General features: G+C 57.3%; 1 protein-coding gene across 1 annotated transcript; it reads left to right on the forward strand.

The window, feature by feature from the left end:
- Nucleotides 1-6,125: 6,125 nt before the first annotated feature.
- LOC139243054 (plectin-like) lies at nucleotides 6,126-45,340 on the forward strand (the record flags this gene model as incomplete). The annotated part of the gene is made up of 7 exons (XM_070870655.1): nucleotides 6,126-6,283; nucleotides 8,436-8,614; nucleotides 20,981-21,119; nucleotides 24,066-24,422; nucleotides 26,032-26,115; nucleotides 42,635-42,739; nucleotides 45,222-45,340. Coding segments are annotated over 7 exons (1,141 nt in total), but the record flags the coding sequence as incomplete, so codon positions are not given.
- Nucleotides 45,341-56,561: the final 11,221 nt, after the last annotated feature.

The following is a 56,561-nucleotide window of genomic DNA, read 5'->3' on the forward strand; positions in this document are numbered from 1 at the left end:
GCCATCCGTCACTGAGATTGTGCCTGGGTTCCCGAATCCTCAGTACCCTCACCTTGCAAACAATCAGTCGATGCCCGAGCTGTAGGGACAGGGGGAGGGGGTACGGGTATTAGGGGGGTTGTGGTACAGATGGTGGGGGAGGGGAGGGAGTATTAGGGGGGTTGCGGTACAGATGTTGGGTACGGGTATTAGGGAGGTTGCTGTACAGATGTCGGGGTACGGGTATTATGGGGAGTGTTGTACAGATGTCGGGGTACGGGTATTAGGGAGGTTGCTGTACATGTGTTGGGGTACGGGTATTATGAGGAGTGTTGTACAGATGTCGGGGTACGGGTATTATGGAGAGTGGTGTACATATGTTGGGTACGGGTATTATGTGGATTGTTGTACAGATGTTGGGGTACGGGTATTAGGTGGGTTGTTGTACAGATGTTGGGGTACGGGTAATAGGGGGATTGCTGTACATATGTTGGGGTATGGGTATTGGGGAGATTGCTGTACAGATGTTGGGGTACAGGTATTAGGGAGATTGTTGTACAGATGTTGGGGTACGGGTATTAGGGGGTTTCTGTACAGATGTTGGGGTACAGGTATTAGGGGGATTGCAGTACATATGTTGGGGGAGGGGAGGGGGTATTGGGGGTTGTGGTACAGATGGGGGGGGGCGGTATTGGGGATTGTGGTACAGATGGGGGGGGAGGGGGTATTAGGGGTTGTGGTACAGATGGGGGAGGGGGTATTGGGGGTTGTGGTACAGATGGGGGAGGGGGTATTGGGGATTGTGGTACAGATGGGGGAGGGGAGGGGTTATTGGGGATTGTGGTACAGATGGGGGGAGGGGGGGGAGGGGGTATTGTGGATTGTGGTACAGATGGGGGAGGGGAGGGGGTATTGGGGGTTGTGGTACAGATGGGGGAGGGAGGGTATTGGGGTTGTGGTACAGATGGGGGAGGGGAGGGGGTATTGGGGTTGTGGTACAGATGGGGGAGGGGGGGGGTATTGGGGATTGTGGAACAGATTGGGGGGGGTATTGGGGGATTGTGGTACAGATTGGGGGAGGGGGTATTGGGGGTTGTGGTACAGATGGCGGAGGGGAGGGGGTATTGGGGGTTGTGGTACAGATGGGGGAGGGGGTTATTGGGGGATTGTGGTACAGATGGGGGAGGGGGAGGGGGTATGGGGTTGTGGTACAGATGGGGAGGGGGGGGTATTGGGGATTGTGGTACAGATGGGGGAGGGGAGGGGGTATTGGGGGTTGTGGTACAGATGGGGGAGGGGAGGGGGTATTGGGGGTTGTGGTACAGATGGGGGGGTATTGGGGGATTGTGGTACAGATGGGGGAGGGGAGGGGGTATTGGGGGTTGTGGTACAGATGGGGGAGGGGAGGGGGTATTGGGGGTTGTGGTACAGATGGGGGAGGGGGGGGGGGTATTGGGGATTGTGGTACAGATGGGGGAGGGGAGGGGGTATTGGGGGTTGTGGTACAGATGGGGGAGGGGGGGGTATTGGGGATTGTGGTACAGATGGGGGAGGGGAGGGGGTATTGGGGTTGTGGTACAGATGGGGGAGGGGGGGTATTGGGGGATTGTGGTACAGATGGGGGAGGGGGGGTATGGGGATTGTGGTACAGATGGGGGAGGGGAGGGGGTATTGGGGGTTGTGGTACAGATGGGGGAGGGGGGGGGTATTGGGGATTGTGGTACAGATGGGGGAGGGGAGGGGGTATTGGGGGTTGTGGTACAGATGGGGGGGGTATTGGGGGTTGTGGTACAGATGGGGGAGGGGGGGTATTGGGGTTGTGGTACAGATGGGGGAGGGGGAGGGGGTATTGGGGGTTGTGGTACAGATGGGGGGGGTATTGGGGGTTGTGGTACAGATGGGGGAGGGAGGGTATTGGGGTTGTGGTACAGATGGGGGAGGGGAGGGGGTATTGGGGGTTGTGGTACAGATGGGGGGGTATTGGGGTTGTGGGTACAGATGGGGGGGGTATTGGGGGATTGCGGTACAGATGGGGGGGTATTGGGGGTTGTGGTACAGATGGGGGAGGGGAGGGGGTATTGGGGGATTGTGGTACAGATGGGGGAGGGAGGGGGTATTTGGGGGATTGTGGTACAGATGGGGGAGGGGAGGGGGTATTGGGGGATTGTGGTACAGATGGGGGGGGTATTGGGGGATTGTGGTACAGATGGGGGAGGGGGGGTATTGGGGGATTGTGGTACAGATGGCGGAGGGGAGGGGTTATTGGGGATTGTGGTACAGATGGGGGAGGGGGGGTATTGGGGGGATTGTGGTACAGATGGGGGAGGGGAGGGGGTATTGGGGATTGTGGTACAGATGGGGGGAGGGGGGGTATTGGGGGTTGTGGTACAGATGGGGGAGGGGGGGTATTGGGGATTGTGGTACAGATGGGGGAGGGGAGGGGGTATTGGGGATTGTGGTACAGATGGGGGAGGGGGGTATTGGGGGATTGTGGTACAGATGGGGGAGGGGAGGGGGTATTGGGGATTGTGGTACAGATGGGGGAGGGGGGTATTGGGGGTTGTGGTACAGATGGGGGAGGGGAGGGGTTGGGGCTATGGGGGTGGTACAGATGGGGGGAGGGGGGGTATTGGGGGGATTGTGGTACAGATGGGGAGGGGAGGGGGTATTGGGGGTTGCGGTACAGATGGGGAGTGGGAGGGGGTATTGGGGGATTGTGGTACAGATGGGGGAGGGGAGGGGGTATTGGGGGATTGTGGTACAGATGGGGGAGGGGAGGGGTATTGGGGGATTGTGGTACAGATGGGGGGGGGTATTGGGGGATTGTGGTACAGATGGGGGAGGGGGGGGGTATTGGGGATTGTGGTACAGATGGGGGAGGGGAGGGGGTATTGGGGGATTGTGGTACAGATGGGGGGGGTATTGGGGGATTGTGGTACAGATGGCGGAGGGGAGGGGGTATTGGGGATTGTGGTACAGATGGGGGAGGGGGGTATTGGGGGATTGTGGTACAGATGGGGGAGGGGAGGGGGTATTGGGGATTGTGGTACAGATGGGGGAGGGGGGGTATTGAGGGTTGTGGTACAGATGGGGGAGGGGGGGTATTGGGGATTGTGGTACAGATGGGGGAGGGGAGGGGGTATTGGGGATTGTGGTACAGATGGGGGAGGGGGGTATTGGGGGATTGTGGTACAGATGGGGGAGGGGAGGGGGTATTGGGGATTGTGGTACAGATGGGGGAGGGGGGGTATTGGGGGTTGTGGTACAGATGGGGGAGGGGAGGGGGTATTGGGGATTGTGGTACAGATGGGGGAGGGGGGGGTATTGGGGGGATTGTGGTACAGATGGGGGAGGGGAGGGGGTATTGGGGGTTGCGGTACAGATGGGGGAGGGGGGGTATTGGGGGTTGTGGTACAGATGGGGGAGGGGGGGTATTGGGGGGATTGTGGTACAGATGGGGGAGGGGGGTATTGGGGGATTGTGGTACAGATGGGGGGGAGGGGGTATTGGGGATTGTGGTACAGATGGGGGAGGGGAGGGGGTATTGGGGATTGTGGTACAGATGGGGGAGGGGAGGGGGTATTGGGGATTGTGGTACAGATGGGGGGGGGGGTATTGGGGGTTGTGGTACAGATGGGGGAGGGGAGGGGGTATTGGGGGATTGTGGTACAGATGGGGGGGGGTATTGGGGGATTGTGGTACAGATGGGGGGAGGGGGTATTGGGGGATTGTGGTACAGATGGGGGGGAGGGGGTATTGGGGATTGCGGTACAGATGGGGGAGGGGGGGTATTGGGGGATTGTGGTACAGATGGGGGAGGGGAGGGGGTATTGGGGATTGTGGTACAGATGGGGGGGGTATTGGGGGTTTGTGGTACAGATGGGGGAGGGGAGGGGGTATTGGGGATGTGGTACAGATGGGGGAGGGGGGTATTGGGGATTGTGGTACAGATGGGGAGGGGAGGGGGTATTGGGGGATTGTGGTACAGATGGGGGAGGGGAGGGGGTATTGGGGGATTGTGGTACAGATGGGGGAGGGGAGGGGGTATTGGGGGATTGTGGTACAGATGGGGGGGGGGTTATTGGGGGATTGTGGTACAGATGGGGGAGGGGGGGTATTGGGGGATTGTGGTACAGATGGGGGAGGGGGTATTGGGGATTGTGGTCCAGATGGGGGAGGGGGGGTATTGGGGATTGTGGTACAGATGGGGGGGGGGTATTGGGGGGATTGTGGTACAGTTGGGGGAGGGGAGGGGGTATTGGGGATTGCGGTACAGATGGGGGGGGGTATTGGGGGATTGTGGTACAGATGGGGGAGGGGGGGGTATTGGGGGATTGTGGTACAGATGGGGGAGGGGAGGGGGTATTGGGGGATTGTGGTACAGATGGGGGAGGGGGGGTATTGGGGGATTGTGGTACAGATGGGGGAGGGGAGGGGGTATTGGGGGATTGCGGTACAGATGGGGGAGGGGGGGCTATTGGGGGTTGTGGTACAGATGGGGGAGGGGAGGGGGTATTGGGGGTTGTGGTACAGATGGGGGAGGGGGGGGGGTATTGGGGATTGTGGTACAGATGGGGGAGGGGAGGGGGTATTGGGGATTGTGGTACAGATGGGGGAGGGGAGGGTATTGGGGGATTGTGGTACAGATGGGGGAGGGGAGGGGGTATTGGGGATTGTGGTACAGATGGGGGAGGGGAGGGTATTGGGGGATTGTGGTACAGATGGGGGAGGGGAGGGGGTATTGGGGATTGTGGTACAGATGGGGGAGGGGAGGGTATTGGGGGATTGTGGTACAGATGGGGGAGGGGAGGGGGTATTGGGGATTGTGGTACAGATGGGGGAGGGGAGGGGGTATTGGGGATTGTGGTACAGATGGGGGAGGGGAGGGGAGGGTATTGGGGGATTGTGGTACAGATGGGGGAGGGGAGGGGGTATTGGGGATTGTGGTACAGATGGGGGAGGGGGGGTATTGGGGGATTGCGGTACAGATGGGGGAGGGGAGGGGGTATTGGGGATTGTGGTACAGATGGGGGAGGGGAGGGGGTATTGGGGATTGTGGTACAGATGGGGGAGGGGGGTATTGGGGGTTGTGGTACAGATGGGGGAGGGGGGGGTATTGGGGGATTGTGGTACAGATGGGGGAGGGGAGGGGGTATTGGGGGATTGCGGTACAGATGGGGGAGGGGAGGGGGTATTAGGGGATTGCGGTACAGATGGGGGAGGGGAGGGGGTATTGGGGGTTGTGGTACAGATGGGGGAGGGGGTATTGGGGGTTGTGGTACAGATGGGGGAGGGGAGGGTGTATTGGGGGATTGTGGTACAGATGGGGGGGGGTATTGGGGGATTGTGGTACAGATGGGGGAGGGGAGGGTATTGGGGGATGGTGGTACAGATGGGGGAGGGGAGGGTGTATTGGGGGATTGCGGTACAGATGGGGGGGGTATTGGGGGATTGTGGTACAGATGGGGGAGGGGAGGGGGTATTGGGGATTGTGGTACAGATGGGGGAGGGGGGGGGTATTGGGGGATTGTGGTACAGAGGGGGGGGGGGTATTGGGTGATTGTGGTACAGATGGGGGAGGAGGGGGTATTGGGGGATTGTGGTACAGAGGGGGGGGGGGGGTATTGGGGGATTGTGGTACAGATGGGGGAGGAGGGGGTATTGGGGGATTGCGGTACAGATGGGGGAGGGGGGGGTATTGGGGGATTGTGGTACAGAGGGGGGGGGGGGGTATTGGGGGATTGTGGTACAGATGGGGGAGGAGGGGGTATTGGGGGATTGCGGTACAGATGGGGGAGGGGGGGGTATTGGGGGATTGCGGTACAGATGGGGGAGGGGGGGGTATTGGGGGATTGTGGTACAGATGGGGGAGGGGGGTTATTGGGAATTGTGGTACAGATGGGGGAGGGGGGGGGTATTGGGGGATTGTGGTACAGGGGGGGGGGTATTGGGGGATTGTGGTACAGATGGGGGAGGAGGGGGTATTGGGGGATTGCGGTACAGATGGGGGAGGGGGGGTATTGGGGGATTGTGGTACAGATGGGGGAGGGGGGGGTACAGATGGAGGAGGGGTATTGGCGGACCGAGTTAGGGTTACAGCCAATCGCCGGGCCCGCTCTCTAACCTGCTCTCTCTCTGTGTTACAGGTGAACAGGATGAGTTGAGTTGTAAGAAGTACGTGACACAGCTCAAGGACATCCGGCTACAGCTGGAGGGCTGTGAGAATCACACCATCCACAGAATCCGGCAACCCCTCGACAAAGACCCACTGAGGGAATGTACACAGCGCATCAGCGAGCAGCGGGTGAGAACCCGTCTGGAACACGGTCCCCAGTACCTGCTGCAGTAACTGGGGAGGGTTCTGTGACTGACACCCAGCCCAGAAACCTCCACACACTGTCCGCAATACTCCCTGCGACCCACAACCCTGCTCAGGCCCTGCAGTGACACGAGAGCGAGACCATCTCACAGCACGACCGGAACATGGCCTCCTCCTGTATCTCACTGTGCTTCCTGCTCCTGATTCCTCCCAGTGACGGCTGGGGAGACAGGGTCAGGGGGGAGACGGGGTTTGGGGAGGAGACAGGGTCTGGGGGTACAGGGTCTGGGGGTACAGGGTCTGGGGAGACAGGGTCTGGGGAGGAGACAGGGTCTTGGGGTACAGGGTCTGGGGGTACAGGGTCTGGGGGGGAGACGGGGTCTGGGGAAGAGACGGGGTCTGGGGAAGAGACGGGGTCTGGGGAAGAGACGGGGTCTGGGGAAGAGACAGGGTCTGGGGGTACAGGGTCTGGGGGTACAGGGTCTGGGGAGACAGGGTCTGGGGGGGAGACAGGATCTGGGGGTGGGGGGAGACAGGGTCTGGGGATACAGGGTCTGGGGAGGAGACAGGGTCTGGGGGGGAGACAGGGTCTTGGGGGACAGGGTCTGGGGGGGAGACAGGGTCTTGGGGGACAGGGTCTGGGAGGGAGACAGAGTCTGGGGAGGAGACAGGGTCTGGGGAGACAGGGTCTGGGGGGGAGACAGGGTCTGGGGGGGAGACAGGGTCTGGGGAGACAGGGTCTGGGGGGGACAGGGTCTGGGGGGGAGACAGGGTCTGGGGGAGACAGGGTCTGGGGGGGACAGGGTCTGGGGGGGAGGGGGGGAGACAGGGTCTGGGGGGGGACGGGGGGGGACAGGGTCTGGGGGGAGGGGGGAGACAGGGTCTGGGGGAGACAGGGTATGACGGGGGACAGGGTCTGGGGGGGAGGGGGGAGACAGGGTCTGGAGGGGGAGAGGGTCTGGGGGGGAGGGGGACAGAGTCTGGGGAGACAGGGTCTGGGGGGGACAGGGTGTGGGGGGGGACACGGTCTGGGTAGACAGGGTCTCGGGGGGGGGGATAGGGTCTGGGGAGACAGGGTCAGGGGGGGAGACAGGGTCTGGGGGGAGACAGGGTTAGGGGGGGAGACAGGGTCTGGGGGGGAACAGGGTCAGGGCGGAGACAGGGTCAGGGGGGAGACAGGGTTAGGGGGGGAGACAGGGTCTGGGGAGACAGGGTCTGGGGGGGACAGGGTCTGGGGGGACAGGGTCGGGGGGGGGCAGGGTCTGGGGGGACAGGGTCAGGGGGGGAGACAGGGTCTGGGGGGACAGGGTCTAGGAGCTCTGTGTCTGACTCCCAGCAGATTTCGATCATTCACAGCGGCATCACAGGCTGCACCTTGGGCACTGGGCACTGGGAGGTAACTCTGAGCTGGTGAAAGATCCAGCCTGCCAGCCCCTGCTCAAGTCTGCGGTTAAAGGCACAGTCCACCCAGAGCTCCGCACTGCTCCCCAGCTCAGCAACAACCGTCCAAGCACCTCATTCACTCAACTCTACACCCAGTCCTTCCTCAATACCCCAGCACTCCCTCAGTACTGCCCCTCCGACAGTGCGGGGCTCCCTCAGTACTGCCCCTCCGACAGTGCGGGGCTCCCTCAGTACTGCCCCTCCGACAGTGCAGGAGTGTTGGTCTGTATTTTGTGCTCAATCCCTGGAGTGTTGCTTCAACCCATGGCCTTTGCCGCCTGGATAGAGTGGATCGGAAGGACCTGTTTCCCTTGGCAGGGGGATCAATAACCGGGGGACATAGATTTAAAGTAACTGGGGGGAGGTTTAGAGAGGATTTGAGGGGAAATGTCTTCACCCAGAGGGTGGTGGGGGTCTGGAACTCACGGCCTGAAAGGGTGGTAGAGGCAGAAACCCTCACCACATTTAAACAACACCTGGATGTACACCTGAAGTGCCGTAACCCGCAGGGCTACGGACCGAGAGCCGGAGAGTGGGATTAGGCTGGGTAGCTCTTGGTCGGTCGGCGCGGACACGATGGGCTGTAAATTTCTCTGATGCTGATTCAGTGACGAGAGCTGTTATCACTGAGCCACGGCTGACGGCTCGGTAGAACGGGCGTGAGCTTATTCATGTTTCTCTTTCTGTTTTGCAGAAAATTCACTCTGAGCTGGAAGGAATTAAGAAGAATTTGAGTGTGGTGACGGAGAAGACGGAGAAGGTGTTAGCCATGCCGGAGCAGCTCAGCAGTGCACCTGTGCTCCGTTCCGAGCTCGACATCACCTTACAGAAGATGGACCGAGTCTACAGCCTCTCGTCGGTCTATCTGGAGAAGTAAGTGCCACCTCTTCAGCAGCTCAGTGCATGGCAAGGGTCAGAGCAAGCATTTAACAGCTCGCACATACTGAGAACACGGGGTGTGTGAGAACATACTGAGAACACGGGGTGTGTGAGAACATACTGAGAACACGGGGTGTGTGAGAACATACTGAGAACACGGGGTGTGTGAGAACATACTGAGAACACGGGGTGTGTGAGAACATACTGAGAACACGGGGTGTGTGAGAACATACTGAGAACACGGGGTGTGTGAGAACATACTGAGAACACGGGGTGTGAGAACATACTGAGAACACGGACTGTGAGAACATACTGAACATGGGGTGTGAGAACATACTGAGAACACGGGGTGGGTGAGAACATACTGAGAACACGGGCTGTGTGAGTATATACTGAGAACACGGGGTGTGTGAGAACATACTGAGAACACGGCTGTGTGAGTACATACTGAGAACACGGGGTGTGTGAGAACATACTGAGAACACGGGGTGTGTGAGAACATACTGAGAACACGGGGTGTGTGAGAACATACTGAGAACACGGGGTGTGTGAGAACATACTGAGAACACGGGGTGTGTGAGAACATACTGAGAACACGGGGTGTGTGAGAACATACTGAGAACACGGGGTGTGTGAGAACATACTGAGAACACGGGCTGTGTGACAACATACTGAGAACACGGGCTGTGTGAGAACATACTGAGAACACGGACTGTGAGAACATACTGAACACGGGGTGTGAGAACATACTGAACACGGGGTGGGTGAGAACATACTGAGAACACGGGCTGTGTGAGTATATACTGAGAACACGGGGTGTGTGAGAACATACTGAGAACACGGGCTGTGTGAGTACATACTGAGAACACGGGGTGTGAGAACATACTGAGAACACGGGGTGTGAGAACATACTGAGAACACTGGGTGTGTGAGAATATACTGAGAACACGGGCTGTGTGAGTACATACTGAGAACACGGGGTGTGTGAGAACATACTGAGAACACGGGCTGTGTGAGAACATACTGAACACGGGGTGTGTGAGAACATACTGAGAACACGGGGTGTGTGAGAACATACTGAGAACACGGGGTGTGTGAGAACATACTGAGAACACGGGCTGTGTGAGAACATACTGAGAACACGGGGTGTGAGAACATACTGAGAACACGGGCTGTGTGAGAACATACTGAGAACACGGGGTGTGAGAACATACTGAGAACACGGGGTGTGAGAACATACTGAGAACACGGGGTGTGAGAACATACTGAGAACACGGGCTGTGTGAGAACATACTGAGAACACGGACTGTGAGAACATACTGAACACGGGGTGTGAGAACATACTGAGAACACGGGGTGGGTGAGAACATACTGAGAACACGGGCTGTGTGAGTATATACTGAGAACACGGGGTGTGTGAGAACATACTGAGAACACGGGCTGTGTGAGTACATACTGAGAACACGGGGTGTGTGAGAACATACTGAGAACACGGGGTGTGTGAGAACATACTGAGAACACGGGGTGTGTGAGAACATACTGAGAACACGGGGTGTGTGAGAACATACTGAGAACACGGGGTGTGTGAGAACATACTGAGAACACGGGGTGTGTGAGAACATACTGAGAACACGGGGTGTGTGAGAACATACTGAGAACACGGGCTGTGTGACAACATACTGAGAACACGGGCTGTGTGAGAACATACTGAGAACACGGACTGTGAGAACATACTGAACACGGGGTGTGAGAACATACTGAGAACACGGGGTGGGTGAGAACATACTGAGAACACGGGCTGTGTGAGTATATACTGAGAACACGGGGTGTGTGAGAACATACTGAGAACACGGGCTGTGTGAGTACATACTGAGAACACGGGGTGTGAGAACATACTGAGAACACGGGGTGTGAGAACATACTGAGAACACGGGGTGTGTGAGAATATACTGAGAACACGGGCTGTGTGAGTACATACTGAGAACACGGGGTGTGTGAGAACATACTGAGAACACGGGCTGTGTGAGAACATACTGAACACGGGGTGTGTGAGAACATACTGAGAACACGGGGTGTGTGAGAACATACTGAGAACACGGGCTGTGAGAGAACATACTGAGAACACGGGGTGTGTGAGAACATACTGAGAACACGGGGTGTGTGAGAACATACTGAGAACACGGGGTGTGTGAGAACATATTGAGAACACAGGCTGTGTGAGAACATACTGAGAACACGGGGTGTGTGAGAACATACTGAGAACACGGGGTGTGTGAGAACATACTGAGAACACGGGCTCTGTGAGAACATACTGAGAACACGGGGTGTGTGAGAACATACTGAGAACACTGGGTGTGAGAACATACTGAGAACACGGGCTCTGTGAACATACTGAGAACACGGGGTGTGTGAGAACATACTGAGAACACGGGGTGTGTGAGTACATACTGAGAACACGGGCTGTGTGTGAGAACATACTGAGAACACGGGCTGTGTGAGAACATACTGAGAACACGGGGTGTGTGAGTACATACTGAGAACACGGGCTGTGTGAGAACATACTGAGAACACGGGGTGTGTGAGTACATACTGAGAACACGGGCTGTGTGAGAACATACTGAGAACACGGGGTGTGTGAGTACATACTGAGAACACGGGCTGTGTGAGAACATACTGAGAACACAGGCTGTGTGAGTACATACTGAGAACACGGGGTGTGTGAGAACATACTGAGAACACGGGGTGGGTGTGTGAGAACATACTGAGAACACAGGGTGTGTGAGAACATACTGAGAACACGGGGTGTGAGAACATACTGAGAACACGGGGTGTGTGAGAACATACTGAGAACACGGGCTGTGTGAGAATATACTGAGAACACGGGGTGTGTGAGAACATACTGAGAACACAGGGTGTGTGAGAACATACTGAGAACACGGGGTGTGAAAACATACTGAGAACACGGGGTGTGTGAGAACATACTGAGAACACTGGGTGTGAGAACATACTGAGAACACAGGGTGTGTGAGAACATACTGAGAACACGGGCTGTGTGAGAACATACTGAGAACACGGGGTGTGTGAGAACATACTGAACATAGGGTGTGTGAGAACATACTGAGAACACGGGCTATATGAGAACATACTGAGAACACGGGCTGTGTGAGAACATACTGAGAACACGGGCTGTGTGAGAACATACTGAGAACACGGGGTGTGTGAGTACATACTGAGAACACGGGGTGTGTGAGTACATACTGAGAACACGGGGTGTGTGAGAACATACTGAGAACACGGGGTGTGTGAGAACATACTGAGAACACAGGGTGTGTGAGAACATACTGAGAACACGGGCTGTGTGAGAACATACTGAGAACACGGGGTGTGTGAGAACATACTGAGAACACGGGGTGTGTGAGTACATACTGAGAACACGGGGTGTGTGAGAACATACTGAGAACACGGGGTGTGTGAGAACATACTGAACATAGGGTGTGTGAGAACATACTGAGAACACGGGCTATATGAGAACATACTGAGAACACGGGCTGTGTGAGAACATACTGAGAACACGGGCTGTGTGAGAACATACTGAGAACACGGGGTGTGTGAGTACATACTGAGAACACGGGGTGTGTGAGAACATACTGAGAACACGGGGTGTGTGAGAACATACTGAACATAGGGTGTGTGAGAACATACTGAGAACACGGGCTATATGAGAACATACTGAGAACACGGGCTGTGTGAGAACATACTGAGAACACGGGCTGTGTGAGAACATACTGAGAACACGGGGTGTGTGAGTACATACTGAGAACACGGGGTGTGTGAGAACATACTGAGAACACGGGGTGTGTGAGAACATACTGAGAACACGGGGTGTGTGAGAACATACTGAGAACACAGGATGTGTGAGAACATACTGAGAACACGGGCTGTGTGAGAACATACTGAACACAGGGTGTGTGAGAACATACTGAGAACACGGGGTGTGTGAGAACATACTGAGAACACAGGGTGTGTGAGAACATATTGAGAACACGGGCTGTGTGAACATACTGAGAACACGGGGTGTGTGAGAACATACTGAGAACACGGTGTGTGAGAACATACTGAACACAGGATGTGTGAGAACATACTGAGAACACGGGCTGTGTGAGAACATACTGAACACAGGGTATGTGAGAACATACTGAGAACACGGGCTGTGTGAGAACATACTGAGAACACGGGGTGTTTGGTTTCCATGTTTACGAAAGGATATACTTGCTTTGGAGGCAGTTCAGAGAAGGTTCACTCGGTTGATTCAGGGGATGAGGGGGTTGACTTATGAGGAAAGGTTGAGTAGGTTGGGCCTCTACGCATTGGAGTTCAGAAGAATGAGAGGTGATCTTATCGAAACGTATCAGATTATGAGGGGGCTTGACAAGGTGGATGCAGAGAGGATGTTCCCACTGATGGGGGAGACGAGAACTAGGGGGCATGGTCTTAGAATAAGGGGCCGCCCATTTAAAACTGAGATGAGGAGGAATTTCTTCTCTCAGAGGGTTGTAAATCTGTGGAATTCGCTGCCTCAGAGAGCTGTGGAGGCTGGGTCATTGAATATATTTAAGGCGGATATAGACAGTTTCTTAACCGATAAGGGAATAAGGGGTTTTGGGGAGCGGGCAGAGAAGTAGAGCTGAGTCCATGATCGGATCAGCCATGATGGTATTAAATGGTGGAGCAGGCTCGAGGGGCCGAATGGCCGACTCCTGCTCCTATTTCTGAGGTGATAACACCACACTGAGAACACAAGATCGAAGCTCACTACCAGCGTGCTAATGGGGTAGTGTCTCAACAGATTGAGCAGCTGGATGCTGGGCATCCATGAGGCACTGTGGGCCATCATTAACAGCAGAATTGTGTTCCACCACAATCTGTAACCTCATGGCCCGGTATATCCCTCACTCTACCTTTACAGGCCAGGGGACCAACCCCGGTTCAATGAGGAGTGCAGAAGAACATGACAGGAGCAGCACCAGGTGTACCTAAACTCCCTCTTGAATATATCCAATGAACTGGCCTCAACAACTCTCTGCGGCAGGGAGTTCCACAGGTTAACAACTCTCTGAGTGAAGAAGTTTCTCCTCATCTCAGTCCTAAATGGCTTACCCCTTATCCTTAGACTGTGTCCCCTGTTTCTGGACTTCCCCAACATCGGGAACAATCTTCCTGCATTTAACCTGTCCAGTCCCGTCAGAAACTTATACGTTTCTATGAGATTCCCTCTCATCCTTCTAAACTCCAGTGAATAAAGACCCAGTTGATCCAGTCTCTCCTCATATGTCAGTCCAGCCATCCCGGGAATCAGTCTGGTGAACCTTCGCTGCACTCCCTCAATTGCAAGAACGTCCTTCCTCTGATTAGGAGACCAAAACTGAACACAATATTCCAGGTGAGGTCTCACCAAGGCCCTGTACAACTGCAGTAAGACCTCCCTGCTCCTATACTCAAATCCCCTCGCTATGAAGGCCAACATACCATTTGCCTTCTTCACCGCCTGCTGTACCTGTATGCAAACTTACAATGACTGATGAACCATGACACCCAGGTCTCGTTGCACCTCCCCCTTTTCTAATTTGCCGCCATCCAGATAATATTCTGCCTTCCTGTTTTTGCCCCCAAAGTGGATAACCTCACATTTATCCACATTATACTGCATCTGCCATTCATTTGCCCACTCACCTAACCTATCCAAATCACCTTGCAGCCTCTTAGCATCCTCTTCACAGCTCAGACCACCACCCAGTTTAGTGTCATCTGCAAACTTGGAGATACTACATTCAATTAATTTGTCCAAATTATTAATCTATATTGTAAATAGCTGGGGTCCCAGCACTGAACCCTGCGGCACTCCACTAGTCACTGCCTGCCATTCTGAAAAGGACCCGTTTATCCCGACTCTCTGCTTCCTGTCTGCCAACCAGTTCTCTATCCACATCAGTATATTACCCCCAATACCATGGGCTTTAATTTTGCACACCAATCTCTTGTGTGGGACCTTGCCAAAAGCCTTTTGAAAGTCCAAATACACCACATCCACTGCTTCTCCCTTGTCCGCTCTACTCGTTACATCCTCAAAAAATTCCAGGAGATTTGTCAAGCAGGATTTCCCTTTCATAAATCCATGCTGACTTGGACCGATCCTGTCACTGCTTTCCAAATGCGCTGCTGTTTCATCTTTAATAATTGATTCCAACATTTTCCCCACTACTGAGGTCAGGCTCACCGGTCTATAATTACCTGTTTTCTCTCTCCCTCCTTTTTTAAAAAGTGGTGTTACATTAGCTACCCTCCAGTCCATAGGAACTTATCCAGAGTCGACAGACTGTTGGAAAATGATCACCAATGCATCCACTATTTCTAGGGCCACTTCTTTAAGTACTCTGGGATGCAGACTATCAGGCCCCGGGGATTTATCGGCCTTCAATCCCATCAATTTCCCTAAAGGGGAAGCTGCAACACAGGACTACATGCATACTAAACAGCGGAAGCAGCATGCCATAGACAGGTCACACTGCTGGGCATGTATTATAGACCCCAAACAGTGGGAGGGAGATAGAGGAGCAAATATGTCGGCAAATTGCTGTGAAGTCCAAAATCCATAGGGGAGTAATAGTCGCGGATTTTAACTATCCGAATATTGATTGGGACAAATCTAGTGTGAAGGGTATAGAGGGTGTGGAATTCTTGAAATGCATTCAAGGGAACTTTTTTAGTCAGAATGTAACAAGCCCAACACGAGAGGGGGCAGTCTTAGATTTAGTTTTGGAGAATGAAGCTGGGCAGGTTGAAGGGGTATTAGTGGGAGAGCCCTTGGGTGCCAGTGACCATAATTCAGTCAGATTCAAGTTGGTTATGGATAAGGACAAGAATAGGCCTGGAGTAAAAGTCCTGAATTGGGGAAAAGCTAACTTTGCTAAGTTAAGGAGTGATTTGGCCACAGTGGACTGGAAACAGCTACTTGTGGGTAAATCAGTGTCGGAACAGTGGGAGGAATTCAAGGAGGAGATCCGGAGGGCTCAGGCCAAACATGTTCCCTTAAAGAAAAAGGCTGCGAAAAATAATTCCAGAGCCCCCTAGATGTCTAGGGACTTACAGGGAGGATTTAAAAAAAGGGACGCTTATGTCATATACCAACGGCTAAATACTATAGAATCATTAGAGGAATATAGAAAGTTAAGAGGCAAAATTATAAAGGATATTAGGAATGCTAAGAGAAAGCACGAGAAATTCTTGGCCAGTAAAATTAAGGAAATCCCTAAGATGTTCTATAAATATATTAAGAGTAAGAGGGTAACTAAAGAAAGGGTAGGGCCTATTAGAGACCATGAGGGTAATCTCTGTGTGGAGGTGGAAGATGTTGGGAGGGATCTTAACGAATACTTTGCATCTGTTTTCACAAAGGAAAGGGGCAATGCAGATACTGCTATCGAGGAGGAGTGTGATATTCTGGATGAAATAAATATAGTGAGAGAGGAAGTATTAATGGATTGAGCAGCTTTGAAAGTAGATAACTCCCCAGGCCCGGATGAAATGCATCCCAGGCTGTTGAGCGAAGTAAAAGAGGAAATAGCAGAGGCCGAGAGCATCATTTTCCAGTCCTCTTTGGATCTGGGCATGGTGTCGGAGGATTGGAGGACTGCTAATGTAGTACCTTTGTTTAAGAAGGGAGAAAGGGATAGGCCGAGTAATTACAGGTCTGTCAGCCTAACCTCAGTGGTGGGAAAATTATTGAAAAAAATCCTGAAAGACAGGAGAGATCTACATTTGGAAAGGCAAGGATTAATTAGGGACAGTCAGCACGGATTTGTTAAGGGAAGATCGTATTTGACTAAACTGATGGAATGTTTTGAGGGGGTAACCAGGAGGGTCGATGAGGGCAGTGTGTACGATGTGGTGTATATGGATTTTAGCAAGGCTTTTGATAAGGTTCCACATGGCAGACTGGTCACAAAGGTTAAATCCCATGGGATCCAGGGCAAAGTGGCAAGTTGGATCCAATATTGTCTCAGAGGTAGGAAGCAAAGGGTAATGGTTGATGGGTGTTTTTGTGACTGGAAGGATGTATCCAGTGGGGTTCCGCAGGGCTCAGTGCTGGGTCCCTTGCTTTTTGTGGTATATATCAATGATTTAGATTTGAATATAGGGAGTATGATTAAAAAGTTTGCAGATGACACTAAAATTGTCTGTGTAGTTGATAATGATGAGGAAAGTCATGGGCTGCAGGAGGATCTCAATCTACTGGTCAGGTGGGCAGAGCAGTGGCAAATGGGATTTCATTCAGAGAAGTGTGAGGTGATGCACTTGGGGAGGGCTAATAAGGAAAAGGTATACACATTAAATGGTAGGCCACTTCCCCACCGACACCTGGGAGTCCCTGGCCAAAGACCGCCCTAAGTGGAGGAAGTGCATCCGGGAGGGCGCTGAGCACCTCGAGTCTCATCGCCGAGAGCATGCAGAAATCAAGCGCAGGCAGCGGAAGGAGCGTGCAGCAAACCAGTCCCACCCTCCCCTTCCCTCAACCACTGTCTCTCCCACCTGTGACAGGGTCTGTGGCTCTTGTATTGGACTGTTCAGTCACCTAAGGACTCATTCTAAGAGTGGAAGCAAGTCTTCCTCGATTTCGAGGGACTGCCTATGATGATGATGACTTAGAAGTGTATATGAACAAAGGGACCTTGGAGTGCTTGTCCACAGATCCCTGAAAGTAGCAGGCCAGGTGGATAAGGTGGTTAAGGAGGCAAACGGAATGCTTGCCTTTATTGGCCGAGGCATAGAATATAAGAGCAGGGAGGTTATGCTTAAATTGTATAACACTTTGGTTAGGCCACAGCTGGAGTACTGCGTGCACTTCTGGTCGCTGTATTATAGGAAGGACATGATTGCACTAGAGAGGGTGCAGATCAGATTTACCAGGATGCTGCCTGGAATGGAGAATCTTAGTTATGAGGACAGATTGGATAGGCTGGGTTTGTTCTCATTGGAACAGAGGAGGTTGAGAGGAGACCTCATCGAGGTGTACAAAATATTGAGGGGCCTGGACATAGTGGACAGTAAGGGTCTATTTCCATTGGTGGAGGGGGCTATTACGAGGGGGCATAGTTTTAAGGTGGTTGGTGGAAGGTTTAGAGGGGATTTGAGGGGGGTTTCTTTATGCAGAGGGTTGTGGGGATCTGGAACTCGCTGCCTGGAAGAGTGGTGGATGCAGAAACCCTCACCACTTTTAAGAGATGGTTGGATGGGCACTTAAAGTGCAGTAACCTGCAGGGTTACGGACCTAGAGCTGGTAATTGGGATTAGACTGGATGACCTTTTGTTGGACGGAGCAGATATAATGGTAAATACTGCAGGGAATAGAATACGGCCAGGGTGATCTCCTGGACTAGTGTCGATCGCCTGGATGGGTCGGAGAGGAATTTTCCCAGATTTTTTTCTCCCTAAATTGGCCTGTGTTTTTATCTGGTTTTTGCCTCTCCCAGGAGATCCCATGACTCCGGTTGGGGTGGAGTGTAGAATGTTTCAGTATAAGGGGTGTCGCAGTTGTGTGGGGCGGGCTGGTTGGGCTGGATGCTCTTTACCTTTCCGTCATTGTTCATAGGTTTATATGTAACCTTCAGGGCTGCTGACCGAGAGCCGTGTGGCTCTTTGTCGGCCGGCGCGGACACGATGGGCCGGAATGGCCTCCTTCCGTGCTGTAAATTTCTATGTTTCTATGTTTTCTAAGCGATCCCACAATCGACGGATCAGATCAAAGCTCTGTGGTCCTGCCACACCCAGTCGGGAATGGTGGTGGACAATGAAACAACTAACGGGAGGAGGCTCCACCAATGTCGCCACCTTCAATGATGGCGGAGCCCAGCACACGAGTGTAAAAGACAAGGCTGAACCATTTGCAACCATCTTCAGCCAGAAGTACAGATTGGATGATCCATATTGGCCTCCTCCTGAGGTCACCACCCTCACAGAAACCATCATTGAGGCTCGGGCACCTCCTCCTCCCATCAGTTTTTTAATTGTCCACCACCTTTCATAGCACTCCCTCAGTACTGCCCCTCCGACAGTGCAGCACTCCCTCAGTACTGCCCCTCCGACAGTGCAGCACTCCCTCAGTACTGCCCCTCCGACTGTGCGGCACTCCCTCAGTACTGCCCCTCCGACAGTACAGCACTCCCTCAGTACTGCCCCTCCGACAGTGCGGCACTCCCTCAGTACTGCCCCTCCGACAGTGCGGCACTCCCTCAGTACTGCCCCTCCGACAGTGCAGCACTCCCTCAGTACTGTCCCTCCGACAGTACAGCACTCCCTCAGTACTGCCCCTCCGACAGTACAGCACTCCCTCAGTACTGTCCCTCCGACAGTACAGCACTCCCTCAGTACTGCCCCTCCGACAGTGCGGCACTCCCTCAGTACTGCCCCTCCGACAGTACAGCACTCCCTCAGTACTGCCCCTCCGACAGTGCAGCACTCCCTCAGTACTGTCCCTCCGACTGTGCGGCACTCCCTCAGTACTGCCCCTCCGACTGTGTGGCACTCCCTCAGTACTGCCCCTCCGACAGTGCGGCACTCCCTCAGTACTGCCCCTCCGACAGTGCGGCACTCCCTCAGTACTGCCCCTCCGACTGTGTGGCACTCCCTCAGTACTGCCCCTCCGACTGTGCGGCGCTCCCTCAGTACTGCCCCTCCGACTGTGTGGCGCTCCCTCAGTACTGCCCCTCCGACTGTGCGGCACTCCCTCAGTACTGCCCCTCCGACTGTGCGGCGCTCCCTCAGTACTGCCCCTCCGACTGTGCGGCACTCCCTCAGTACTGCCCCTCCGACTGTGCGGCGCTCCCTCAGTACTGCCCCTCCGACAGTCCAGCACTCCCTCAGTACTGCCCCTCCGACAGTGTGGCACTCCCTCAGTACTGCCCCTCCGACAGTGTGGCACTCCCTTGTTAAGGAAGCAGTAGCAGGACATTTGGAAAAGCATGATTCAATCAAGCAGAGTCAGCATGGTTTTATGAAAGGGAAATCATGTTTGACCAATTTGCTGGAGTTCTTTGAGGATGTAACGAACAGGGTGGATAAAGGGGAACCAGTGGATGTGGTGTATTTGGATTTCCAGAAGGCATTTGACAAGGTGCCACATAAAAGGTTACTACACAAGATAAAAGTTCATGGGGTTGTGGATAATATATTAGCCTGGGTAGAGCATTGGCTAACTACCAGAGAACAGATAAATGGGTCCTATTCCGCTTGGCAAACAGTAACTAGTGGGGTGCCACAGGGATCAGTGCTGGGACCTCAACTATTTACAATCTATATTAATGACTTGGATGAAGGGACTGAGTGTAATGTAGCCAAGTTTGCTGATGATACAAAGATGGGTGGGAAAGCAAGCTGTGAGGAGGACACAAAAAATCTGCCAATGGATATAGACAGGCTCAGTGAGTGGGCAAAAATTTGGCAGATGGAGTATAATGTGGAAAATGTGAGGTTATCCACTTTGACAGAAATAATAGAAAAGCAAATTATAATTTAAATGGAGAAAATTGCAAAGTGCCGCAGTACAGAGGGACCTGGGGGTCCTGGTGCATGAAACACAAAAAGTTAGGATGCAGGTACAGCAAGTGATCAGGAAGGTGAATGGAATGTTGGCCTTTATTGCAAGGTGGATAGAGTATAAAAGCAGAGAAGTCCTGCTGCAACTGTACAGGGTATTGGTGAGGCCACACCTGGAGTACTGCGTGCAGTTTTAGTCTCTGTATTTAAGGAAGGATATACTTGCTTTGGAGGCAGTTCAGAGAAGGTTCACTGGGTTGATTCTGGAGATGAGGGGCTTGACTTATGAGGAAAGGTTGAGTAGGTTGGAATTCATTGGAATTCAGAAGATTGAGGTGATCTTATTGAAACATATAAGATAATGAGGGGACTCGACAAGGTGGATGCAGAGAGGATATTTCCACTGATAGGGGAACCTAAACCTAGGGGGCATAATCTCAGAATAAGGGGCCGCCCATTTAAAACTGAGATGAGGAGGAATTTCTTCTCAGAGGGTTGTAAATCTGTGGAATTCTCTGCCTCAGAGAGCTGTGGAGGCTGGGACATTGAATATATTTAAGGTGGAGATAGACAGATTTTTGAACGATAAGGGAGTGAAGGGTTATGGGGAGCGGGCGGGGAAGTGGAGCTGAGTCCATGATCAGATCAGCCGTGATCGTATTAAATGGTGGAGCAGGCTCGAGGGGCCGTATAGCTTACTCCTGCTCCTATTTCTTATGTGTGTGTGTTCTGTCCCCCGTTAACTCACTGCCTTGTTCCCTGTGTTTGCAGATTGAAGACAATTGATGTGGTCATTCGCAACACGCAGGAGGCTGAGGATCTGGTGAAGAAATACGAGACGAGACTGAGGGAGGTGAACAGTGTCCCGGCTGACACACCATCTCTGGAGTCCTACAAACAGCAACTCAAGGTGTGTGGGGAACATGACAGGGCAGTGGGGTTAGACCGGGGGGAGGGGGGCATTACAGGGTGTGGGGGGGGGGCGGGGGAGAGTGGGGTTAGACCGGGGGGAGGGGGGCATTACAGGGTGTGGGGGGGGGGGGGCGGGGGAGAGTGGGGTTAGACCGGGGGGAGGGGGGCATTACAGGGTGTGGGGGGGACAGGGGAGAGTGGGGTTAGACCGGGGAGGGGCATTACAGGGTGTGGGGGGGACAGGGGAGAGTGGGGTTAGACCGGGGGGGGGGCATTACAGGGTGTGGGGGGGGGGCGGGGGAGAGTGGGGTTAGACCGGGGGGGGGCATTACAGGGTGTGGGGGGGACAGGGGAGAGTGGGGTTAGACCGGGGGGGGCATTACAGGGTGTGGGGGGGACAGGGGAGAGTGGGGTTAGACCGGGGGGGGGCATTACAGGGTGTGGGGGGGGACAGGGGAGAGTGGGGTTAGACCAGGGAGGGGGGGCATTACAGGGTGTGGGGGGGGGGCGGGGGAGAGTGGGGTTAGACCGGGGGGAGGGGGGCATTACAGGGTGTGGGGGGGACAGGGGAGAGTGGGGTTAGACCGGGGGGAGGGGGGCATTACAGGGTGTGGGGGGGACAGGGGAGAGTGGGGTTAGACCGGGGAGGGGCATTACAGGGTGTGGGGGGGGGGCGGGGGAGAGTGGGGTTAGACCCGGGGAGGGGCATTACAGGGTGTGGGGGGGACAGGGGAGAGTGGGGTTAGACCGGGGAGGGGCATTACAGGATGTGGGGGGGACAGGGGAGAGTGGGGTTAGACCGGGGGGGCATTACAGGGTGTGGGGGGGAGCGGGGGAGAGTGGGGTTAGACCGGGGGGGGGCATTACAGGGTGTGGGGGGGGGCGGGGGAGAGTGGGGTTAGACCGGGGGGGCATTACAGGGTGTGGGGGGGGGCGGGGGAGAGTGGGGTTAGACCGGGGGGGGCATTACAGGGTGTGGGGAGTGGCAGATGCAGTATAATGTGGATAAATGTGAGGTTATCCACTTTGGTGGCAAAAACAGGAAGGCAGAATATTATCTGAATGGCGGCAGATTAGGAAAAGGGGAGGTGCAACGAGACCTGGGTGTCATGGTACATCAGTCATTGAAAGTTGACATGCAGGTACAGCAGGTGGTGAAGAAGGCAAATGGTATGTTGGCCTTCATAGCGAGGGGATTTGAGTATAGGAGCAGGGAGGTCTTACTGCAGTTGTACAGGGCCTTGGTGAGGCCTCACCTGGAATATTGTGTTCAGTTTTGGTCTCCTAATCTGAGGAAGGATGTTTTTGCTATTGAGGGAGTGCAGCGAAGGTTCACCAGACTGATTCCCGGGATGGCTGGACTGTCATATGAGGAGAGACTGGATCAACTGGGCCTTGATTCACTGGAGTTTAGAAGGATGAGAGGGGATCTCATAGAAACATATAAGTTTCTGATAGGACTGGACAGGTTAGATGCGGGAAGAATGTTCCCGATGTTGGGGAAGTCCAGAACCAGGGGTCACAGTCTAAGGATAAGGGGTAGGCCATTTAGGACTGAGATTAGTGGGAAAGCGGGTTGTGTAGAGGACACAGAGAGGCTGCAAAGAGATTTAGATAGGTTAAGCGAATGGACTAAGGTTTGGCAGATGGAATACAATGTCGGAAAGTGTGAGGTCATCCACCTTGGGGAAAAAAACAGTAAAAGGGAATATTAGTTGAATGGGGAGAAATTACAACATGCTGCGGTGCAGAGGGACCTGGGGGTCCTTGTGCATGAAAACTCTTTTAGAGTCTACCTGCAAAACATAAACATTAAACTGTGCCACCTGACCTGGGTGACACACCAGACATTTACAAGGCCCTTTTTTTTCCTTTTTTTGTTTTTTTTTTTTTGGCACGAAAATCCCAAAAGGTTAGTTTGCAGGTGCAGCAGGTAATCAGGAAGGCGAATGGGATGTTGGCCTTCATTGCGAGAGGGATGGAGTACAAAAGCAGGGAGGTCCTGCTGCAACTGTACAGGGTATTGGTGAGGCCGCACCTGGAGTACTGCGTGCAGTTTTGGTCACCTTACTTAAGGAAGGATATACTGGCTTTGGAGGGGTACAGAGACGATTCACTAGGCTGATTCCGGAGATGTGGGGGTTACCTTATGATGATAGATTGAGTAGACTGGGTCTTTACTCGTTGGAGTTCAGAAGGATGAGGGGTGATCTTATAGAAACATTTAAAATAATGAAAGGGATAGACAAGATAGAGGCAGAGAGGTTGTTTCCACTGGTCGGGGAGACTAGAACTAGGGGGCACAGCCTCAAAATACGGGGGAGCCAATTTAAAACCGAGTTGAGAAGGAATTTCTTCTCCCAGAGGGTTGTGAATCTGTGGAATTCTCTGCCCAAGGAAGCAGTTGAGGCTAGCTCATTGAATGTATTCAAGTCACAGATAGATAGATTTTTAACCAATAAGGGAATTAAGGGTTACGGGGAGAGGGCGGGTAAGTGGAGCTGAGTCCACGGCCAGATCAACCATGATCTTGTTGAATGGCGGAGCAGGCTCGAGGGGCTAGATGGCCTACTCCTGTTCCTAATTCTTACGTTCTTATGAGGAGAAATTTCTTCACTCAGAGTTGTTAACCTGTGGAATTCCCTGCCGCAGAGAGTTGTTGATGCCAGGTCATTGGATATATTCAAGAGGGAGTTAGATGTGGCCCTTACAGCTAAAGGGATCAAGGGGTATGGAGAGAAAGCAGGAAAGGGGTACTGAGGGAATGATCAGCCATGATCTTATTGAATGGTGGTGCAGGCTCGAAGGGCCGAATGGCCTACTCCTGCACCTATTTTCTATGTTTCTATGGGGAGTGAGGGGAGAGTGGGATTCTCACCCTCACTCCCTCTCCCCCCCCCCCTCACCCCGTCACCTCTTCATTGATTGGTTTGTTTGTGTTCAGGGTATGCGTACGGAGGTGGAGGGTTACCAGCCGCTCTTCGATAACCTGGAGAGTGAGCTGAACAAGGCGAAGGTGGTGAACGACAGGATGATCCGCAGTCACAGTGAGCGAGACGTGGACCTGGACAGGTACCGGGAGTGTGTCCAGCAACTCCTGGAGCACTGGCAGGGCATCCAGGTGCAGATCGATACCCGCTCCCGCGAGCTGGAGCAGCTGGGCAGGCAGCTCGGCTATTACCGCCAGGCTTACGATTGGCTGATCCAGTGGATTCAGGGCACCAAGGAACATCAGGAGAAGATCCAAGCCGTGCCCATCAGAGATAGCAGCAGTCTGAAACAGCAACTGCAGCAGGAGCGGGTAATGGGCACTGGGGGGCACTGGGCACTGGGGGGCACTGGGCACTGGGGGGCACTGGGCACTGGGGGGTACTGGGCAATGGGGGGTACTGGGCACTGGGGGTACTGGGCACTGGGCACTGGGGGCACTGGGGGGTACTGGGCACTGGGGGGGTACTGGGCACTGGGGGGTACTGGGCACTGGGGGGTACTGGGCACTGGGGGGTACTGGGCACTGGGGGCACTGGGGGGTACTGGGCACTGGGGGGTACTGGGCACTGGGGGGGGTACTGGGCACTGGGGGGGTACTGGGCACTGGGGGCACTGGGTACTGGGCACTGGGGGGTACTGGGCACTGGGGGGTACTGGGCACTGGGGGGGTACTGGGCACTGGGGGTACTGGGCACTGGGGGCACTGGGGGGTACTGGGCACTGGGGGGGTAATGGGCACTGGGGGCACTGGGGGATACTGGGCACTGGGGGATACTGGGCACTGGGGGGTACTGGGCACTGGGAAGTACTGGGCACTGGGCACTGGGGGGTACTGGGCACTGGGGGGTACTGGGCACTGGGGGGTACTGGGCACTGGGGGTACTGGGCACTGGGGGCACTGGGGGGTACTGGGCACTGGGGGGTACTGGGCACTGGGGGGGTAATGGGCACTGGGGGCACTGGGGGATACTGGGCACTGGGGGATACTGGGCACTGGGGGGTACTGGGCACTGGGGGGTACTGGGCACTGGGGGGTACTGGGCACAGGGGGAGTAGTGGGTACTGGGCACAGGTGGGGTACTGGGCACTGGGGGGGTAATGGGCACTGGGGGATACTGGGCACTGGGGGATACTGGGCACTGGGGGGTACTGGGCACTGGGAAGTACTGGGCACTGGGCACTGGGGGGTACTGGGCACTGGGGGGTACTGGGCACTGGGGGGTACTGGGCACTGGGGGTACTGGGCACTGGGGGCACTGGGGGGTACTGGGCACTGGGGGGTACTGGGCACTGGGGGGGTAATGGGCACTGGGGGATACTGGGCACTGGGGGATACTGGGCACTGGGGGGTACTGGGCACTGGGGGGTACTGGGCACAGGGGGAGTAGTGGGTACTGGGCACAGGTGGGGTACTGGGCACTGGGGGATACTGGGCACTGGGGGATACTGGGCACTGGGGGGTACTGGGCACTGGGGGGGTAGTGGGTATTGAGGGGGTACTGGGCACAGGGGGAGTAGTGGGTACTGGGCACAGGTGGGGTACTGGGCACTGGGGGGTACTGGGCACTGGGGGGTAGTGGGTACTGGGCACTGGGGGGTACTGGGCACTGGGGGGTAGTGGGTACTGGGCACAGGTGGGGTACTGGGCACTGGGGGGTACTGGGCACTGGGGGGTACTGGGCACTGGGGGGTAGTGGGTACTGGGGGGGCACTGGGGGGTACTGGGCACTGGGGGGGTAGTGGGTATTGAGGGGGTACTGGGTACTGGGGGGGTACTGGGGAGGTAGTGGGCACTGGGGGTACTGGGTACTGGGGAACAGGAACCCCGGGGAGCGATTGCGGGGGGGGGTCACTGGTTCTGGCCCCACTGCGCTCTGTCTATCTGAGCTCGGCTAACCCGGGTATTGTTGGTTTTACAGAAAGTGTTGCAGGAAGTGGAGAAGAACAGGGAGAAGGTGGATGAATGCGAGAAGTTTGCCAAGCAATACATTGACGCCATCAAGGTAACAGAGGCAATAGGTACCTGTCCATGATTGGATCAGCCATAAACGTATTAAATGGTGGAGCAGGCTCGAGGGGCCGAATGGCTGACTCCTATTCCTATTTCTTATGTTCTTATGACCTGTTTCCCTTGGCAGAGCAGTCAACAACCAGGGGACACAGATTTAAAGTAACTGGTGGGAGGTTTAGAGGGGATTTGAGGGGAAATGTCTTCACCCAGAGGGTGGTGGGGGTCTGGAACTCACGGCCTGAAAGGGTGGTAGTGGCAGAAACCCTCACCACATTTAAACAGTACCTGGATGTACACCTGAAGTGCCGTAACCCACAGGGCTACGGACCGAGAGCTGGAGAGTGGGATTAGGCTGGGTAGCTCTTGGTCGGCCGGTGTGGACACGATGGGCCGAATGGCCTCCTTCCGTGCTTTAAATGTCTGTGATTTTATGACGCATACACACACACACACCCTGTATGAAACACCTAGGGATCGGAGGGTCGGGGCGGAGGGACACTGCTGGTTGAGGGTCGGGGCGGAGGGACACACTGGTTGAGGGTCGGGGAGGAGGGACACTGCTGGTTGAGGGTCGGGGTGGAGGGATACACTGGTTGAGGGTCGGGGAGGAGGGATACACTGGTTGAGGGTCGGGGCGGAGGGATACTGCTGGTTGAGGGTCGGGGCGGAGGGACACTGCTGGTTGAGGGTCGGGGAGGAGGGATACACTGGTTGAGGGTCGGGGAGGAGGGACACTGCTGGTTGAGGGTCGGGGAGGAGGGACACTGCTGGTTGAGGGTCAGGGAGGAGGGATACTGCTGGTTGAGGGTCAGGGAGGAGGGACACTGCTGGTTGAGGGTCAGGGAGGAGGGATACACTGGTTGAGGGTCGGGGAGGAGGGATACACTGGTTGAGGGTCGGGGAGGAGGGATACTGCTGGTTGAGGGTCGGGGAGGAGGGATACACTGGTTGAGGGTCGGGGCGGAGGGATACACTGGTTGAGGGTCGGGGAGGAGGGATACACTGGTTGAGGGTCGGGGAGGAGGGATACACTGGTTGAGGGTCGGGGAGGAGGGACACTACTGGTTGAGGGTCGGGGAGGAGGGACACTGCTGGTTGAGGGTCGGGGCGGAGGGATACACTGGTTGAGGGTCGGGGAGGAGGGACACTGCTGGTTGAGGGTCGGGGAGGAGGGATACAGCTGGTTGAGGGTTGGGGAGGAGGGACACTGCTGGTTGAGGGTCGGGGAGGAGGGACACTGCTGGTTGAGGGTCAGGGCGGAGGGATACAGCTGGTTGAGGGTTGGGGAGGAGGGACACTGCTGGTTGAGGGTCGGGGAGGAGGGACACTGCTGGTTGAGGGTCGGGGCGGAGGGATACACTGGTTGAGGGTCGGGGAGGAGGGACACTGCTGGTTGAGGGTCGGGGAGGAGGGACACTGCTGGTTGAGGGTCGGGGCGGAGGGATACACTGGTTGAGGGTCGGGGAGGAGGGATACACTGGTTGAGGGTCGGGGAGGAGGGATACACTGGTTGAGGGTCGGGGAGGAGGGACACTGCTGGTTGAGGGTCGAGGAGGAGGGACACTGCTGGTTGAGGGTCGGGGAGGAGGGATACACTGGTTGAGGGTCGGGGAGGAGGGACACTGCTGGTTGAGGGTCGGGGAGGAGGGATACACTGGTTGAGGGTCGGGGAGGAGGGACACTGCTGGTTGAGGGTCGGGGCGGAGGGATACACTGGTTGAGGGTCGGGGAGGAGGGACACTGCTGGTTGAGGGTCGGGGAGGAGGGACACTGCTGGTTGAGGGTCGGGGAGGAGGGATACACTGGTTGAGGGTCGGGGAGGAGGGACACTGCTGGTTGAGGGTCGGGGAGGAGGGACACTGCTTGTTGAGGGTCGGGGAGGAGGGACACTGCTGGTTGAGGGTCGAGGAGGAGGGACACTGCTGGTTGAGGGTCGGGGAGGAGGGACACTGCTTGTTGAGGGTCGGGGAGGAGGGACACTGCTGGTTGAGGGTCGGGGAGGAGGGATACACTGGTTGAGGGTCGGGGAGGAGGGACACTGCTGGTTGAGGGTCGGGGAGGAGGGATACTGCTGGTTGAGGGTCGGGGAGGAGGGATACTGCTGGTTGAGGGTCGGGGAGGAGGGATACACTGGTTGAGGGTCGGGGAGGAGGGATACACTGGTTGAGGGTCGGGGAGGAGGGATACTGCTGGTTGAGGGTCGGGGAGGAGGGATACACTGGTTGAGGGTCGGGGAGGAGGGATACACTGGTTGAGGGTCGGGGAGGAGGGACACTGCTGGTTGAGGGTCGGGGAGGAGGGATACACTGGTTGAGGGTCGGGGAGGAGGGACACTGCTGGTTGAGGGTCGGGGAGGAGGGATACACTGGTTGAGGGTCGGGGTCGGGGAGGAGGGATACACTGGTTGAGGGTCGGGGCGGAGGGACACTGCTGGTTGAGGGTCGGGGAGGAGGGATACACTGGTTGAGGGTCGGGGAGGAGGGATACTGCTGGTTGAGGGTCGGGGAGGAGGGATACACTGGTTGAGGGTCGGGGAGGAGGGACACTGCTGGTTGAGGGTCGGGGTGGAGGGATACACTGGTTGAGGGTCGGGGAGGAGGGATACACTGGTTGAGGGTCGGGGCGGAGGGATACTGCTGGTTGAGGGTCGGGGCGGAGGGACACTGCTGGTTGAGGGTCGGGGAGGAGGGATACACTGGTTGAGGGTCGGGGAGGAGGGACACTGCTGGTTGAGGGTCGGGGCGGAGGGACACACTGGTTGAGGGTCGGGGAGGAGGGACACTGCTGGTTGAGGGTCGGGGTGGAGGGATACACTGGTTGAGGGTCGGGGAGGAGGGATACACTGGTTGAGGGTCGGGGCGGAGGGATACTGCTGGTTGAGGGTCGGGGCGGAGGGACACTGCTGGTTGAGGGTCGGGGAGGAGGGATACACTGGTTGAGGGTCGGGGAGGAGGGACACTGCTGGTTGAGGGTCGGGGAGGAGGGACACTGCTGGTTGAGGGTCAGGGAGGAGGGATACTGCTGGTTGAGGGTCAGGGAGGAGGGACACTGCTGGTTGAGGGTCAGGGAGGAGGGATACACTGGTTGAGGGTCGGGGAGGAGGGATACACTGGTTGAGGGTCGGGGAGGAGGGATACTGCTGGTTGAGGGTCGGGGAGGAGGGATACACTGGTTGAGGGTCGGGGCGGAGGGATACACTGGTTGAGGGTCGGGGAGGAGGGATACACTGGTTGAGGGTCGGGGAGGAGGGATACACTGGTTGAGGGTCGGGGAGGAGGGACACTACTGGTTGAGGGTCGGGGAGGAGGGACACTGCTGGTTGAGGGTCGGGGCGGAGGGATACACTGGTTGAGGGTCGGGGAGGAGGGACACTGCTGGTTGAGGGTCGGGGAGGAGGGATACAGCTGGTTGAGGGTTGGGGAGGAGGGATACAGCTGGTTGAGGGTTGGGGAGGAGGGACACTGCTGGTTGAGGGTCGGGGAGGAGGGACACTGCTGGTTGAGGGTCGGGGCGGAGGGATACACTGGTTGAGGGTCGGGGAGGAGGGACACTGCTGGTTGAGGGTCGGGGAGGAGGGACACTGCTGGTTGAGGGTCGGGGCGGAGGGATACACTGGTTGAGGGTCGGGGAGGAGGGATACACTGGTTGAGGGTCGGGGAGGAGGGATACACTGGTTGAGGGTCGGGGAGGAGGGACACTGCTGGTTGAGGGTCGAGGAGGAGGGACACTGCTGGTTGAGGGTCGGGGAGGAGGGATACACTGGTTGAGGGTCGGGGAGGAGGGACACTGCTGGTTGAGGGTCGGGGAGGAGGGATACACTGGTTGAGGGTCGGGGAGGAGGGACACTGCTGGTTGAGGGTCGGGGCGGAGGGATACACTGGTTGAGGGTCGGGGAGGAGGGACACTGCTGGTTGAGGGTCGGGGAGGAGGGACACTGCTGGTTGAGGGTCGGGGAGGAGGGATACACTGGTTGAGGGTCGGGGAGGAGGGACACTGCTGGTTGAGGGTCGGGGAGGAGGGACACTGCTTGTTGAGGGTCGGGGAGGAGGGACACTGCTGGTTGAGGGTCGAGGAGGAGGGACACTGCTGGTTGAGGGTCGGGGAGGAGGGACACTGCTTGTTGAGGGTCGGGGAGGAGGGACACTGCTGGTTGAGGGTCGGGGAGGAGGGATACACTGGTTGAGGGTCGGGGAGGAGGGACACTGCTGGTTGAGGGTCGGGGAGGAGGGATACTGCTGGTTGAGGGTCGGGGAGGAGGGATACTGCTGGTTGAGGGTCGGGGAGGAGGGATACACTGGTTGAGGGTCGGGGAGGAGGGATACACTGGTTGAGGGTCGGGGAGGAGGGATACTGCTGGTTGAGGGTCGGGGAGGAGGGATACACTGGTTGAGGGTCGGGGAGGAGGGATACACTGGTTGAGGGTCGGGGAGGAGGGACACTGCTGGTTGAGGGTCGGGGAGGAGGGATACACTGGTTGAGGGTCGGGGAGGAGGGACACTGCTGGTTGAGGGTCGGGGAGGAGGGATACACTGGTTGAGGGTCGGGGTCGGGGAGGAGGGATACACTGGTTGAGGGTCGGGGCGGAGGGACACTGCTGGTTGAGGGTCGGGGAGGAGGGATACACTGGTTGAGGGTCGGGGAGGAGGGATACTGCTGGTTGAGGGTCGGGGAGGAGGGATACACTGGTTGAGGGTCGGGGAGGAGGGATACACTGGTTGAGGGTCGGGGAGGAGGGACACTGCTGGTTGAGGGTCAGGGAGGAGGGACACTGCTGGTTGAGGGTCGGGGAGGAGGGACACTGCTGGTTGAGGGTCGGGGAGGAGGGATACTGCTGGTTGAGGGTCAGGGAGGAGGGACACTGCTGGTTGAGGGTCGGGGAGGAGGGATACACTGGTTGAGGGTCGGGGAGGAGGGATACTGCTGGTTGAGGGTCGGGGAGGAGGGACACTACTGGTTGAGGGTCGGGGAGGAGGGACACTGCTGGTTGAGGGTCGGGGAGGAGGGATACACTGGTTGAGGGTCGGGGCGGAGGGATACACTGGTTGAGGGTCGGGGAGGAGGGATACACTGGTTGTGGGTCAGGGAGGAGGGACACTGCAGGTTGAGGGTCGGGGAGGAGGGATACACTGGTTGAGGGTCGGGGAGGAGGGATACACTGGTTGAGGGTCGGGGAGGAGGGATACACTGGTTGAGGGTCGGGGAGGAGGGATACTGCTGGTTGAGGGTCGGGGAGGAGGGACACTGCTGGTTGAGGGTCGGGGAGGAGGGACACTGCTTGTTGAGGGTCGGGGAGGAGGGACACTGCTGGTTGAGGGTCGGGGAGGAGGGATACACTGGTTGAGGGTCGGGGAGGAGGGACACTGCTGGTTGAGGGTCGGGGAGGAGGGACACTGCTGGTTGAGGGTCGGGGAGGAGGGATACTGCTGGTTGAGGGTCGGGGAGGAGGGATACACTGGTTGAGGGTCGGGGAGGAGGGATACACTGGTTGAGGGTCGGGGAGGAGGGATACTGCTGGTTGAGGGTCGGGGAGGAGGGATACACTGGTTGAGGGTCGGGGAGGAGGGATACACTGGTTGAGGGTCGGGGAGGAGGGACACTGCTGGTTGAGGGTCGGGGAGGAGGGATACACTGGTTGAGGGTCGGGGAGGAGGGACACTGCTGGTTGAGGGTCGGGGAGGAGGGATACACTGGTTGAGGGTCGGGGTCGGGGAGGAGGGATACACTGGTTGAGGGTCGGGGCGGAGGGACACTGCTGGTTGAGGGTCGGGGAGGAGGGATACACTGGTTGAGGGTCGGGGAGGAGGGATACTGCTGGTTGAGGGTCGGGGAGGAGGGATACACTGGTTGAGGGTCGGGGAGGAGGGATACACTGGTTGAGGGTCGGGGAGGAGGGACACTGTTGGTTGAGGGTCAGGGAGGAGGGACACTGCTGGTTGAGGGTCGGGGAGGAGGGACACTGCTGGTTGAGGGTCGGGGAGGAGGGATACTGCTGGTTGAGGGTCAGGGAGGAGGGACACTGCTGGTTGAGGGTCGGGGAGGAGGGATACACTGGTTGAGGGTCGGGGAGGAGGGATACTGCTGGTTGAGGGTCGGGGAGGAGGGACACTACTGGTTGAGGGTCGGGGAGGAGGGACACTGCTGGTTGAGGGTCGGGGAGGAGGGATACACTGGTTGAGGGTCGGGGCGGAGGGATACACTGGTTGAGGGTCGGGGAGGAGGGATACACTGGTTGAGGGTCAGGGAGGAGGGACACTGCAGGTTGAGGGTCGGGGAGGAGGGATACACTGGTTGAGGGTCGGGGAGGAGGGATACACTGGTTGAGGGTCGGGGAGGAGGGATACACTGGTTGAGGGTCGGGGAGGAGGGATACTGCTGGTTGAGGGTCGGGGAGGAGGGATACAGCTGGTTGAGGGTCGGGAGGAGGGATACACTGGTTGAGGGTCGGGGAGGAGGGATACACTGGTTGATGGTCGGGGAGGAGGGATACAGCTGGTTGAGGGTCGGGGAGGAGGGATACACTGGTTGAGGGTCGGGGAGGAGGGATACAGCTGGTTGAGGGTCGGGAGGAGGGATACACTGGTTGAGGGTCGGGGAGGAGGGATACACTGGTTGATGGTCGGGGAGGAGGGATACAGCTGGTTGAGGGTCGGGGAGGAGGGATACACTGGTTGAGGGTCGGGGAGGAGGGATACACTGGTTGAGGGTCGGGGCGGAGGGACACTGCTGGTTGAGGGTCGGGGCGGAGGGACACTACTGGTTGAGGGTCAGGGAGGAGGGACACTGCTGGTTGAGGGTCGAGGAGGAGGGACACTGCTGGTTGAGGGTCGGGGAGGAGGGATACACTGGTTGAGGGTCGGGGAGGAGGGACACTGCTGGTTGAGGGTCGGGGAGGAGGGATACACTGGTTGAGGGTCGGGGAGGAGGGACACTGCTGGTTGAGGGTCGGGGCGGAGGGATACACTGGTTGAGGGTCGGGGAGGAGGGACACTGCTGGTTGAGGGTCGGGGAGGAGGGATACTGCTGGTTGAGGGTCGGGGAGGAGGGATACACTGGTTGAGGGTCGGGGAGGAGGGATACACTGGTTGAGGGTCGGGGAGGAGGGATACTGCTGGTTGAGGGTCGGGGAGGAGGGATACACTGGTTGAGGGTCGGGGAGGAGGGATACACTGGTTGAGGGTCGGGGAGGAGGGACACTGCTGGTTGAGGGTCGGGGAGGAGGGATACACTGGTTGAGGGTCGGGGAGGAGGGACACTGCTGGTTGAGGGTCGGGGAGGAGGGATACACTGGTTGAGGGTCGGGGTCGGGGAGGAGGGATACACTGGTTGAGGGTCGGGGCGGAGGGACACTGCTGGTTGAGGGTCGGGGAGGAGGGATACACTGGTTGAGGGTCGGGGAGGAGGGATACTGCTGGTTGAGGGTCGGGGAGGAGGGATACACTGGTTGAGGGTCGGGGAGGAGGGATACACTGGTTGAGGGTCGGGGAGGAGGGACACTGCTGGTTGAGGGTCAGGGAGGAGGGACACTGCTGGTTGAGGGTCGGGGAGGAGGGACACTGCTGGTTGAGGGTCGGGGAGGAGGGATACTGCTGGTTGAGGGTCAGGGAGGAGGGACACTGCTGGTTGAGGGTCGGGGAGGAGGGATACACTGGTTGAGGGTCGGGGAGGAGGGATACTGCTGGTTGAGGGTCGGGGAGGAGGGACACTACTGGTTGAGGGTCGGGGAGGAGGGACACTGCTGGTTGAGGGTCGCGGAGGAGGGATACACTGGTTGAGGGTCGGGGCGGAGGGATACACTGGTTGAGGGTCGGGGAGGAGGGATACACTGGTTGAGGGTCGGGGCGGAGGGATACACTGGTTGAGGGTCGGGGAGGAGGGACACTGCTGGTTGAGGGTCGGGGAGGAGGGATACAGCTGGTTGAGGGTCGGGAGGAGGGATACTGCTGGTTGAGGGTCGGGGAGGAGGGATACAGCTGGTTGAGGGTCGGGAGGAGGGATACACTGGTTGAGGGTCGGGGAGGAGGGATACACTGGTTGATGGTCGGGGAGGAGGGATACAGCTGGTTGAGGGTCAGGGAGGAGGGATACAGCTGGTTGAGGGTCAGGGAGGAGGGACACTGCTGGTTGAGGGTCGGGGAGGAGGGACACTGCTGGTTGAGGGTCAGGGAGGAGGGACACTGCTGGTTGAGGGTCGGGGCGGAGGGACACTACTGGTTGAGGGTCGGGGAGGAGGGACACTGCTGGTTGAGGGTCGGGGAGGAGGGATACACTGGTTGAGGATCGGGGAGGAGGGACACTGCTGGTTGAGGGTCGGGGAGGAGGGATACACTGGTTGAGGGTCGGGGAGGAGGGATACACTGGTTGAGGGTCGGGGAGGAGGGATACACTGGTTGAGGGTCGGGGAGGAGGGATACACTGGTTGAGGGTCAGGGAGGAGGGACACTGCAGGTTGAGGGTCGGGGAGGAGGGATACACTGGTTGAGGGTCGGGGAGGAGGGATACACTGGTTGAGGGTCGGGGAGGAGGGATACACTGGTTGAGGGTCGGGGAGGAGGGATACTGCTGGTTGAGGGTCGGGGAGGAGGGATACAGCTGGTTGAGGGTCGGGAGGAGGGATACACTGGTTGAGGGTCGGGGAGGAGGGATACACTGGTTGATGGTCGGGGAGGAGGGATACAGCTGGTTGAGGGTCAGGGAGGAGGGATACACTGGTTGAGGGTCGGGGAGGAGGGATACAGCTGGTTGAGGGTCGGGAGGAGGGATACTGCTGGTTGAGGGTCAGGGAGGAGGGACACTGCTGGTTGAGGGTCGAGGAGGAGGGACACTGCTGGTTGAGGGTCGGGGAGGAGGGATACACTGGTTGAGGGTCGGGGAGGAGGGACACTGCTGGTTGAGGGTCGGGGAGGAGGGATACACTGGTTGAGGGTCGGGGAGGAGGGACACTGCTGGTTGAGGGTCGGGGCGGAGGGATACACTGGTTGAGGGTCGGGGAGGAGGGACACTGCTGGTTGAGGGTCGGGGAGGAGGGATACTGCTGGTTGAGGGTCGGGGAGGAGGGATACACTGGTTGAGGGTCGGGGAGGAGGGATACACTGGTTGAGGGTCGGGGAGGAGGGATACTGCTGGTTGAGGGTCGGGGAGGAGGGATACACTGGTTGAGGGTCGGGGAGGAGGGATACACTGGTTGAGGGTCGGGGAGGAGGGACACTGCTGGTTGAGGGTCGGGGAGGAGGGATACACTGGTTGAGGGTCGGGGAGGAGGGACACTGCTGGTTGAGGGTCGGGGAGGAGGGATACACTGGTTGAGGGTCAGGGAGGAGGGACACTGCTGGTTGAGGGTCGAGGAGGAGGGACACTGCTGGTTGAGGGTCGGGGAGGAGGGATACACTGGTTGAGGGTCGGGGAGGAGGGACACTGCTGGTTGAGGGTCGGGGAGGAGGGATACACTGGTTGAGGGTCGGGGAGGAGGGACACTGCTGGTTGAGGGTCGGGGCGGAGGGATACACTGGTTGAGGGTCGGGGAGGAGGGACACTGCTGGTTGAGGGTCGGGGAGGAGGGATACTGCTGGTTGAGGGTCGGGGAGGAGGGATACACTGGTTGAGGGTCGGGGAGGAGGGATACACTGGTTGAGGGTCGGGGAGGAGGGATACTGCTGGTTGAGGGTCGGGGAGGAGGGATACACTGGTTGAGGGTCGGGGAGGAGGGATACACTGGTTGAGGGTCGGGGAGGAGGGACACTGCTGGTTGAGGGTCGGGGAGGAGGGATACACTGGTTGAGGGTCGGGGAGGAGGGACACTGCTGGTTGAGGGTCGGGGAGGAGGGATACACTGGTTGAGGGTCGGGGTCGGGGAGGAGGGATACACTGGTTGAGGGTCGGGGCGGAGGGACACTGCTGGTTGAGGGTCGGGGAGGAGGGATACACTGGTTGAGGGTCGGGGAGGAGGGATACTGCTGGTTGAGGGTCGGGGAGGAGGGATACACTGGTTGAGGGTCGGGGAGGAGGGATACACTGGTTGAGGGTCGGGGAGGAGGGACACTGCTGGTTGAGGGTCAGGGAGGAGGGACACTGCTGGTTGAGGGTCGGGGAGGAGGGACACTGCTGGTTGAGGGTCGGGGAGGAGGGATACTGCTGGTTGAGGGTCAGGGAGGAGGGACACTGCTGGTTGAGGGTCGGGGAGGAGGGATACACTGGTTGAGGGTCGGGGAGGAGGGATACTGCTGGTTGAGGGTCGGGGAGGAGGGACACTACTGGTTGAGGGTCGGGGAGGAGGGACACTGCTGGTTGAGGGTCGGGGAGGAGGGATACACTGGTTGAGGGTCGGGGCGGAGGGATACACTGGTTGAGGGTCGGGGAGGAGGGATACACTGGTTGAGGGTCGGGGCGGAGGGATACACTGGTTGAGGGTCGGGGAGGAGGGATACACTGGTTGAGGGTCGGGGAGGAGGGACACTGCTGGTTGAGGGTCGGGGAGGAGGGATACAGCTGGTTGAGGGTCGGGAGGAGGGATACTGCTGGTTGAGGGTCGGGGAGGAGGGATACAGCTGGTTGAGGGTCGGGAGGAGGGATACACTGGTTGAGGGTCGGGGAGGAGGGATACACTGGTTGATGGTCGGGGAGGAGGGATACAGCTGGTTGAGGGTCAGGGAGGAGGGATACAGCTGGTTGAGGGTCAGGGAGGAGGGACACTGCTGGTTGAGGGCCGGGGAGGAGGGACACTGCTGGTTGAGGGTCAGGGAGGAGGGACACTGCTGGTTGAGGGTCGGGGCGGAGGGACACTACTGGTTGAGGGTCGGGGAGGAGGGACACTGCTGGTTGAGGGTCGGGGAGGAGGGATACACTGGTTGAGGGTCGGGGAGGAGGGACACTGCTGGTTGAGGGTCGGGGAGGAGGGATACACTGGTTGAGGGTCGGGGAGGAGGGATACACTGGTTGAGGGTCGGGGAGGAGGGATACACTGGTTGAGGGTCGGGGAGGAGGGATACACTGGTTGAGGGTCGGGGAGGAGGGACACTGCTGGTTGAGGGTCGGGGCGGAGGGACACTACTGGTTGAGGGTCGGGGAGGAGGGACACTGCTGGTTGAGGGTCGGGGAGGAGGGATACACTGGTTGAGGGTCGGGGAGGAGGGACACTGCTGGTTGAGGGTCGGGGAGGAGGGATACACTGGTTGAGGGTCGGGGAGGAGGGATACACTGGTTGAGGGTCGGGGAGGAGGGATACACTGGTTGAGGGTCGGGGAGGAGGGATACACTGGTTGATGGTCGGGGAGGAGGGATACAGCTGGTTGAGGGTCAGGGAGGAGGGATACACTGGTTGAGGGTCGGGGAGGAGGGATACAGCTGGTTGAGGGTCGGGAGGAGGGATACACTGGTTGAGGGTCGGGGAGGAGGGATACACTGGTTGATGGTCGGGGAGGAGGGATACAGCTGGTTGAGGGTCGGGGAGGAGGGATACACTGGTTGAGGGTCGGGGAGGAGGGATACACTGGTTGAGGGTCGGGGCGGAGGGACACTGCTGGTTGAGGGTCGGGGCGGAGGGACACTACTGGTTGAGGGTCAGGGAGGAGGGACACTGCTGGTTGAGGGTCGAGGAGGAGGGACACTGCTGGTTGAGGGTCGGGGAGGAGGGATACACTGGTTGAGGGTCGGGGAGGAGGGACACTGCTGGTTGAGGGTCGGGGAGGAGGGATACACTGGTTGAGGGTCGGGGAGGAGGGACACTGCTGGTTGAGGGTCGGGGCGGAGGGATACACTGGTTGAGGGTCGGGGAGGAGGGACACTGCTGGTTGAGGGTCGGGGAGGAGGGATACTGCTGGTTGAGGGTCGGGGAGGAGGGATACACTGGTTGAGGGTCGGGGAGGAGGGACACACTGGTTGAGGGTCGGGGAGGAGGGATACTGCTGGTTGAGGGTCGGGGAGGAGGGATACACTGGTTGAGGGTCGGGGAGGAGGGATACACTGGTTGAGGGTCGGGGAGGAGGGACACTGCTGGTTGAGGGTCGGGGAGGAGGGATACACTGGTTGAGGGTCGGGGAGGAGGGACACTGCTGGTTGAGGGTCGGGGAGGAGGGATACACTGGTTGAGGGTCGGGGTCGGGGAGGAGGGATACACTGGTTGAGGGTCGGGGCGGAGGGACACTGCTGGTTGAGGGTCGGGGAGGAGGGATACACTGGTTGAGGGTCGGGGAGGAGGGATACTGCTGGTTGAGGGTCGGGGAGGAGGGATACACTGGTTGAGGGTCGGGGAGGAGGGATACACTGGTTGATGGTCGGGGAGGAGGGACACTGCTGGTTGAGGGTCAGGGAGGAGGGACACTGCTGGTTGAGGGTCGGGGAGGAGGGACACTGCTGGTTGAGGGTCGGGGAGGAGGGATACTGCTGGTTGAGGGTCAGGGAGGAGGGACACTGCTGGTTGAGGGTCGGGGAGGAGGGATACACTGGTTGAGGGTCGGGGAGGAGGGATACTGCTGGTTGAGGGTCGGGGAGGAGGGACACTACTGGTTGAGGGTCGGGGAGGAGGGACACTGCTGGTTGAGGGTCGGGGAGGAGGGATACACTGGTTGAGGGTCGGGGCGGAGGGATACACTGGTTGAGGGTCGGGGAGGAGGGATACACTGGTTGAGGGTCGGGGCGGAGGGATACACTGGTTGAGGGTCGGGGAGGAGGGATACACTGGTTGAGGGTCGGGGAGGAGGGACACTGCTGGTTGAGGGTCGGGGAGGAGGGATACAGCTGGTTGAGGGTCGGGAGGAGGGATACTGCTGGTTGAGGGTCGGGGAGGAGGGATACAGCTGGTTGAGGGTCGGGAGGAGGGATACACTGGTTGAGGGTCGGGGAGGAGGGATACACTGGTTGATGGTCGGGGAGGAGGGATACAGCTGGTTGAGGGTCAGGGAGGAGGGATACAGCTGGTTGAGGGTCAGGGAGGAGGGACACTGCTGGTTGAGGGTCGGGAAGGAGGGACACTGCTGGTTGAGGGTCAGGGAGGAGGGACACTGCTGGTTGAGGGTCGGGGCGGAGGGACACTACTGGTTGAGGGTCGGGGAGGAGGGACACTGCTGGTTGAGGGTCGGGGAGGAGGGATACACTGGTTGAGGGTCGGGGAGGAGGGACACTGCTGGTTGAGGGTCGGGGAGGAGGGATACACTGGTTGAGGGTCGGGGAGGAGGGATACACTGGTTGAGGGTCGGGGAGGAGGGATACACTGGTTGAGGGTCGGGGAGGAGGGATACACTGGTTGAGGGTCGGGGAGGAGGGACACTGCTGGTTGAGGGTCGGGGCGGAGGGACACTACTGGTTGAGGGTCGGGGAGGAGGGACACTGCTGGTTGAGGGTCGGGGAGGAGGGATACACTGGTTGAGGGTCGGGGAGGAGGGACACTGCTGGTTGAGGGTCGGGGAGGAGGGATACACTGGTTGAGGGTCGGGGAGGAGGGATACACTGGTTGAGGGTCGGGGAGGAGGGATACACTGGTTGAGGGTCGGGGAGGAGGGATACACTGGTTGAGGGTCGGGGAGGAGGGACACTGCTGGTTGAGGGTCGGGGAGGAGGGATACACTGGTTGAGGGTCGGGGAGGAGGGATACACTGGTTGAGGGTCGGGGCGGAGGGATACACTGGTTGAGGGTCAGGGAGGAGGGACACTGCTGGTTGAGGGTCGGGGAGGAGGGACACTGCTGGTTGAGGGTCAGGGAGGAGGGACACTGCAGGTTGAGGGTCGGGGAGGAGGGATACACTGGTTGAGGGTCGGGGAGGAGGGATACACTGGTTGAGGGTCGGGGAGGAGGGACACTCCTGGTTGAGGGTCGGGGAGGAGGGATACACTGGTTGAGGGTCGGGGAGGAGGGACACTGCTGGTTGAGGGTCGGGGAGGAGGGATACACTGGTTGAGGGTCGGGGCGGAGGGACACTGCTGGTTGAGGGTCGGGGAGGAGGGATACACTGGTTGAGGGTCGGGGAGGAGAGACACTGCTGGTTGAGGGTCGGGGAGGAGGGACACTGCTGGTTGAGGGTCGGGGAGGAGGGATACACTGGTTGAGGGTCGGGGAGGAGGGATACACTGGTTGAGGGTCGGGGAGGAGGGACACTGCTGGTTGAGGGTCGGGGAGGAGGGATACACTGGTTGAGGGTCGGGGAGGAGGGATACACTGGTTGAGGGTCGAGGCGGAGGGATACACTGGTTGAGGGTCGGGGCGGAGGGATACACTGGTTGAGGGTCGGGGAGGAGGGATACACTGGTTGAGGGTCGGGGCGGAGGGATACACTGGTTGAGGGTCGGGGAGGAGGGACACTCTGGTTGAGGGTCGGGGCGGAGGGACACTACTGGTTGAGGGTCGGGGAGGAGGGATACACTGGTTGAGGGCCGGGGAGGAGGGATACACTGGTTGAGGGTCGGGGCGGAGGGATACACTGGTTGAGGGTCGGGGGGGAGAGACACTGCTGGTTGAGGGTCGGGGAGGAGGGATACACTGGTTGAGGGTCGGGGAGGAGGGATACACTGGTTGAGGGTCGGGGAGGAGGGATACACTGGTTGAGGGTCGGGGAGGAGGGATACTGCTGGTTGAGGGTCGGGGAGGAGGGACACTCCTGGTTGAGGGTCGGGGAGGAGGGATACTGCTGGTTGAGGGTCGGGGAGGAGGGACACTGCTGGTTGAGGGTCGGGGAGGAGGGACACTCCTGGTTGAGGGTCGGGGAGGAGGGATACTGCTGGTTGAGGGTCGGGGAGGAGGGATACACTGGTTGAGGGTCGGGGAGGAGGGATACACTGGTTGAGGGTCGGGGAAGAGGGATACACTGGTTGAGGGTCGGGGAGGAGGGATACACTGGTTGAGGGTCGGGGAGGAGGGACACTGCTGGTTGAGGGTCGGGGCGGAGGGACACTACTGGTTGAGGGTCGGGGAGGAGGGACACTGCTGGTTGAGGGTCGGGGAGGAGGGATACACTGGTTGAGGGTCGGGGAGGAGGGACACTGCTGGTTGAGGGTCGGGGAGGAGGGATACACTGGTTGAGGGTCGGGGAGGAGGGATACACTGGTTGAGGGTCGGGGAGGAGGGATACACTGGTTGAGGGTCGGGGAGGAGGGATACACTGGTTGAGGGTCGGGGAGGAGGGACACTGCTGGTTGAGGGTCGGGGAGGAGGGATACACTGGTTGAGAGTCGGGGAGGAGGGATACACTGGTTGAGGGTCGGGGCGGAGGGATACACTGGTTGAGGGTCAGGGAGGAGGGACACTGCTGGTTGAGGGTCGGGGAGGAGGGACACTGCTGGTTGAGGGTCAGGGAGGAGGGACACTGCAGGTTGAGGGTCGGGGAGGAGGGATACACTGGTTGAGGGTCGGGGAGGAGGGATACACTGGTTGAGGGTCGGGGAGGAGGGACACTCCTGGTTGAGGGTCGGGGAGGAGGGATACACTGGTTGAGGGTCGGGGAGGAGGGACACTGCTGGTTGAGGGTCGGGGAGGAGGGATACACTGGTTGAGGGTCGGGGCGGAGGGACACTGCTGGTTGAGGGTCGGGGAGGAGGGATACACTGGTTGAGGGTCGGGGAGGAGAGACACTGCTGGTTGAGGGTCGGGGAGGAGGGACACTGCTGGTTGAGGGTCGGGGAGGAGGGATACACTGGTTGAGGGTCGGGGAGGAGGGATACACTGGTTGAGGGTCGGGGAGGAGGGACACTGCTGGTTGAGGGTCGGGGAGGAGGGATACACTGGTTGAGGGTCGGGGAGGAGGGATACACTGGTTGAGGGTCGAGGCGGAGGGATACACTGGTTGAGGGTCGGGGCGGAGGGATACACTGGTTGAGGGTCGGGGAGGAGGGATACACTGGTTGAGGGTCGGGGCGGAGGGATACACTGGTTGAGGGTCGGGGAGGAGGGACACTCTGGTTGAGGGTCGGGGCGGAGGGACACTACTGGTTGAGGGTCGGGGAGGAGGGATACACTGGTTGAGGGCCGGGGAGGAGGGATACACTGGTTGAGGGTCGGGGCGGAGGGATACACTGGTTGAGGGTCGGGGGGGAGAGACACTGCTGGTTGAGGGTCGGGGAGGAGGGATACACTGGTTGAGGGTCGGGGAGGAGGGATACACTGGTTGAGGGTCGGGGAGGAGGGATACACTGGTTGAGGGTCGGGGAGGAGGGATACTGCTGGTTGAGGGTCGGGGAGGAGGGACACTCCTGGTTGAGGGTCGGGGAGGAGGGATACTGCTGGTTGAGGGTCGGGGAGGAGGGACACTGCTGGTTGAGGGTCGGGGAGGAGGGACACTCCTGGTTGAGGGTCGGGGAGGAGGGATACTGCTGGTTGAGGGTCGGGGAGGAGGGACACTCCTGGTTGAGGGTCGGGGAGGAGGGATACTCCTGGTTGAGGGTCGGGGAGGAGGGACACTGCTGGTTGAGGGTCGGGGAGGAGGGACACTCCTGGTTGAGGGTCGGGGAGGAGGGATACTGCTGGTTGAGGGTCGAGGCGAGGGGCAGACGGAGGATGTGAATAACCGGCTGCAATGTGCTTTGTGTCTCAGGACTACGAGCTCCACCTGGTGACCTACAAAGCTCAGATTGAACCCGTCGCTTCTCCAGTGAAAAAACAGAAAGTGGTTTCAGCCTCAGACACCGTCATCCAGGAGGTAGGAGTCTGTGTACCCCTGTACCGTACCCCCGGACTGTACCCCCGTACTGTACCCCCGTACTGTACCCCCGTACTGTACCCCCGCACTGTACCCCCGTACTGTACCCCCGTACTGTACCCCCGTACTGTACCCCCGCACTGTACCCCCCGTACTGTAACCCCCGTACTGTACCCCCGTACTGTACCCCCGTACTGTGCCCCGTACTGTACCCCCCGCACTGTGCCCCCCGTACTGTGCCCCCGTACTGTACCCCCGTACTGTACCCCCGTACTCTGCCCCGTACTGTGCCCCCCGTACTGTGCCCCCCGTACTGTGCCCCCCGTACTGTACCCCCGTACTGTGCCCCCCGTACTGTGCCCCCCGTACTGTGCCCCCCGTACTCTACCCCCCGTACTCTACCCCCGTACTCTACCCCCGTACTCTGCCCCCGTACTCTGCCCCCGTACTGTACCCCCGTACTCTGCCCCCGTACTCTGCCCCCGTACTGTACCCCCGTACTGTACCCCCCGTACTGTGCCCCCGTACTGTACCCCCCGTACTGTACCCCCGTACTGTGCCCCCCGTACTGTGCCCCATACTGTACCCCCGTACTGTGCCCCCCGTACTGTGCCCCATACTGTACCCCCGTACTGTGCCCCCCGTACTGTGCCCCCCGTACTGTACCCCCCGTACTCTACCCCCGTACTCTACCCCCGTACTCTGCCCCCGTACTCTGCCCCCGTACTGTACCCCCGTACTCTGCCCCCGTACTCTGCCCCCGTACTGTACCCCCGTACTGTACCCCCGTACTGTGCCCCCCGTACTGTGCCCCCCGTACTGTGCCCCATACTGTACCCCCGTACTGTGCCCCCCGTACTGTGCCCCATACTGTACCCCCGTACTGTGCCCCCCGTACTGTGCCCCATACTGTACCCCCGTACTGTGCCCCCGTACTGTACCCCACCCCGCTCACACCCCCACCGCCAACACCCCTTTCTCCTCCCCACTCCGGGACCTCCCCCCCCCCACCACTCCCCCCCCACCACTCCCCTGTGATCTTCTCCACGTTCCCCTGTTATCGGCGAGCGAGAGCAAGGGTCCGGGGATCCGGGGGTCAGTGACGGGGTCCGGGGTCTGCGATGGGGGTCCGGGGTCTGCGATGGGGGTCCGGGGTCAGTGATGGGGGTCCGGGGTCTGCGATGGGGGTCCAGGGTCGGTGATGGGGGTCCGGGGTCGGTGATGGAGGTCCGGGGTCTGCGATGGGGGTCCGGGGTCTGCGATGGGGGTCCGGGGTCTGCGATGGGGGTCCAGGGTCGGTGATGGGGGTCCGGGGTCGGTGATGGAGGTCCGGGGTCTGCGATGGGGGTCCGGGGTCTGCGATGGGGGTCCGGGGTCTGCGATGGGGGTCCAGGGTCGGTGATGGGGGTCCGGGGTCGGTGATGGAGGTCCGGGGTCTGCGATGGAGGTCCGGGGTCTGCGATGGAGGTCCGGGGTCTGCGATGGGGGTCCGGGGTCTGCGATGGAGGTCCAGGGTCGGTGATGGGGGTCCGGGGTCGGTGATGGAGGTACGGGGTCTGCGATGGAGGTCCGGGGTCTGCGATGGAGGTCCGGGGTCTGCGATGGGGGTCCGGGGTCTGCGATGGAGGTCCAGGGTCGGTGATGGGGGTCCGGGGTCGGTGATGGAGGTCCGGGGTCTGCGATGGAGGTCCGGGGTCTGCGATGGAGGTCCGGGGTCTGCGATGGGGGTCCGGGGTCTGCGATGGAGGTCCGGGGTCTGCGATGGGGGTCCGGGGTCTGCGATGGGGGTCCGGGGTTGGTGATGGGGGTCCGGGGTCTGCGATGGGGCTCCGGGGTTGGCGATGGAGGTCCGGGGTCTGCGATGGAGGTCCGGGGTCTGCGATGGGGGTCCGGGGTCTGCGATGGGGGTCCGGGGTCTGCGATGGAGGTCCGGGGTCTGCGATGGGGGTCCGGGGTCTGCGATGGGGGTCCGGGGTTGGTGATGGGGGTCCGGGGTCTGCGATGGGGCTCCGGGGTTGGCGATGGAGGTCCGGGGTCTGCGATGGGGGTCCGGGGTCTGCGATGGGGGTCCGGGGTCTGCGATGGGGGTCCGGGGTCTGCGATGGAGGTCCGGGGTCTGCGATGGGGGCCGGGGTCTGCGATGGGGCTCCGGGGTTGGCGATGGAGGTCCGGGGTCTGCGATGGGGGTCCGGGGTCTGCGATGGGGGTCCGGGGTCTGCGATGGGGGTCCGGGGTCTGCGATGGGGCTCCGGGGTCTGCCATGGGGGCCGGGGTCTGCGATGGGGGCCGGGGTCGGCGATGGAGGTCCGGGGTCTGCGATGGGGGTCCGGGGTCTGCGATGGGGGTCCGGGGTCTGCGATGGGGGTCCGGGGTCTGCGATGGGGCTCCGGGGTCTGCCATGGGGGCCGGGGTCTGCGATGGGGGCCGGGGTTGGCGATGGGGGTCCCGCTCACTAGGACTGATGGGGTTTGTTCTGTTGCAGTACGTGGATCTGCGGACTCGCTACATCGAGCTGATGACTCTGTCCAGCCAGTACATCAAGTTCATCACAGTCAACATCCGCAGGCTGGAGAGTGAGGAGGTGAGGGGTCAGCCTCTGGGGTGAGGGGTCAGCGTTCAGGTCAAGGGTCAGCGTGTGAGGTCGGGGTGAGGGGTCAGAATGCGGGTTGGGGTCGGGGTGAGGGTTGAGGTGTCGGGGTGATGGGTGAGGGTTGAGGGATCAGCGTTAAAGGTGAGGGGGCGGGTGAAGGTTGAGGGGTCGGTGTGAGGGTTGAGGGGTCGGGTTGAAGCGTCAGGATGTGGGCCCGAGGTCGATGTCTAGCTCGGGTTGAAGGGTCGGGGTGAGGGTTGAAGGGTCGGGGTGAGGGTTGAAGGGTCGGGGTGAGGGTTGAAGGGTCAGGGTGAGGGTTGAAGGGTCGGGATGAGGGTTAAAGGGTCGGGGTTGAAGGGTCGGGGTGAGGGTTGAAGGGTCGGGGAGAGGGTTGAAGGGTCGGGGTGAGTGGTCAATGTGCCAGGTACGAGGGAGAGAGAGACAGTATAATCGATCAGAAAATAACTCCCTTCAGCTCTTGCTTCAGTAAACATCTGCAAAAAAGTTGGTGCATCATGGGAGGGAGTGTCACTGAATTAAAACTTCGAGGAGCACGTAACGTGAAGGAGCACGGCTTTCACACTATCCTCACCAACACAGATCGGCCTTGTACACAGCCGAGCTCTCCTTCCCCAATCTTTGACTATTAGAAACAAGTGAATCCCCTACCATGATGCACTCGTTCCCATAACACGCTCACAGATTGTACGCGAGAGGGATGGTGTGAGAGAGAGAGAGAGAGAGAGTGTGTGAGTAATGGTGAGAGAGAGCGAGAGAGTGTGTGAACAATGGTGAGAGAGAGAGAGAGAGAGAGAGAGGGAGTGTGTGAGTAATAGTGAGAGAGAGCGAGAGAGTGTGTGAACAATGGTGAGAGAGAGAGAGAGAGGGAGTGTGTGAGCAATGGTGAGAGAGAGAGAGGGAGCGTGTGAGTAATGGTGAGAGAGAGGGAGTGTGTGAGCAATGATGAGAGAGAGAGAGAGAGAGGGAGTGTGTGAGCAATGGTGAGAGAGAGAGAGGGAGCGTGTGAGTAATGGTGAGAGAGAGGGAGTGTGTGAGTAATGGTGAGAGAGAGAGAGAGATGGGAGAGGGAGTGTGTGAGCAATGGTGAGAGAGAGGGAGTGTGTGAGCAATGGTGAGAGAGAGGGAGTGTGTGAGCAATGGTGAGAGAGAGAGAGAGAGTGTGTGAGTAATGGTGAGAGAGAGAGAGGGAGAGGGAGTGTGTAAGCAATGGTGAGAGAGAGAGAGAGAGAGAGAGAGTGTGTGAGTAATGTTGAGAGAGAGAGAGGGAGAGGGAGTGTGTGACCAATGGTGAGAGAGAGGGAGTGTGTGAGCAATGGTGAGAGAGAGAGAGAGAGATGGGAGAGGGAGTGTGTGAGCAATGGTGAGAGAGAGAGAGAGAGTGTGTGAGTAATGGTGAGAGAGAGAGAGAGAGAGAGGGAGAGGGAGTGTGTGAGCAATGGTGAGAGAGAGAGTGTGTGAGTAATGGTGAGAGAGAGAGAGGGAGTGTGTGAGTAATGGTGAGAGAGAGAGAGAGAGGGAGCGTGTGAGCAATGGTGTGAGAGAGAGTGTGTGAGTAATGGTGAGAGAGAGAGAGGGAGTGTGTGAGTAATGGTGAGAGAGAGAGAGAGAGAGAGGGAGTGTGTGAGCAATGGTGTGAGAGAGAGAGAGAGAGAGGGAGCCTGTGAGCAATTGTGAGAGAGAGAGCGAGGGAGTGTGTGAGCAATGGTGAGAGAGAGAGTTTGTGATTAATGGTGAGAGAGAGAGAGGGAGTGTGTGAGTAATGGTGAGAGAGAGAGAGAGGGAGTGTGTGAGCAATGGTGTGAGAGAGAGAGAGAGAGAGGGAGCCTGTGAGCAATTGTGAGAGAGAGAGCGAGGGAGTGTGTGAGCAATGGTGAGAGAGAGAGAGAGAGGGAGTGTGTGAGCAATGGTGAGAGAGAGAGAGAGAGAGAGATGGGAGAGGGAGTGTGTGAGCAATGGTGAGAGAGAGAGTGTGCGAGTAATGGTGAGAGAGAGAGAGAGAGGGAGAGGGAGTGTGTGAGTAATGGTGAGAGAGAGAGAGAGAGGGAGCGTGTGAGCAATGGTGTGAGAGAGAGGGAGCCTGTGAGCAATTGTGAGAGAGAGAGCGAGTGAGTGTGTGAGCAATGGTGAGAGAGAGAGAGAGAGGGAGTGTGTGAGCAATGGTGAGAGAAAGCAAGTCAGTGTGTGAGCAATGGTGAGAGAGAGGGAGTGTTTGAGCAATGGTGAGAGAGAGAGAGAGAGAGGAGTGTGTGAGCAATGGTGAGAGAAAGCAAGTGAGTGTGTGAGCAATGGTGAGAGAGAGGGAGTGTTTGAGCAATGGTGAGAGAGAGAGAGAGGGAGTGTGTGAGCAATGGTGAGAGAGAGAGCGAGGGAGTGTGTGAGCAATGGTGAGAGAGAGAGAGTGTGAGTAATGGTGAGAGAGAGAGGGAGTGTGTGAGCAATGGTGAGAGAGAGAGAGAGAGGGAGTGTGTGAGCAATGGTGAGAGAGAGAGTGTGTGAGCAATGGTGAGAGAGAGAGAGAGAGAGTGTGTGAGTAATGGTGTGAGAGAGAGAGAGAGAGGGAGTGTGTGAGCAATGGTGAGAGAGTGAGAGGGAGTGTGTGAGTAATGGTGAGAGAGAGAGTGTGTGAGTAATGGTGAGAGAGTGAGTGTGTGAGTAATGGTGAGAGAGAGAGATGTGAGTAATGGTGAGAGAGAGAGAGAGTGTGTGAGTAATGGTGAGAGAGAGAGAGTGTGTGAGTAATGGTGAGAGAGTGAGTGTGTGAGTAATGGTGAGAGAGAGAGAGTGTATGAGTAATGGTGAGAGAGAGAGAGAGAGAGTGTGTGAGTAATGGTGAGAGAGAGAGAGGGAGTGTGTGAGTAATGGTGAGAGAGAGAGAGAGAGGGAGCGTGTGAGCAATGGTGTGAGAGAGAGAGAGAGGGAGTGTGTGAGCAATGGTGAGAGAGAGAGAGAGATGGGAGAGGGAGTGTGTGAGCAATGTTGAGAGAGAGAGAGAGGGAGTGTGTGTGCAATGGTGAGAGAGAGGGAGTGTGTGTGCAATGGTGAGAGAGAGGGAGTGTGTGAGTAATGGTGTGAGAGAGAGGGATTTTGTGAGCAATTGTGAGAGCAAGAGAGAGAGAGTGTGTGAGCAATGGTGAGAGAGAGAGTGTGTGAGCAATGGTGAGAGAGAGAGAGGGAGTGTGTGAGCAATGGTGAGAGAGAGAGAGAGGGAGTGTGTGAGTAATGGTGAGAAAGAGAGAGGGAGCGTGTGAGTAATGGTGAGAGAGAGAGAGGGAGTGTGTGAGTAATGGTGAGAGAGAGAGAGGGAACGTGTGAGTAATGGTGAGAGAGAGGGAGTGTGTGAGCAATGGTGAGAGAGAGAGAGGGAGTGTGTGAGCAATGGTGAGAGAGAGAGAGTGTGAGTAATGGTGAGAGAGAGAGAGAGTGAGTGAGTAATGGTGAGAGAGAGAGCGAGGGAGTGTGTGAGCAATGGTGAGAGAGAGAGAGTGTGAGTAATGGTGAGAGAGAGTGTGAGTAATGGTGAGAGAGAGAGAGTCTATGAGTAATGGTGAGAGAGAGAGAGAGGGAGTGTGTGAGCAATGATAAGAGAGAAAGGGAGTCTGTGAGCAATGGTGAGAGAGGGAGTGTGTGAGCAATGGTGAGAGAGAGAGAGGGAGTGTGTGAGCAATGGTGAGAGAGGGAGAGAGTGTGTGAGCAATGGTGAGCGAGAGAGAGAGGGAGTGTGTGAGCAATGGTGAGAGAGAGAGAGGGAGTGTGTGAGCAATGGTGAGAGAGAGGGAGTGTGTGAGTAATGGTAAGAGAGAGAGAGAGAGTGTGTGAGCAATGGTGAGCGAGAGAGAGAGGGAGTGTGTGAGCAATGGTGAGAGAGAGAGAGAGGGAGTGTGTGAACAATGGTGTGAGAGAGGGAGTGTGTGAGCAATGGTGAGAGAGAGAGAGAGGGAGTGTGTGAGCAATGGTGAGAGAGAGAGAGAGGGAGTGTTTGAGCAATGGTGAGAGAGAGAGGGAGAGGGAGTGTGTGAGCAATGGTGAGAGAGAGAGAGAGGGAGTGTGTGAGCAATGGTGAGAGAGAGAGAGAGAGAGGGAGTGTGTGAGCAATGGTGAGAGAGAGGGAGTGTGTGAGCAATGGTGAGCGAGAGAGAGAGGGAGTGTGTGAGCAATGGTGAGAGAGAGAAAGAGATGGGAGAGGGAGTGTGTGAGCAATGGTGAGAGAGAGAGAGGGAGATGGGAGAGGGAGTGTGTGAGCAATGGTGAGAGAGAGGGAGTGTGTGAGTAATGGTGAGAGAGAGAGAGAGAGTGTGAGTAATGGTGAGAGAGAGAGAGGGAGTGTGTGAGTAATGGTGAGAGAGAGAGGGAGTGTGTGAGTAATGGTGAGAGAGAGAGGGAGTGTGTGAGTAATGGTGTGAGAGAGAGAGAGAGGGAGTGTGTGAGCAATGGTGAGAGAGAGAGAGAGAGTGTGTGAGTAATGGTGAGAAAGAGAGAGGGAGCGTGTGAGTAATGGTGAGAGAGAGAGAGAGGGAGTGTGTGAGCAATGGTGAGAGAGAGAGAGAGGGAGCCTGTGAGCAATGGTGTGAGGGAGAGAGGGAGTGTGTGAGTAATGGTGTGAGAGAGAGGGATTTTGTGAGCAATTGTGAGAGCAAGAGAGAGAGTGTGAGCAATGGTGAGAGAGAGAGAGTGTGTGAGCAATGGTGAGAGAGAGAGAGAGGGAGTGTGTGAGCAATGGTGAGAGAGAGAGAGAGAGGGAGTGTGTGAGCAATGGTGAGAGAGAGAGCGAGGGAGTGTGTGAGCAATGGTGAGAGAGAGAGAGAGAGAGTGTGTGAACAATGGTGTGAGAGAGGGAGTGTGTGAGCAATGGTGAGAGAGAGAGAGAGGGAGTGTGTGAGCAATGGTGAGAGAGAGAGAGAGGGAGTGTGTGAGCAATGGTGAGAGAGAGAGGAAGAGGGAGTGTGTGAGCAATGGTGAGAGAGAGAGAGAGGGAGTGTGTGAGCAATGGTGAGAGAGAGAGAGAGAGAGGGAGTGTGTGAGCAATGGTGAGAGAGAGGGAGTGTGTGAGCAATGGTGAGCGAGAGAGAGAGGGAGTGTGTGAGCAATGGTGAGAGAGAGAAAGAGATGGGAGAGGGAGTGTGTGAGCAATGGTGAGAGAGAGAGAGGGAGATGGGAGAGGGAGTGTGTGAGCAATGGTGAGAGAGAGGGAGTGTGTGAGTAATGGTGAGAGAGAGAGAGAGTGTGTGAGTAATGGTGAGAGAGAGAGAGGGAGTGTGTGAGTAATGGTGAGAGAGAGAGGGAGTGTGTGAGTAATGGTGTGAGAGAGAGAGAGAGGGAGTGTGTGAGCAATGGTGAGAGAGAGAGAGAGAGAGTGTGTGAGTAATGGTGAGAAAGAGAGAGGGAGCATGTGAGTAATGGTGAGAGAGAGAGAGAGGGAGTGTGTGAGCAATGGTGAGAGAGAGAGAGAGGGAGCCTGTGAGCAATGGTGTGAGGGAGAGAGGGAGTGTGTGAGTAATGGTGTGAGAGAGAGGGATTTTGTGAGCAATTGTGAGAGCAAGAGAGAGAGTGTGAGCAATGGTGAGAGAGAGAGAGTGTGTGAGCAATGGTGAGAGAGAGAGGGAGTGTGTGAGCAATGGTGAGAGAGAGAGAGAGGAAGTGTGTGAGTAATGGTGAGAAAGAGAGAGGGAGCATGTGAGTAATGGTGAGAGAGAGAGAGAGGGAGTGTGAGAGTAATGGTGAGAGAGAGTGAGTGTGTGAGCAATGGTGAGAGAGAGAGAGGGAGTGTGTGAGCAATGGTGAGAGAGAGTGAGTGTGAGTAATGGTGAGAGAGAGAGAGAGTGTGTGAGTAATGGTGAGAGAGAGGGCGAGGGAGTGTGTGAGCAATGGTGAGAGAGAGAGAGTGTGAGTAATGGTGAGAGAGAGAGAGAGTGTGTGAGCAATGGTGAGAGAGAGAGTGTGTGAGTAATGGTGAGAGAGAGAGTGTGTGAGTAATGGTGAGAGAGAGAGAGTGTATGAGTAATGGTGAGAGAGAGAGAGGGAGTGTATGAGTAATGGTGAGAGAGAGAGAGGGAGTGTGTGAGCAATGGTGAGAGAGAGAGAGAGGGAGTCTGTGAGCAATGGTGAGAGAGAGAGAGGGAGTGTGTGAGCAATGGTAAGAGAGAGAGAGAGGGAGTGTGTGAGTAATGGTAAGAGAGAGAGAGGGAGTGTGTGAGCAATGGTGAGAGAGAGAGAGAGAGAGGGAGTGTGTGAGTAATGGTAAGAGAGAGAGAGGGAGTGTGTGAGCAATGGTGAGCGAGAGAGAGAGGGAGTGTGTGAGCAATGGTGAGAGAGAGAGAAAGGGAGTGTGTGAACAATGGTGTGAGAGAGGGAGTGTGTGAGCAATGGTGAGAGAGAGAGAGAGGGAGTGTGTGAGCAATGGTGAGAGAGAGAGAGAGGGAGTGTGTGAACAATGGTGAGAGAGAGAGTGTGAGCAATGGTGAGAGAGAGAGCGAGGGAGTGTGTGAGCAATGGTGAGAGAGAGGGGGAGTTTGTGAGCAATGGTTTGAGAGCGAGAGAGGGAGTGTGTAAGTAATGGTGAGAGAGAGAGTGTGAGTAATGGTGAGAGAGAGAGAGGGAGTGTGTGAGCAATGGTGAGAGAGAGAGGGAGCCTGTGAGCAATGGTGAGAGAGAGGGAGTGTGTGATCAATGGTGTGAGAGAGAGGGAGTGTGTGAGCAATGGTGTGAGAGAGAGAGGGAGTGTGTGAGCAATGGTGAGAGAGAGAGAGAGAGGGAGTGTGTGAGCAATGGTGTGAGAGAGAGAGGGAGTTTGTGAGCAATGGTGAGAGAGAGAGAGTGTGAGTAATGGTGAGAGAGAGAGGGAGTGTGTGAGCAATGGTGAGAGAGAGAGAGAGGGAGTGTGTGAGCAATGGTGAGAGAGAGAGGGAGTGTGTGAGCAATGGTGAGAGAGAGAGAGGGAGTGTGTGAGCAATGGTGAGAGAGAGAGAGAGAGAGCGCGTGTGAGCAATGGTGAGAGAGAGAGAGAGAGCGCGTGTGAGCAATGGTGAGAGAGAGGGAGTGTGTGAGCAATAGTGAGAGAGAGAGAGAGAGAGAGGGAGTGTGTGAGCAATAGTGAGACAGAGAGAGGGAGTGTGTGAGTAATGGTGAGAGAGAGTGGGAGTGTGTGAGCAATGGTGAGAGAGGGAGAGGGAGTGCGTGAGCAATGGTGTGAGAGAGAGAGGGAGAGGGAGTGTGTGTAAGTAATGGTGAGAGAGAGAGAGGGAGTGTGTGAGTAATGGTGAGAGAGAGGGAGTGTGTGTAAGTAATGGTGAGAGAGAGAGAGGGAGTGTGTGAGTAATGGTGAGAGAGAGAGAGAGGGAGCATGTGAGTAATGGTGAGAGAGAGTGTGAGAGCAATGGTGAGAGAGAGAGAGTGTGAGCAATGATGTGTGAGAGAGAGAGAGAGGGAGTGTGTGAGCAATGGTGAGAGAGAGAGAGGGAGTGTGTGAGTAATGGTGAGAGAGAGAGTGTGAGAGCAATGGTGAGAGAGAAAGAGGGAGTGTGTGTAAGTGTGTAAGTAATGGTGAGAGAGAGAGAGGGAGTGTGTGAGTAATGGTGAGAGAGAGGGAATGTGTGTAAGTAATGGTGAGAGAGAGAGAGGGAGTGTGTGAGTAATGGTGAGAGAGAGAGAGAGGGAGCATGTGAGTAATGGTGAGAGAGAGAGTGTGAGAGCAATGGTGAGAGAGAGAGAGAGAGTGTGAGCAATGATGTGTGAGAGAGAGAGAGAGGGAGTGTGTGAGCAATGGTGAGAGAGAGAGAGGGAGTGTGTGAGTAATGGTGAGAGAGAGAGAGAGGGAGTGTGAGCAATGGTGAGAGAGGGAGAGAGGGAGTGTGTGAGCAATGGTGAGAGAGAGGGAGTGTGTGTAAGTAATGGTGAGAGAGAGAGAGGGAGTATGTGAGTAATGGTGAGAGAGAGAGAGAGGGAGCATGTGAGTAATGGTGAGAGAGAGAGTGTGAGAGCAATGGTGAGAGAGAGAGAGAGAGTGTGAGCAATGATGTGTGAGAGAGAGAGAGAGGGAGTGTGTGAGCAATGGTGAGAGAGAGAGAGAGGGAGTGTGTGAGCAATGGTGAGAGAGAGAGAGAGGGAGTGTGTGAGCAATGGTGAGAGAGAGGGAGTGTGTGAGCAATGGTGAGAGAGGGAGAGAGGGAGTGTGTGAGCAATGGTGAGAGAGAGAGCGAGGGAGTGTGTGAGCAATGGTGAGAGAGAGGGAGTGTGTGAGTAATGGTGAGGGAGAGAGATGGAGTGTGTGAGCAATGGTGAGAGAGAGAGGGAGTGTGTGAGCAATTGTGAGAGCAAGAGAGAGAGGGAATGTGTGAGCAATGGTGAGAGAGATAGAGAGAGAGGGAGCGTGTGAGCAATGGTGAGAGAGAGAGGGAGTGTGTGAGTAATGGTGAGAGAGAGAGAGAGGGAGTGTGTGAGCAGTGGTGAGAGAGAGAGAGCGCATGTGAGCAATGGTGAGAGAGAGAGAGAGAGGGAGTGTGTGAGCAATGGTGAGAGAGAGGGAGTGTGTGAGTAATGGTAAGAGAGAGAGAGGGAGTGTGTGAGCAATGGTGAGCGAGAGAGAGAGGGAGTGTGTGAGCAATGGTGAGAGAGAGAGAGAGGGAGTGTGTGAACAATGGTGTGAGAGAGGGAGTGTGTGAGCAATGGTGAGAGAGAGAGCGAGGGAGTGTGTGAGCAATGGTGAGAGAGAGGGAGTGTGTGAGTAATGGTGAGGGAGAGAGATGGAGTGTGTGAGCAATGGTGAGAGAGAGAGGGAGTGTGTGAGCAATTGTGAGAGCAAGAGAGAGAGGGAATGTGTGAGCAATGGTGATAGAGAGAGAGGGAGCGTGTGAGCAATGGTGAGAGAGAGAGGGAGTGTGTGAGTAATGGTGAGAGAGAGAGAGAGGGAGTGTGTGAGCAGTGGTGAGAGAGAGAGAGCGCATGTGAGCAATGGTGAGAGAGAGAGAGAGAGGGAGTGTGTGAGCAATGGTGAGAGAGAGGGAGTGTGTGAGTAATGGTAAGAGAGAGAGAGGGAGTGTGTGAGCAATGGTGAGCGAGAGAGAGAGGGAGTGTGTGAGCAATGGTGAGAGAGAGAGAGAGGGAGTGTGTGAACAATGGTGTGAGAGAGGGAGTGTGTGAGCAATGGTGAGAGAGAGGGAGAGGGAGTGTGTGAGCAATGGTGAGAGAGAGAGAGAGGGAGTGTGTGAGCAATGGTGAGAGAGAGAGAGAGAGAGGGAGTGTGTGAGCAATGGTGAGAGAGAGGGAGTGTGTGAGCAATGGTGAGCGAGAGAGAGAGGGAGTGTGTGAGCAATGGTGAGAGAGAGAAAGAGATGGGAGAGGGAGTGTGTGAGCAATGGTGAGAGAGAGAGAGGGAGATGGGAGAGGGAGTGTGTGAGCAATGGTGAGAGAGAGGGAGTGTGTGAGTAATGGTGAGAGAGAGAGAGAGTGTGTGAGTAATGGTGAGAGAGAGAGAGGGAGTGTGTGAGTAATGGTGAGAGAGAGAGGGAGTGTGTGAGTAATGGTGTGAGAGAGAGAGAGAGGGAGTGTGTGAGCAATGGTGAGAGAGAGAGAGAGAGAGAGTGTGTGAGTAATGGTGAGAAAGAGAGAGGGAGCGTGTGAGTAATGGTGAGAGAGAGAGAGAGGGAGTGTGTGAGCAATGGTGAGAGAGAGAGAGAGGGAGCCTGTGAGCAATGGTGTGAGGGAGAGAGGGAGTGTATGAGTAATGGTGTGAGAGAGAGGGATTTTGTGAGCAATTGTGAGAGCAAGAGAGAGAGTATGAGCAATGGTGAGAGAGAGAGTATGTGAGCAATGGTGAGAGAGAGAGAGAGGGAGTGTGTGAGCAATGGTGAGAGAGAGAGAGAGGAAGTGTGTGAGTAATGGTGAGAAAGAGAGAGGGAGCATGTGAGTAATGGTGAGAGAGAGAGAGAGGGAGTGTGAGAGTAATGGTGAGAGAGACAGAGGGAGCGTGTGAGTAATGGTGAGAGAGAGGGAGTGTGTGAGCAATGGTGAGAGAGAGGGAGTGTGTGAGCAATGGTGAGAGAGAGTGAGAGTGAGTAATGGTGAGAGAGAGAGAGAGTGTGTGAGTAATGGTGAGAGAGAGGGCGAGGGAGTGTGTGAGCAATGGTGAGAGAGAGAGAGTGTGAGTAATGGTGAGAGAGAGAGAGAGTGTGTGAGCAATGGTGAGAGAGAGAGTGTGTGAGTAATGGTGAGAGAGAGAGTGTGTGAGTAATGGTGAGAGAGAGAGAGTGTATGAGTAATGGTGAGAGAGAGAGAGAGGGAGTGTATGAGTAATGGTGAGAGAGAGAGAGGGAGTGTGTGAGCAATGGTGAGAGAGAGAGAGAGGGAGTCTGTGAGCAATGGTGAGAGAGAGAGAGGGAGTGTGTGAGCAATGGTAAGAGAGAGAGAGAGGGAGTGTGTGAGTAATGGTGAGAGAGAGAGAGAGGGAGTGTGTGAACAATGGTGTGAGAGAGGGAGTGTGTGAGCAATGGTGAGAGAGAGAGAGGGAGTGTGTGAGCAATGGTGAGAGAGAGGGAGTGTGTGAACAATGGTGTGAGAGAGGGAGTGTGTGAGCAATGGTGAGAGCGAGAGAGAGAGGGAGTGTGTGAGCAATGGTGAGAGAGAGAGAGAGGGAGTGTGTGAGTAATGGTAAGAGAGAGAGAGGGAGTGTGTGAGCAATGGTGAGAGAGAGAGAGAGAGAGGGAGTGTGTGAGTAATGGTAAGAGAGAGAGAGGGAGTGTGTGAGCAATGGTGAGCGAGAGAGAGAGGGAGTGTGTGAGCAATGGTGAGAGAGAGAGAAAGGGAGTGTGTGAACAATGGTGTGAGAGAGGGAGTGTGTGAGCAATGGTGAGAGAGAGAGAGAGGGAGTGTGTGAGCAATGGTGAGAGAGAGAGAGAGGGAGTGTGTGAACAATGGTGAGAGAGAGAGTGTGAGCAATGGTGAGAGAGAGAGCGAGGGAGTGTGTGAGCAATGGTGAGAGAGAGGGGGAGTTTGTGAGCAATGGTTTGAGAGAGAGAGAGGGAGTGTGTAAGTAATGGTGAGAGATAGAGTGTGTGAGTAATGGTGAGAGAGAGAGAGAGTGTGAGTAATGGTGAGAGAGAGAGAGGGAGTGTGTGAGCAATGGTGAGAGAGAGAGGGAGCCTGTGAGCAATGGTGAGAGAGAGGGAGTGTGTGAGCAATGGTGTGAGAGAGAGGGAGTGTGTGAGCAATGGTGTGAGAGAG

Source organism: Pristiophorus japonicus, unplaced genomic scaffold, assembly GCF_044704955.1.
Source record: "Pristiophorus japonicus isolate sPriJap1 unplaced genomic scaffold, sPriJap1.hap1 HAP1_SCAFFOLD_1587, whole genome shotgun sequence".
Lineage (NCBI taxonomy): Eukaryota > Metazoa > Chordata > Chondrichthyes > Pristiophoridae > Pristiophorus > Pristiophorus japonicus.